The sequence below is a fragment of the Polistes fuscatus genome, unplaced genomic scaffold, assembly GCF_010416935.1.
Source record: "Polistes fuscatus isolate 324 unplaced genomic scaffold, CU_Pfus_HIC Scaffold5, whole genome shotgun sequence".
In the NCBI taxonomy this organism is placed as follows: Eukaryota; Metazoa; Arthropoda; class Insecta; order Hymenoptera; family Vespidae; genus Polistes; species Polistes fuscatus.
The window spans coordinates 3,866,144-3,938,232 of NW_025113129.1; the positions used below are offsets into that span (position 1 = coordinate 3,866,144).

A 72,089-nucleotide genomic window follows, 5' to 3' on the forward strand; every position below is an offset into this window, starting at 1 on the left:
TTAGACACTTCGCTAATAAAAGTTTCTTTTCTCTTTCTCGTTAACGCCAACCAGATCGCTCGACCTCCGCGACCCTTCTTCTTGCTTTCTTACAAATTTATGCCTCCTCGTTGGGAGGAAACCGAGAGAATTTCAACCGTAGTCTCGAGAATAATTTAGATATTACGATCTACCGATTCTACCGTTCATATATCTGAGAAAACGTATATTCGATCTTCCCGACGAATGGATGTAGTTTTCAAATTGTAAGCGAGAAGCTGACATAACTTAAACATCCTTACACGCAAATTTCCATTCTTTTTATTAGTATACAATAATTCTATGTCGATAATAGGTACAGCAATCGGATCGAATTACGAATATATTTTAAATCTTCTATTTAAAAGCGATTATAAAGTCGATATCATCTTTTTTCCCTGGTTCGATAGACGTAGGATACTGGTCGATACGAACTCGAGCAATCGGTAGGTTGTCGTACGGATTTAAGGCTCATACGCACGGATCCTGTCACCATTACAATGGACCTTAACACCCATCAGTCAATACGAATGCACTCGTTCGTCCTTGATAAACGGATGTGCACGCTTTATGGGCCACCTGTTGCACGTACGCGCGTCTCCTTGTCGAACTTTTAGACTTTGCATTCGGACGGAAGAAGTGTGTCGACTATCGATATCAAGATGGTTCCTGAATGAGCTCTTTCAATTCCAATTTCATTCTTGCCTTGTTTTTCTTTGATATACAAATACAAAGATATTATTAGATAAAAAAAAGGAAGTGAAAAAAAAAAATATCTATTATTAGAATCTGAAATTTCATAGATGATAGGAATAAACGTTTCGTCGAGCGATTTGAAAAATAAGATAAAACCGACTAGGATAGGGAAAGGTTGTTGGCTAAGAACTTCCTTTCTCGTGTATACGAGTAGGTAGGGGTGTACCCTTAGAGCAAAGCCCGGAAATAATTCTCCACGGCGTCGGTTGCGTCTACGCTGGAGGATCTATTCGGTGCGATTAAGCGTGCACCTGGGAACACCTTGGAGGTAGCGACGACACGGCAAACATAGCGGTAACCGGCGGCGACGTTCCTACAAGCATAGAACCGGTGGAAACACCTTTATCTGCCGGCCGAAACGGCCGTTTCCGGTATCAGGGAAGGACGAAACTCACGGGCCGAACTCACCGGGGCACTCAGGCCACCACAAATCACTGGCAATCTTGATTTACTTGTGTTTGCCCATTGGCTCGGTATCACTTCTACGGTAGTAAGTGTAATATACTCGGCCCCAAGTGTCGGCCACCTAAGCAACCCTGCAAGCACCCCCGGTTTACCATTAGGAAGCACGAGATTAGGTACTCCCTGGCGCTACTGGAATACCGTTGATACTATCGTTGATACACACCTAGACGACGACGACGACGACGACGACGACGACGACGACGACCCACTGCGAATGTGCGCATTGAGCACCGATACACGCGAACACTAGAAAATACATACCCCACCCTCTCTCTCTCTCCTCGTTTCACTGTCTCGCGCGCGTGCAGCTTCCAACCCCGGCTGGACTTTCCAAAAGCTTCGAATAAAAGCCTCGTCACGGTGAACTCTCGATAGGCGTTAAGGATTTCCGGGGAACCATCCTGCAGTTTCTATGATCCTTATTCTATCTACATCCTGATTCCACCAAGACTTTTTCCTTTAGCAGAAAATCACGTTGCTACAATCGTGCGAATAAACAATCAAAAATGTTAACTCGAATAGGTTGCATTGAAGGAAGATTACTAATTCGTCTTTACTAATGTATAGGGTAGTAAATTTTTCGAACGAATATAATACGAAATGATTAACGCGAATCGCGAGCAAACGCGAACCTTCGACGCATGAGCCCTCTCTCTCCCTCTCTCCCTCTCTATCCGTCGGCAAAAGCGTCGCTATACAAATATGGAGTGACCACCGTTACCGGCGGATGGAAGCACGGTTTTAACACGGCTCGTGCATTTCCCTAATGATTTACAAGCATTATTGGGTATTAATTTCAATCTACGCTTGCGAGGGATAGAATGGCGCGTGACGTGGACCGACACAGATAGAGAGAGAGAAAGAGAGAGATTGTGGAAAAGAGGGTTGGGAGGTACGGGAAGAGGATAGCTCGACGCCGCACGTCGCGGGCTACAAATCAACCGTTCCGAACAAATTATGAATGATATATTCGTTGAGCTCGCTTGATATATGTATATCTCTTCGTTGGTTTCACCTAACTGCCGTTGCCACGGTGCTTTGAAAATTTCTTTCTCTCTCTCTCTCTCTCTTTCTCGCTCTCGCGCGCGTAGAAAGATAGGTACTTTGCGGATAAATATGTGGAAATTTTTAAAATATTATTTCAACCGCGACACGCCATTCGTCCTAAAAGATCGTCAAACTCGCGTTCCTCGTTTACCCGTGGTGCTTTGATTTATTCACTCCTCTCTAACGAGTCATGATCGATAAAAATATATTTCTACTATGTACATTTGAAGCGATTTATCGATTAAAATCGATCCGATCGCGCAATCTCGTTCTCTTTCTCTCTCGCTCTGTGTCATTATATCGAGTTCGCATCAAATAATGAACCCGTTTACGGAGGATCGCGTAATCATAATCTGAATCTGTTTCAACTCATCGTCACCATATCCGTTATAGCTAGTACCGAACGAGCTTTCAAACGCATACGCTTGTATCAAACGTCATGTTCATTAACAGGTTCTCTCCAGCGGTGCTTTGTCGTTGACGTTCCGAATCACCCGGCGAAATCCAATCCGTATTTTTTCCCCGCGCAACAACCGCGAACGTCGAGAACGACGATCGTTTCGTTCCGTCAAAAAGATCAACTCCGAGTCGACCACGCGATAAAAGTAACGCGATAACTGTACGTCATTCTCCCTTTTCTATCTATCCATCTCTCTTTCTCTCTTTCCTTCAAACTAGGAGGTATTATTCGTTCCCGATTTTTCTGTTTTCGGAAACATTACGAGGCCGACAACAAAGTGGAAATATTCGATACGAGAAAGATTGAGAGAGAGCGAGAGCGAGAGCGAGAGAAAGAGAGCCTACGGCGTATACCGCGCGCCGAATTTGTACATAACGTTCGCAATAACTTGCCGCTATAAAAGCCATCGACAAATCAAATTTTGACGTGATTCACTGGCCGGCATAAATTCCGGGATCCAGGCAGGAGAGACGGCGGTGACACGGACATGTGTTCGTCCTCTCGCTCTCTCTTTTGCACGAGTTCACCTCTTTATCTTTCTCTCTCCGTTTTTCCATCGCTCCCTCTCGTTCGCACCCGTCCTTCCTATATGGACTCGTCGAGCGTTCTTCCACAACTAACCCGCACCCCACCCACCCACGCCCAACAGGGCGCCCTAGCCTCCCTTGTCCTCCAGCCCTTCGCTCCCAACCCAAGCCCACCCCCTTTAGCCCCTATCGCACTCGTGACGCGGCTATTTATCGTTTTATACACCCGTCGGCCAAGTTTTGCTGGCATAGCACGCGCGCGCGTACGTAAACCGTGCGTACATGCCTACGAAACTATGTTTCAACGATGATATCCACTGGAAACTTAGGTTTTCTTCTTCGTTAATCAGAATGGGACCTAGCGATGCGCTGCTTTTTTTCCTTGATAATTAGAAAAAAATGCTAAGAAGGAAAAGGGAGTAACGAAGGACGCGAGACGTTATACATGCTAAAGTAAAATGAGAGGGAACCTCTTAGAAGTCGTCGCGTGCCTCGGGTGTGTACGCTTGTATTCCTTACGTCCTTTCCGTTTCTTTTCCTCGGACCCGCGTATACACCCGCGGCTAAATTTGCAATTGGAGATAGAAAAGAAAAGAGCCTTACGTCTCGGCTCGGCTCGACTCGGCCCGGACCGGGCCACTTTTCGCCGCGGGCTCGAAAGCTCCTTCTTGGGCGTCTTTGACTTCCTTCTTTCGCGAGGGTAATGAAAGAAACGGGGGATAGCGGATTCGTCTTGCTACCGGACGAAAAACCTACTCACTCTTATTTCCTTCCTCATCTTCTTCTTTTTCTTCTGCTTCTTTTTCTTCTTCTTCTTCTTTTTCATTCTTTTTCTTTTATTCTCTTTTCTTCCTCGTATCACGTAGACACGTTAAAGACATCTTTCGTGCTTTGCCGCCAGCATCATTTATATGTATACGGAGTGTCTTAGGATTTTTCGGGCTATATTTGAAAGCTTATTGTACAAATTGAAATAAAGAAAAATATTAAAAATTATTCCAAAATTATTACTAATACCGATCCAAACAACATTCTTGATATTTACTCAACATTGTCTATTTCATGAATGGATTTCTAGTAGATTTTCCAGTGCATTTTCCAGTGCATTTTTCAGTGCATTTTCCTTATGAAAGCTCGAACATGTCTATTTCAAAATATTGTTCTTATACGTGAGTCTTGAAATATTTCAAGAGTCACGTATTTGAAACGACTTAGTATGATTGTTACTGTAACGTCAATCGGATCAAAAAATCGAGGAATTTTAGCGATGGTAACTCTAGAATCTCTCTCATTATTGTTGACTCGTAAACAATTTTTCCCCATAGCTTCGCGATAAAGCGTTTCTAAATAAATTTTATTTGACATACCTTCTTTTATTTCAACTTGTAAAATAAGCTCTTAATTTTTTCGACGAAACCTGAGACACCTTGTACGTACTCTTGGCCGAAATTAAACGTTCTGCCTGCAAATAACACGTCTGGATAATTCGAAATTATCGTAGCTCCTCCCTTTGACGTCAAGATCGCCCTCATTCGATTCATTCTAAATCTCTTTCCGGTATCGTTCGAGAATCTACGTTTGCCAATTGAATTGTTAACGAAATGAGAATTTGGATGAATAATATCGTGCGATTTACGGTAACGATTTACAATGAAATAAGCCGATAGCGACGGGATTTCATCGAAACGACACGTTCTTTGTGTAATCTCTCGGCATATAAAATGATACGGTAGATAATTAGGTACTAATAACACAGACTAATTCGCTACGTTTCACTGAGATCATTCGTTACGTGATATATCTTTTGAAACGTTACAAACAAGTTTGACTTTTTTATTTTTTTCATTCGCAACCAACGAACTAGTTTAGAAATTTATTCCAGTTTTCCGAAAAAAGAAAAATAAAGATGAAATAGTAGTTCGTAATACAGGAAGATGTTTCGGAAGAAGAAGAAGAAGAAGAAAAAGAAACGGAAACAAAAAAAGAAGAAAAAGTCGTGGCTTTTTATCTGAAACTTTTTCGTACCGATCGAATGTACGGATAATTTCAATCGGTAAATAAGCAAGTTCTATTTTCTATGACTTTAGTATGATTTTCTGTAATACTGTGATTCCTTCAAAAAGTAGGATCGCTTGTTAAGACTGGCTGTAAGACCTTTGTGGCGGTTGAGGTTGCTTCTCCAATTGCCATTAAGGGCCCATTGTTACCCATGACGTCGTAGTTAACGACAACGACTTGTGCGATTCGATTTCCAACGTTTCTCAAGCAGGGTAGCAGCGCTTCGGAACGACTTACGTGGGTTCCGTTCTCCCAGCAATGGCACTACGGGCTAATCCTACAAAACAGCGTGAACTTAAACCTTCCATTTCGCAAAGGAACAAGATTGGCCCAAAGCCAAGGAAAAACTACGACCGAAGTTGTCCTACATTCCCGTCAAAATAATCCTTCAAATTCCTTTGAATTCTCGATCGATCGATAAGCATTTATTGCAAATTTAACCCACTTTTGATATTTCTAAACGATTTATTCGAAAACTCGATGGACTCGAATAATAATATGATGTAGTGCGTCATCCGAAAATGAATCTTTATTCGTTCTTACCCTACCCAAAAAAATATTAGAGATTTTTTCATTTATTACAATTAAGTTTAGTAATCGCGTGTGTATTATTGTATTTAGTATATAATTTACGGTATCGGTTCTCGCTTCGAACGTATCCTAGTTCCAGTGATCGAACTTACAAAAAAACAAAACTTTTGGGACATCCTAATACATGCAATTTGAGATTACGAAAGAATGCAATATCGAAAAGAAACTAGGAACTAGTGGATATACCTACAAAGTATCGTGAATAAAAAGAAAACGAGAGAGAGAGAGAGAGAGAGATATGAAACTCTTGTAAGGTCTCTAACGGCTCATCTTTAGTACGCCCTGAAAAGATAGAAAAAGAGAGGAACATTGAGATAGAAGAGAGAAGAGAGAGAGAGAGAAAGGAGATAGAAGTTCTCGGTGGTTGGTTCTCCATACGATATACATAGTTTCGCGGTAGGACGAGGGCGAGGCGTTTGATTCCGAGCTGCCGAGTTTACGATCCAGCCGTGACGTAGTCGCAAACTGCGGTGCTTGCATACGTAGGTAGATAGAGCGGAAGAAGAGAGGGCTCGCGTACTCTCGCGAGCGCAAGAGAGGAGAGAAGAGAAGAGAAGAAGGGAGGAGAACTAGAAGGGAACACACGCGCGCGATTATAACGTCACATACCGGTTGTAAGGTATACAAGCCGACGCCCGGAGGCTTTCTCTCTCTCTTTCTATTTCTAGATATAACCAGAGAAACGACAGAGAAGCGACGGAGAAGGTTCCAGTAGAAGGAGCTAGTAGAGTGGGTGATGCTAGTGGTGGTGGAACTGATGTTGGGGGAAGTGGTAGTAGTGGAGGGTGAACGTGGAGGGAGGACGGAATGTTCGGATTATCGCGAGAACCCCGTTGGAATCCGTGGCACCGCGGGGACGGAAAACGGGAGCGGAAAACGGGGACGACAGATAAGAACCGTAGCTGGTGTGTCACGTAGCGCTTTGAGTGTGATGGTTGTTCTACTCCCACCTCTTCTCTTCTCTCCTTCTCTCTCTCTTCTCTCTCTCTCTGCTTCTTCTTCTTCTTCATCTCTTCCACCAATTCTCTTCCACACGGACATATATACTTACTAACACTTACATCCACCTACGCATCGACTCGATCTCTTCGACACCCGCCTTCTCTTCCAACCCTTACACCAATCCTCCCGTTCAATATACGAGCCCCATCGAACCAAGAATCGGATCTTCGTGCTAGCGTTTCCGTCAAATGTCCTACGCTACGCGTCCCTCACCCTTTTTGGGTATCGTCCTTCGCGAAAGGTATAGTCCGACACGTTACGAGCTGGACCCTCTTTTTTCCATGAAAATAACGATGTCTCTGGTCTATCATTTTACGGTTAATCGTGTTTATCGCGTTAGAGGGTAGGAAAGAAAACGAGAATTTCGACCGATAGTGGTTGCGCCAAACCGTGTAAGAAGAAAAAATGTCATTGCTAGAGAATCGAGAAAAGATTTATGAGAATGTAAAAGTTGATTTTTGTCTATGAGTGTCCTCGTATAAAAAATAGGTTTTAAAAAAAGCGCGTTATAGGTGGAACACTGGAGCTGTAACTCAGTTTCGTTAACTTGGAGCTCATGGGAAGAGCAAGGAAGCGCGCAAGGGTTATGGCACTGGAGATAGCAAGGGAAAGCGTGGGTGGAACGGGGAAAGCAATCAGAACTTGGGCCATTGCTGGATATTACGGAGACGTGAGAGATGTCTCCTCAATCATATTAATTGCCTAGATAACCGCTACTTCGACGTCGGCCAACGTCGCCAACTCCTTCTCTACCGTCGTCGTCGTCGTCGTCGTCGTCGTTGTCGTCGTCTCTTCCTTTCGTCTCGGCACTCGAACGTACGCGTAAAATGATCTCCCAGTGTGCACTTTATCCTTTAGTTTTCCATCCAATGGGCGTGTCCACTTTCGTTAAATCTAGTTTCCATGTAATTCGTTACTACGTTACACGCTTTTGCATCGCAGTGTCAACCGAAGGAAATCACTTATGCGGAAATATCGTTCAATGTAAACGAAACGCGATCCAATGGGAAACAATGGCTCTCGACGAAATTTATTATCGCGTCAAAAGGACCCTCGTTATTTCGCGATACTAAAATTACCTGGCACGCATTACGCTAATGCAATCCTGTCTATGTTACGCACGAATATGTATGTGTACTTGTCACGATATTTGTACGCTCGCGTTATTGCGATGATATCGATACTGGACGATAATTATGTTTCACCGTGTTCTTCCAACGAGAAACTCGTATCGTACATTCGCGATAGATACCGTTCATTGTTTCGATACAATCGAGTAGTTTCTTCTAGTAACGAGGCGTTCCATCATTGTTCAAAGGAATAAATCCTTTTCGCGTGAAAAAAAATCACTTACGTATGCAACAGGTATTGCTTTCCACTCGTGAGTTTCTATAACGACTATTGCTGACTCTTCACGACGCGTTCTTGAGTGCCATCATCGCCCAAGATTCGTGATCTTTGCTGCTTCAACGGCGATTTTCTTTTCCCGAGAGATACCCGAAAGTTCACGCAAATAAAATGGGAAAGAGAGAGAGAAAAAAAGAAAGGAAAACACTGACTGTGTTTTGCAGCAGCACCCTTCTTCCTTTACATATACGTACGTGTCCCAGGAGATACGATACACCTAGATTTAATGAATACGAATCGCCAACATCGACCATAATTCGTATGCATAACAAAAGCCGTACCTTTCCTGCTCCTTCACATACTTATGACCGTTTATCCCGTATACTAAATGTCGCTACGTGCCGCCCAAACTGTGACTCAGCGTATATAAAACGAACCGACGAAGTCTTCTCAAAACGGACGAGTTTACTTTGAGCTATCCTGATTCAGCTTAACTCGATGTAATCTTATACCAACAGATACACGTCTGCTTACGATCAAATTCAACAAAAAAGAAAAAGAAAAAGGAAAAAGGAAAAAGAAAAAGAAAAAGAAAACTGTTCGAACCAATTTACTTTTATTTTGATATTCGCGAAAAAATGAAAGAAAGGAAAGAAAGGAAAGAAAGGAAAAAAACAGCCTAATTAGTTAACGGTCGACCAAACGAAATTTCCAAAAATGTAGTCAAAGCTCGTAAAGTATCTGCCGTCGAAATAGCTCGTATCGGTGGATTCACGCGAGCAGAGCAATATCGATCGTAACCCATCGTTCTCCATAAAACGCAAGATCGAAATCAGAGAATGGGGGAAGGCGGCTCTGCGGTGCAGTAATGTCGCAAAATATTCGCGTTTTATTAGGTCGATCGACCGGGATAATCGGCGACAATCAAGTTTCACGGCAGTGATTGGCCCGGCATAGTCCGATGCCAAATGCAGCTGCATATGCATGATGCAATCTCATATCCACATCCGCGTCCCGCGTTATGCCACCGTTCGAGCTACGCACATACCGAGGAGAAACGAGAAACAAGAGGAAGAGGAAGAGGAAGAGGAGGAGGGTGAGTTGCAACGAGCAACGAGAATACAGCCCCCATACGTGTGGGTGGTAGTTTCGATTCCCACCGCGGTGTGTCATTACTCGTCATTATCCACCTATCAAATCGCTCAGCAATAACTATCTGACCGTTGCTGTTACGCGCTCTCTCCCCCTCTTCCTAGGGAACCTGGTCGGTCCATATGAGCCTGGCTTACCGGCAATCAAAGCGTCTCCATTCCTGAACCACTCCTGGCTAGCCACATTGGCAACCACTGTTCAAGGCTGATCATCGAAATTCCACATTCACTGTTGGGACACCCGTTCGAATACTCGTAACACTCCCACGACTATATGATTGATTTCTATCGCGCATTAACGGTCTCCAACTTCTACGTCCTTGTTTGCTTCCCTCCAGCAACAAAAAGCAAAAGAACCACCACCCACGGATTGTAACGAATTTCGGTTCGCATGAATATCGATGGGGAAAATGGATATCTACTTCATGGTAAAAAGCGAATACTGCAAAGATATTACTATTTATTTATTATATCCGTAATAATTATTTAATTCTTTTAATGCGAACGAGTGCACCGATACAGCGGATTATTTTTCGGGCATTATCGGAAATTGGCGGGCGAGGGTGTTTTTACAATCGATGACCAAACAAAATACAAATTACAAAAGTATGTTGCGAGGAATGGGCAATTAATTACATAATCCAAAAGTAATTTGCGGTCCAATGTGAAATTTAATTATGAAAATAAATTATTACGTCTGTCTCTGGACTCACTCGCACGTAACATGACACTAAAATTTAATTTCTGTGATTAAAGGTGGAAACAGCATTGTACCAGAGATTTTTCTTCTACCATTAAACGTATAATTGTAAAATTTTCATTGTAACGTACGTATTTATACCAAAAGTAGATCTCTTCCATTCTACTGGACATATCCCGAACATGTGAGTGCACTGATATTTCAAATTATACATTTCGCGCGATAGTTACTCTCATATAAAAATTTAATGACGTTTGTCTGAAAGCATACGATGGACGCTACGACGGACGGAACGAAAAAATATATATCACCGTGAAAAACAAAACAAAAATGCGTAACATTCTTCCCCTAATATAATACGATTTAATGGACAGTCGAAAGAATCTTTAATGTTGTTACAAAGGATTCAAGAACCAGACGGCAATACGCACGAACGTTTTACGTTATTTCGCAAGTGTATAAATTAACGCCCGACCAACCAGTACATTTTCACGAAACGGTGGAAGCACGGGAAATTAATACCGGCAACACGGTAACCATGCAGCGCAACGCACTTGAAAGCGGACCGTAACAATCGTAAAAACGTCTCGATGAACGTTCACCAGCAGCCCGAGCTACAAAAAAATGGTTAAGTCGGCATTATCTCGTCGAGGTAGCAGATGAAACTTCACGAATTCCAAACATACCGCACGCCGAAACTCTTCTCGCTAACGACATTAAATGACTCTCTCCCTCGGAAGGATAAGACAGACGCATTCCACGGAAAAGCGTTGACCTCGTCAAAAGTTGTTCGCTCGAATTTCTGCAATAAAGCAAGCATTCTTCGAAAGACGATTCTTTCGACAAGAAAAAACAAATCAAAAAGAGACCGATAAGCCCGTTTAAAAAGGTTTAGCGCGTAAAAATGAATTCGGAGCATCCTTCGATATTCGCAAAGATCGGAGCTAAGGTCAGAGCGAGTATTGGAGTAACACCGTCGAGGTTTCCGGCTGGAAGTGTATGGCCGGATGTTATTGGCAGCAGAGTGGAACCATTAGTCGCGATGATGGATGCCTGACAGGAACGCAAGCGTCCTACCCTGCCCCGGCAGTTATAGTAAGTAATGGCTTCACTCTGCGCGCCCTGAGAAAGCCTCCGCGAACACCGTCGCCAGCGTCGTCGTCGTCGTCCTCGTCGTCGTCGTCGTCGTCGTCGTCGTTGTGGCCCCGTCCTCGCACGGCCGCGCCAGCTCAGTAATAACAACAAATCTTGCCTATATTAATTCCCTGACAGACATAACTCTCGGTATATGGACGGTAACTTGGGAAAAATTGCGCGATGAAAACGTCGCCCGGACGAAATACGGGGTCTCGTATTACGCACGCACTTAGAACCACCCCTCCTCTCCGTCTTCCGGTTTCTCTCTTCAAAACGGAGGAGGTTGTTGTCATAAAAGAGTACTTCAAACAAGATATTCCACCTACTTCAACTACCAAAAAATAGAATCCAACGTCTTTTTATTTTCTAGCGTATTCATTTTGTCGTATCATAAGACACGCGAATATGAAAATTATTCGCAAAAGCGTAACGAGCATCTAACTGAACCTTTAGCGTGTTGAAACGCAAGATAATTTCTCGCTTTTCCAAATATCACGATCACAAGCGCTGCGAACGAGCCCCCAATGTAACGCAGAATCGCTGGAAGATTCTATCGCTTACGGTAATATTCGCGCTATACCTACGGCCTACCACCCCTTCTCTCCCACACCCTCCATCCTCACCACCGATTCCTTTCAAAGTCGCATTTCACGCTGTCGCATAGCCATTCCGGCTTCCATTTTCTCACCGCCTAATCGCGCGTCCTCCAGCTGCGTGCTCAACACCCGAACGGTTTAGGAAGCGCGGCCAATTATTGTTAGGATAATCTGCCGCGAGCCTGCTGGGACTGTTTAAATTAGTGAAAGGGTGGGAGTTGCCGCGGCTGCAAACATCATAGCAACGTATATAGGCCGTATACCGCTGCTGCCTACCGTAACGGGGGTTGTCGAGGAAGGGGTATGAAGGTAGAAGAGAGAAAGAGAGGGAGAGAAAGGGATGGAGAGAAAGGGGGGAAGAGAGAGAGAGAGAGCGAGAGAGAGAAGAGGTTGCGTACTCGAACTCCAGCCCCTGCCTCTTCGCCTCTACCGTTCATCCGCCTAAATCATTGATTGTTGCATTATCTGTTATTGGCAATGCAATTAACCCCTTACAGTAAAACAGCGACGGCTCGTCGAAATTCTCTCTACTGCGCGCAACTGCGTCCTGAGTGCAACGGAGCAACCGACCACGTGTGCCGCACCAACGCGACCCTATCTACGCGCGATCGAGAAAGATAGAAAGAGGGAGAGAGAGAGAGATACAGAATTGATTCGTTATACACGAGCGCGTAGCTCCTCTCCGCGCTTCTCCTTCTCCATCTTTCTCTTTCTCTCGTTTGGAAACTCCCCTCTCGCGCAACTTCGAGTAGCCAAATCCCGAGACTCGAATCCGCGACAGGATTAAACGGGAGCTTTAGCCTACCTACCTCCCTCACTCACGGCAACGTTGTTGTCCCTTCGATGCGTGCTACACGCACATGTACATAAACCTGTATCACCGATGTTAACCCTCTTCACCGCACTCTCTGGAAAACTCTCCTCCTCTACGCGGTATTCCACGTTCACCGGAGTCACATACATACTGACACAGAGAAGGTCGCGCGTGTTACTCCTCGTATATGATCAGGTGCAATCAGGTTAATAATTGTTACGGCCTGTGCCGTAACGTTCTAGAAGCTGGTGGGGCTAGTGGAGGCTGCACGCTTCGTTAGGCATGCACGCACATCCACGAACACGCATATCCCCCTCAAGAGTATTACGTCCTACCGAAGAACTACGAGGGAAACGGGGGAGCGGCCGATGCGGTAAGCGTCCACCACGAGAATCGTGTCCGATAAACCGTGAGCCGAAGAATTTCTCGTTATGTTGTACCCAAGAGAAGAAATATAAAAGCTTTTCGAGATTTAATGATATAGAAAATCGATTCAAACGATACCGCATTCTAACATCAGCGAATTTCTTACTTTTTTATTAATTTCATTCAAATGCAACCGAGCCTTTCAAAGTTAAATTGAATGCATTCGTCGAACGACTTAACCTCCCTGGTAGATCTCCTAAGCAGGAAAATAAACAACATCTTCTATTGGGGTGGTTCATTGCGCAGATACGCGCGATAAGTTAATGCCGGTAGACTCGAAGATCCGTAGCGAATGCACGTTGTAACTCCGTGATCCCGGTGTCGTTAGCTGCTGCTGTTTGCTTGCTTGCTTGCTTGCTCGTTTCTTGGCATGTACCAACGCCACTAGCACGCAAAATGCAGACTCGTAAGCGCCCGCGTAATATTCCTTGACGTCGTGCTTTGGAAATAGACGCGAGAAAGAGGAGAAGCTGGAAGTTGTGGACCGGAATTAGTAACGAAACAGAGGGAGAGGGAGAGGAAGAACAGAAAGGGTAAGAGCGGGCAAAGGAGGTACCCGCGGACTCGACGCGAAGACCGGCTTAAGGCGCGTTGAATCATAACGAGGACTTATGCCAAAAGCCTCCGACGAGAAACCGCCCTCCCTCTCTCTCTCTCTCTCTACACCTTCTCTACACCTTTTCGTTGTGTAAAGACGATCGCGAAACAAGAGAGTGGCATTATAGAAGCGCTCTCTCCTCCATATTCATATTGTCGTCGTTCGAACTACCAAAGAGAGGGACGAAAAGAAACTAAAAAGAAGTAAATTCTAACGCGTAAAACGGGTCGCATAAACGAACCACGAGCAATGAGTTTCCGTGATCTCTCTAGAAATGGTGGACCCTCGAGAAAAGAAAAAAAAAATATAGAGAAAGTACTCACACTCTACACACATAGTGACTACTGTAGAATATACCCCCTCCCTTCTCCTTCTTTCGTTTTAATGGAATCGAAAGGTACGTGAACGCGCGAGGTACGAAACCAGCATCGTTCGAGGATTAGCGGTGCTTAAGCGTTTCGAGATATCGTCCTGGAAGAATCCCTTTTTCCTTTTCCTTAAGTGCCGAAGCCTTCCTTCTCCTTCTCTCTCTCTCTCTCTCTCTCTCCTTCTCTTTCATTATTCTCATTCCCATCGCGTAATCGAGATCAGCTAGGAAATCGGGTGGGCGTATACGAGTAGAAAGAACCGCGAGGATGTTAAAGGCTGCCTATATCTGTTCGGTCCTTCTTTACGCTTATTTTAATACGCGCTCGGATAATTGGTCCGACGCTGTTAGCTTGTCCCATTAGGAAACATCTTATTGGCTTTAAGGCGCTTATTACCGCTCTTAATTGCACGAACGCGCGCTTTTACCCTTATTAACTGTCTGCGACGAGTAGCCTAATAGGATGCTGTTATAACCCGATAATGCGTTTTCCACGTAGGTCTTCTATTCCGAATCTCCGCCTTATTTTTTTTCTATTCTTTATCTATGAAAAGGGATATAATTTCGAATATAACGTAACTAACAACAATAACGTACGATGTCTCTCTTATCCGAATAATCGATTGTATTCTCAAACTACTTGGAAATTGTTTTCTAATTAAATCGGAGACTGATAAGACAGATGAAAAATTAAGAAGAATCCTTTTCACCCAACGGAAATCGAGAAGAAGAAGAAGAAGCAGAAGAAGAAAAAGGAGATTAACAGAGAAAGTGAGAGAGAGAGAGAAAGATCGTTAGGATGCATTCGTCGTCGTCGTCCGTCGATCGTCGTGGAGGGACACGTCGTAGGGGTTTTCGACTCGGTTACGGATATACGAAGGATCCCGACTGGTTTCGACTCCAACGACGAGCTTGTATGGTACCAAGGGGGTATCCATTAGGGACAGAAGTATTCGCGCGCGAGATATATCGACGTCGCCCTCGAGGATTTATCGTGACAGCGGCGCTTGAAGGGATTGTAAATCCCCGTTTGAGGATCGCTGATACCAAGTTTTATGTGGGACATTAGTTGGGTGGGGCGTGGCTGAATGGTGCGGAGTCGAGAATAGCGCTAGAGAGAGAGAGAAAGACGGAGAAAGATGGAGAAAGGGAGAGACGCTGAGCGCAGGACGAGAGGAAGAAAGAAGGAAGGACAGAGAAAGAAAGCTGCCTGGGCGCAATAAATTAGCCCGAAATGAAAGACAAATCGCCTCCGAGCTGTCCGCCCGTTCGCCCGACGTGATAGAAGCGCGCGGACCGAGCTGATGCCGGCTGCTTCTGCCTCCACCTCTGCACCCCAACTCCCCCACCTTTTCCCTCTTCTCTTTTCTCTTTTCCCTCCTTTCTGCTACTCTTCTCTCCATCTCCCTCATTTCCTCCTTTGTTCTCTTTTCTCTTTCCATCAATCCTCCTCTCTCTTTTTCTTTCTTTTTCCAATCCCAAGAGTAAGGAAGAAGAGCCAAGCAGCTCGTCAACCTTCCGTCTCCTCTCTTTCCTCTTCGGACTACAACTTCGTTCGTCTTTGAATTCCCTTCTTCCACCTTTCTTCTTCTTCTTCTCCTCCTTCCTACCCCATTACCTCATCCTTCTCTTTGAATGTTCTTCTTACGTACCAGCAAGCACCTTGATGGACGCCTGTCGATCCACTAGGGACCCTACTTACTGTCCACCGACTAACTTTGTCCTCGTCGTGAGAATTCGCGCGTTGATCTTCTTCGCTCGAATGCTTTCTTGGCAGGTGCACCATTCGTTCCCCGACGAAAAGACTCTGTTTCGCGTTCTTCTTCCGTACTTTTACGAAAAGGAGAAAATGAAAGCTGGAGGAAGTTTATATTATTTTTATTGTCTCTACTCGTATATATTCATTCTCTTCTTTGTTGTTAGGATTGCGTCAGGAAAACGAGAGAATGACGATCGGTTAAATAATCTTTCAAATTATTGCGCGTACAAATATGATTATTCGAGCTGAGAAAGGGTAACGCGATGAGTGATGCTTGCGGCATGTAAAAATACATTCGCGTGATTCATTTCTTAGTCATTTCCATTTAACCCTTGCAACTCTAAATGCATTCTGCGAAAGTTCTATATAGTACATACTTCTAATCAGACTTAGAAGGAATATACGAGTATTCATCTTATATAAAGATAATAATAATTAATGGTAATTATATGCTTAAGATCGAAAAATTGGCAAACGCAGATATGAATAATTTCGCATATATGCATTCATAAAGCACCAAGGGTTAAAAAATGTTTTTTCTTAATTTATCAGCTCTTTGCTTCCCCTTTTATTTCTTTGTTCGTCTAAATGAAAATTTATCTGCTCTTTACAAAGGAGTCCTTTGATTATTAATTTCCACATTCTCCTGACAAAAGTATGTATATATATATTATATTAGCGTTTATATGAAAGTGAAGATCGACGTTGTTAAGCTTTGGACGTCTCTGCAAAGTGATCTTCTTCGAAGAGCTTAGAGAAAATAGGATCCGTTACGACAAAGGATCCCAACAACATAGCCGCAAACGCCAGCCTCGCGGCGTCCATCTTCGAGTTCTGACGTCTCGTCTACAAAGGCAATAGACGTCAATTAATTAGTCGACTACCTTTCTACCTAATACCTATCCAAAGCTTACTATACAAGCAAGAACGAGTAAGAAGACTCAACGCGATCTGTTTAAATTTCACCTTTCGCTTATTAGCGATGATCTTCTTGAACATATCTATGAATATAATTTTATTTTTTATCAAGGTAGATTTCCGTATAAAAACTTTGAACATTTTTAAAGATATTATTCGCGAATCTATGCGATTGAATTTATGAACAAAAAATAAGAAACAAATAAATAGAAATAAGAAAATGCTGACATAAGAACAGTGCAAACAAAAACATAATAGAGCAAAGGAAATAGGGATAGATCAGGTACACCTCGAGAATTGCCACGACAACAGATAGTACGGGTTCTCGTTCGGTAATACAATCAGCGAAGTTTCCAGAGACGATGGCAATAAAGCTTTATGTATATTACTGAACCCGGACGACAATACCATCCGTACGTGAGTCTTTCATCAAAGTGTTTCTTTCCTCGAAAGAATCTCACCGAGATAAAAAAGAAAAAGGATTTCTAGAAGAAAAAGTATTAGATTGAAAGCAATTCTTTCTCGACTCGATAAGCATAAAGACATACTTATGCTAAAAAGAACAAAATTACATTTATTATTAACTTAAAAAGAAAATGTTCAATACTCTTTATTAAAACAAAGCATCGTTTAATTTATAATATAAATTTAGCCCATAATTTAAATATTAATATCGACAATAAAAAAACAACTTGAAGAAACGGAAAAGTACAAATTCAAATATTTACAATAGCATATAGTCAAAGAGCAAAAAATCATCCTAACAAACTAGCCAAGTATCGTACACGTACTGTGAACATCGAAAGATTGAAAATAACAAAGTCATCTGACTTGCGGAAACGATAAAAAAGAAAATTTATGACAACACCACTGATTGTGAGTGTTATTCGCATGCGCGCGATACCTGCACAGATCAAATTTATGGATAACTTGACAGAGCTAATTGTAAATGAGATCTTACAAATAAAAAATGACAGGCCGGAGGTTAACGCAGAACCAGAGGAGGAGAGGATGGAGAGGAAGGCTAATTTTCCAAAAAGCTCCTTTCGCTATCAAAAGCCGCGATCCCTCTCTTTCGCTTCCGTGAAAACTGTCGAGAAAATAACTCACGTTACGATAGTAACGCAGAGCGAGCGACACCAACGGAACGGTCACTGTTGGCGAGTGTCTGCGGCGAAATGAACGTTTTAATTCCCCTCCATAAAAGCCAACGACAAATCAAACGATTTTGACATGATTAACTGGCGAACATAAATATCGGTATCAATGCACGTGCACGTGCTATGACGCGTCGCGCCATGTCTGTGTTGTCTCGTTACTTTATCTCTCTCTCTCTCTCTCTCTCTCTCTTTCCCTCTCTCGTTGTCTGTCCGTTTCCGTTTAGTACCCTTGAATTTTTCTTTCTCTCTCACTCGCCCATTTTCTCTCTATTTTTCTGTCATTCCTCTTTCTTTCGTTGCAACGAAAAGAAAAAAGTAAAGAAAAAAAAATAAATTGAACGAATCGTGGTCTCGAACGAACGGTCACTTCCATATTAAACATACAATGAATTAACGTGTTCCCTGCTATTAAGAGTAAGAACAGAGGGAACGAAAGGGACGGAAGGAAATGCGTGCAACGCAGATACAGAACGCGAGATCGAATGCAACGGCGATTGTATGCTAATGCAACCTGCGAATTCGATCGGGGCTTGGTGGTTTCTACTTCGAGGAAATACGAAGCCGACATCCTCTCTTGTTTATGTCTCTGCTACTTTGCTAACTTGTTCGAATTCTCCTATGGTTGAAATCAGTCTGATTCTGAGAGAAAGAGAGAGAGAGAGAGATTTGCAAAGCGATATGAACGAGAATGAAAAGTGAATTTCTAATAATTATTCCAAGTTACATTCCACGCTGGTAGATATTAAATCCGATAATTATTCGCGATACGATAAATGTATTGAGAAATTTATTGCTTAAGTTGTTGACCGATTGAATTTAAGATCATTTTATTATTGTAACGATATGATTATTCATTCGTAAATGACAATAATTTTATAAATAAAAAAATAAAATATATTTTTCCTCGATTCGATAATAAAGTTCTGCATTTGCATCGAAACGCCATCTTCCGAGAATAGCATGAAATTCTACGAACATCCTTTCCGTTGATACTATTTTACAAATATTCAATTGCGTAAATATAAAAATATTAAATAACACTGATTTTACTTTATTTAATAAAAGATTATGTCAGAAATAAATTGACTGTAATTTTCCATTCAAATACCCTGCAGACTTCTCAAATTACATATTAAAAATTCCGAATGATGATAATAAAAACAAAACTAACTTTTTCTCTTTGACAAGATATTAAAAAAAGCAAAAAAATAAAGCTATTTATTTTACAAGAAGGAATATTAAGAAGAATAAAGATTCTTACACTGAACGAAATTAGACGTAGAAATATAAAACTTAAGAATTGAATAAATCAATTTAAAAATTCTGTGTGAGAAACAAAATCACCCTGCATTAACTCAATTCTTCGAAATATTATTTAAGGTTGAAGAACTTAAAGGGATTGCCGACAAGTTTAAAAAGTTAGCCGTAAGTGTGCGTAAGAAACTGGGTTACTGCAACAGGTGGGTACTAAAGTAAATATACGCACATTACGTCTACTCCTTAGAAATGTTTCACCATCTTTACGCATTTTGATTTTTTCAAACGCGTATTCCTTTTTTAATTCTCTTTTCTTAATTTATGGGGACTCGTTAATATGAAAATCTAAAAAGTTTGCAGAATAAGTGAATGGATGTTTGCAAGAAGGGCGTATGCAATATTTCATAAAATTTATAGGAAAACGTACAAACAAATTGTATCGATTAAAGAAGCAGCTGGTTCAACTTGCGTCCTTCTTGCATTTAGAACAAAATAATATAATAGATGCATATCTTAAAGATATCAGTAATACAAAATGTGTTACCATTACAAAACATATCAAAATTATATAAAAGTTAAATACTTTAGTTCTCATATTACTATCCTATCTCATATTCGTACTTATTCGTACGTATTCGTACCTATACGCTTTTCAGGCAATTTGTGCTTCAACCAATGACTGCTTAAAGTAAAACGTCATGATGATTCGAAATACTCAAGAAATTTCTCTGGCTACGCATGTTTGTAATAAGATAACATAAATTAACCACAAAGAGCATTATCGACTTATATCGTCTGAATTTATGAGCACTAATTAAAGGGTTTAGGGAGAATCTCTCCTCTGATTTGCACGTCTCAGGCACCCTTTCGGGTAGGTAGAGTTTAAACGACAAGCTGGTCTCATTAAGATATGAAGCGAACTAACAGCTTCCACCAGTCGCCGGGTTGTCGTGCACGTACCATTTCACTGCAAGTTCTATAAACTACAAAGCAGGGACGAATCGCCTTATGACTCCTAGAAACTAGGTTATAATAATCTCAACATATTTCGATTTCATTAAAATTAAACAAACATAATAAGTTCCTAATGTTGGTTTTTTTAAAATGTTCATGTGTGTGCTAATTAATAAATATATTATATTAAAAATATAAATCATAACACGAACTTTCTTGGCAACCAAATATTTGAATGTTCCCCACTTTTAAAAAGAAAAAAAAAGAATATTTTGTACTTATAATCAGTATTATTTAAAACCATTGAAATCCTAGAAACGCTAAACCGCTTGAAAATAAAATCAAAGAAAATTTTAAACTTCTGTCGCTAAAGTGTAGTACATGGTTGCAACGCTCAGAGACTTTCGATACTTCTGTTCCTTGAAAGTAACTTGTCCCAAACTACAAGACGATAAAGATAAGAGAATATTTCTTCTCTCTTCTCTTCTTGTTTTTAGACGCAAAAGTTAGTATACCTACTACAAATGGAAATTTTCTAAAAGATATTAAAAGATATTCTTCTTTGAAAGATCAACATGAATTAAAGTGAAAAAAACCATAATTAATTAATAACCATTCCGCTATTCAGCTTAGAGTCGACAGATTCAAATAATTAAGGAAAAACCGAGGGAGGTATTATTACAAATATTTTGTCCTAATAATCTTATTAATCCGCTGTACGATTATAACTATGCACAACGAAATAATGTTAAAGGGAAACGACTTTGAAAGTATGCGTCGACGTTTTTAACGATCAACATATTGGATCAACGGAGAAGAACAAGAAGAAGAAGTAATGCAAGTTTGTATAATTAGCGAATGGAAGGAAACTTGGCCATTTTATTGTAAACCATCATTACCAGATACTTAACGTACGAGATGAGAATGGAAAGTAGACGACAAGATGTACTCGCACCTGCGTGCGCCATTAAAACCCACTGTTAAATATTAACGAGAATCTTTATGACACGATAACAACGTGCTCAACGCCTATGATCGTTGCTGTCTACTGAAAATATTATTCCCTTCTCTTCTTTCAACCCTACAAAATCTTAAAAATATCTTTCTTATTCGGTGTAATAAATTCTACGACATTAACTGTTTACTTTAACAAATCATTCTGGTCAAATATGTTAGAAAAATTATAGGCAATAAATATTGAAGAATTACTACTGTACATAGTCATCATTCACCATCACTCGCAAATCTAAACGGATAGACAATAAGAAAGAATCTTCCGTTAGACACTGAACTTCTCTACACAAACTAAGAGCTAAATAAATCCGAATCTACCGGTCCAATCTTCTTTAAATCCAGGTTCCGAAAGAAACTCTTAGTCCAAACTTTGAAATCCTTTCTCGAGAAAGAAAAAGAAACTCATTTTCCTTGTTTCTAAATTCGAAAAAGTATATAGATAGTAGGAATGTCGAGAGAAAAATAATAAAAGGGACCGTGAACAAAAAGGGGGGTAGTTTTGAGTCGCGAAATCAGTCAGGAAGAGGGAAAAGGAGAAAAAGAGAGAGAGGAGACTACCATACCGTTCGATAAGCGAAGCTCTCTGTGATGAAGAAGAGGAGGAGGTGAGGAGAGGGTGCAATAGGAGGAAGAAGAAGAGGAGGAGGGGATGAGGCTTGCTCCACCCCCAATCTCTCCACGGCTGACTCGGTGGGTCCACGCGGCACAAAGGCCTAATTACCCATAAATTCGCTGATTTACGGCGGTCTAGAAATGTAAATATGAAATATGAAAATGAGGACGGCGGTAATAAAAGTGATGTACGGGGCTCCGTAGGGTCGTTCATGAAGGCGTCCATCATCGTGCTTGACGGGCTTCTTTGTCTGGTAGCGGCAGCCGAGAGCCATTTCGTTCTCCTCCCTCTCCCATATCTCTTTCTCTCTTTTACCTATCTCTTCCTCTCTCTTTTTATCTATCTCACTCTTCTTTCTCGTCTACTCGTGTTTACCGCGACGAGGAGGACGTATTCGCGATTCGCACGCGAGTTCCATCCCCCATTTTCACCCCCTCGGCGTCTCTTCGCTTCTTCTTCTTATTCTTCTTCATTCTCGCGCGTCACAAACGAATAACGAACAATTAACTGACCCTAGTAACGCTGTTGATACGATATTCAAAACTTCTAAAGTACGATTTATACATTGGTACCTTACCCAACTTGCACTTATACCCCTTACCTTCCTGCAACTCGTTCATTTTGCCATCTATTTTTCTATTTTGTAGAGCTTATCGATCGACTTGACTCCTAATAAAACCCAAAAATAAATAATATAGGCTACCTTATTAGTTGAAACGGAAAGGAACCTCAATGATCGACCAATCCTACCAACTCGACAGTAAACTTCATTTAGTCTCGTTTTGAATATTGAAGAAATGCGTGAGAGAAACGCGTTTTGAGAAACGACCAGGAGGGAACTTAAATATAACCATTCGCAAGATGTAACGTACGAAGCGAACTTAATCCAAGAACGCTGCGGGTAACTTAAGTAAAAATTGGACATGTTTATCGCGATGGCCTTTTACCGAACGCCTCTCGATCGCCAGGAGGCTGCTTCGCATTAACCGGAGTAACCGGTTTTTCGAATGATGCACGTCCAACGTGACAATAATAATTATTTGTACTTCTTGCATATATATACATATATGACTCGTTGAATAGTTCGAGCCTAATTAACGTTTAGGTGTGGAAAACCTATCTAAATCGAACGAACCGTAGACCGATTGAACGTTACAAACGAACGTTTAATAAAAGCTTCATACCGAACAAAAAGTTTACAGTCAATGAAAACAAACTTATCGATCGTATAAACAAATTTTCGACACTCGTCGAAATAAAAAAATTCACGCTAAAACCGACGGCTCCGCCGAACGAGCAGAGGAATACCGTATGATTGTCAATCAGTGGTGCAAATCGTGAAATTTTATCGGCGACCTGTTATATATACCTGTAGAAAAAAAAGAAGGAAAACCGATCATTCGCGATTGTTGTAGAAAAAACTTTAGCAAACCATAGCAGGGTGTATTGAACAATTCGTGAAAATAAATGGCAAAGCGAAAGCATTGATGTGTACGATATATTCGCTGCTCGTATAATTGGACATGAATTCGTTCCCGACCCGATAAATCATCGTGACATCCAAAGCTGCGCATATCCAATGCACTGTATATTATCAGAAAAGATTGAACGTTCTATCGTTTTATTTGTCCATCGCTCTATATTTGTGTTTAGAACAGAAGATAGTTTTTACCTAATTTCTTTTAGATAAACAATGACTCTAATTCGCGTTTGGTTTTAATTTTTTAATTAAAAGATTACTAAGTTATTTTTGATAGAAGATATTTTGATAGAATTTTCTAAAATTATATTTTATATTTTGTGTTTGTGTATGTGCCTTTAGAAATGCATGTATAATATATGTATTCAATAATTTTTTTAAATAATTATAACTAGTAACTCGTGCCGATTAGGACCTTTCATCCTAGACATGATTGAGCACTGGGGGGACTTTAAATTTTTTAACTCACTGCGTAAGAAATTCTACGATGCAATCTAAGGAAAGTTCCTTGATTTGCTAGTGAAGAAGGTCCATCGAAGATCAATCGAAGAATTCATTCCACATTTTATAGAAGGAAGAAAAAATTCGTCTTCATATCTATAACATAAAATAGAGCAAAACGATAAGTTATCCGCAATATGATCTAAAATCATATGAAATAAAATCGAATAAAATATTAATAAAAATGAATACTTACAATGCATTCCAATGGGATGCAGCTCAATTGCATCATGGAGATGCATCTCGCGTGAATCTAATAACGCGTTATTAACGAAAATAAGAAACTATAGATGAGTTTCTTATCGCGAAACCGAAATTTTATTATACGGCGAACAACACTGACTCTAATTCGCGTTCGATTTTAAATTGTTTTGTACCCGATCACCGACTATAAAGCGAATTCAAATACTGCTTTGCGCGCAGTCAATTGAAACAAACAAATTTCACACTAAAAAAAGTAGTAAACGCTGAATTTTTTTAATAAATAAGTAATATTTCTGACTAGAAGTAATATCTAACTTGTAAAAAAGAAAAATTCTTGACGAAATCCTTATTACTCTATTTTTATCTTTGGTACATATCTAGAAAAATATTTGAATTTATATTTATTATAGAATTTTAAATAATTGTATTTAATTTTTAGTGTGAAAAATGTGTGTGCCTTCAAAAATGCATTTATACATATATTTTCAAAAGTATTCATTTAAAGCATTCAAATAGAACAAATCTAAAAGATTTGTTGTTAAATCCCACGAAGATCACCTATAACAAAAAGAAAACTACATTAGTGGTACAGTCAATATGATAAAATAGCCTAACATATTAAATCGTCCAATTCGCAGATGCACTTTTCAACTGAGTTCTCTAATATTTTTAATCAAATCTCTAATTACCGTTGTAATTAAATTAAATTTAAACGCGTGATTTTACATTTACATAAAATAAATAAAAATAAAGAAATAGGAAAAATAAGAATACTAAGTTACTAAAAAAAATAATATTTATTAATTTTTATGAGCGAAATACTTTAAAACTGCATTATATAGAAAAGAAAAATTGCAAATTTAATAAAATACGATCAAAGTAAAAAATTTTAAAGACGAAACAAGAAAAGAGAAATTACTGTAATATTTATCGAACGTTATTTAAGCTTCAAAATTTAATAATACAAAAATTTTAATATTTCTGATTCTAACTAAACACATATGCATCTTTTGACGATATAGACACGACTCTTTGGTGTCTCAAGGAGATGGAATGGTCCATCATCTCCAATTACAACTAGAAATTAATGACGAGCAGAAAAGTAACACAATAAAATATGAGATGTGACTAGAGAGCTATTCTCGAAAAGTTCTAACTTGCTGTTGAACTTTTGAAAATAACTCGATAGTCTAAGTAGTTGCCCTCTTCAGCCACAATTAAGTGGGGGCCTCTTCGGCCTTAGCCTCTTCTTTCTTCATCCTGAAAACTGCAATTGGACATTTTCCACGTACCAGCAAAATAAGACCTCTCATTCTTTTTTTTGAAAATAAACTCATATTTTGTGAATATTCAAATTCTCAATTAATAAAAAATTAATTTACATTTTCCGTTAATTATACTAAAGCTCGTAAACCATCAATGAATTTAGAGTTCATTGACCATGAGCACAATTAATTAAATGTCCAAGCAGATAATTATAGTCGATGACCTAAAAACACGTCGCACTTTTCATGTCAAGCAATAAAATGAAATTGAAATAAATAATGCAATAAAAATGTAAGGCATTTTCTTGCAATATTTTCATTTCATTCATTCCTTACATTGAATTATATATCAAATATTTCTAATGATAAAAGAAAATCGCGATTGTGCGAAGTGTTAGTTACAATACTTAAGACTAAGTATCAAATTCATCAAAGAATTTGCGAATTTGTTCGACTCTATCTCGTTCGAGATAGAATCGAAATAGAAATGAATCTTACAAATCGTTGCAAATGCCTTTGAATCATGATACATAATAAAAATTACAGAAGAGTTACAAAATAAAATTACAAGACAAACATAATAGAATGAAATGATATAATTTTGTAACAATTCTGTATAAACCAGGAGGCGGAATTTCCACTCCGGAGTGGAAGCAAGCCTAATGCCTTTCCTGGATCCTACCTACTTAAAATTAAAGTTTTCACATTCGCTCAAAGAAGTATGCTACCTGCCTGCCAATTACCCATATTTAAAAAGAGCAAATACACATACGTACCCACCCACACACTCCACGATTCTCTCACATACCACCAGGGTGCAAAAGCCTAAACTAGAGAGCATGCCCCGGGGCACCTCCGACACCCTAGTTCAAACGCGTCTTTTCTAAACTTATGGGAGTACGTACCAATGCTGTAATCGACTGCCAAGGCTAGTGGTTATTGCAATAATGACTAAAGCAAAAATACTGGTACATACTAGTATATATGCATACTAGTAATATACGAGTATATCAAAGTTTCTGCAAATAAATGCAGTAACTCTACTATGCAAAACGATTATCAAAAAAAAAAATTAGAAATATTTAATAGAAATATAAAAATAAAGAAACACACACGCGTGTATTTTTCATATCACACGTGATATGTAGAAGTAATGCTCTCAGTATTAGATGATGTATTATCTAAAAAATATCGCGAAACGATGTACAGAACACACTACCTAAAACGCACACACAGGTGTAAAGTACATCGTGCAACCACTAACACAATAACAGCCGCCAATAGGGGAAAAACTTAAAACTAAACCCACACTAACTGTTTCTCACCCATATGTGTAACACCTGGGCACACGTATAAATGAGAACGCAGAAAGTATGGGGGGGAGAAACGGGAGATTAGTATATTAGAAGCTGAAAAGCCTGATCTAAAAAATATGATTAAATACACATAAATACATAACACATAAATATACATTTTTATAAAAATTCATCTAAGCGGCTAAGGACTCTACAATTTATTTGATAAGTATTAACTTTTAATATCTTTTAATATCTTTTAATATATTTTAATATATTTAAAAACCTCGGACGACTCCTTTCATTAAGTTGGCTGTTCTAATAAAAGAACTGGGCTTTGAGCCACCACTTAACTGCTAGAATCTATCCGTCGCGAATGAGTTTGTCTTCTTGCTCATTTATTTATAATATCGAAGTATCGATATATCAAAATTAATCGCGATTAGATAAACTAAGTACGGAGCAATGCATGTAAGACATTTATTACATGCTTTTCTGAACGAAACCGAGTAAATTAATGCTCGATTTCGCCACTACTATTCACGAACAAAACAAGTAATAAAAAAGAAAGTGCATTAATTAATTGCACTGTTAATTAAATGATTTTAATCGATGAGACAAGAAAACCTATCCTGAACTAATATAAAATATACAATACAATATACAATATAATATACAATTTTCATGAGTAACTCCTAGAAAGGAATTACTCATGTGCTCGTCACTAATTTATTTAAATAATTACAACCAGTAACTCGTGCCGATTAGGACCTTTCATCCTCGACATGATTGAGCACCGGAGGGACTTTAAATTTTAACTCACGGCATAAGAAGTTCTACGATGGCTCCAAAACACTCCTACTTCGCAGCAAGTATTGTAGAATGCGAATATCGAAGATCCATCGAAGATCCATCGAAGATCCATCGAAGATCCACCGAAGATCCACCGAAGATCCATCGAAGATCCACCGAAGATCCATCGAAGATCCATCGAAGATCCATCGAAGATCCATCGAAGAATTCATTCCACATCTTTGATAAGGTAGAAAGTCCGTCGTCATATCTGTAAAATAAAATAGAACAAAACGATAAGTTATTTGCAATATAATCCAAAATCATATAAAATAAAATCGAATAAAATGTAAATAAAAGTAGATACTTACAATGCATTCCAATGGGATGAAATTCAATTGCACCATGGCGATGCACCTCGCGTGAATCTAAAAACGCGGTATAAACGAAAATAAGAAACTATAAATGAGTTTCTTATCGCGAAACCGAAATTTTATTATACGGCGAACAACACTGATTCTAATTCGCGTTTGATTTTAATTTATTATACGCCCGATCACTGATTCTACAACTACTTCCAAAGACTGCTTTGCACACAGTCAATGCAATTACAAAAATCTTCATTGATGCACTGATTCTAATACGCGAACAGTCTGTGCGACTGTTTAAAGATAAAAATACAACATTACTCGAACAAACTCTAATGCAATTACTGCCTTGGTCGCAGTTAATTTAATAAATAAATTGCAAAAATAGTTCACGAACGCGACGGAATTAAAATTAACGAACGAACGTGCTTCTAATCCGTGATTTTAATTATATTTAACGATACAACACTCCCGTATATTGCTTCGCGCACGATAGCAATGCACGAACACTTGCAACACTTCACAAACACAATTCACAAACACTTCCAACACTGATATATTCCCATGATGATCTGAAACAGAAATAAAAACAAAATTATAAATATCATTGTTGTAAGTAAAAAAATTATTATAATTATTGAGAAAGTGTATAAAATAAAAATTGACTTACGTTTATTCTTCATTGATGAATGCACGATGGGTATCCTACCCTTAGGATGACGATGAGCACACGTTTAAACCGAATAAAAGAAACTTACGGAGTTTCTTAACCGAGCAAACGAAACTTTAACATGCGACGATCAACACTGACTTTACTTTCCGATTCTTTTGTATTTTATTTTTACGATGCAACACACGAGTACCTCATTGCCTACGCGCTCGATTGCAATGATGTTCTGAAACAGAAAAAGAAAAAGAACAATTAATATCATCGTTATAATAAAAAACCATTAAAGTTATCATAGAAACGTTTAATAGGAAAATATACTTACTTTTAGTCTTCATTGATGACTGCAGGATGGGTATCCTACCCTTAGGATGACGATGAATAAAATAAAATTAAAGAAAAAATCTGAAAAGCTGAAACATACTAAAAATTATATTACAATATTTCCTGGAATCATTTTTGAAGGCAGAGCACACATTAAGAGATATTTTATCAAACCGAGAAAACGAAACTAACATGCGACGTTCGACACTGACTTTACTTTTTTTCAATTTTTTTATATTTTATTTTATCGATGCAAACACTCGAGTACCTCATTGCCTACGCGCTCGATTGCAATGATGTTCTAAAACAGAAAAAGAAAAAGAACAATTAATATCATCGTTGTAATAAAAAACCATTAATGTTATCATAGAAATATTTGAAAAGAAAATATACTTACTTTTAGTCTTGATTGATGACTGCAGGATGGGTATCCTACCCTTAGGATGACGATGAATAAAATAAAATTAAAGAAAAAATCTGAAAGCTGAAACATACCAGAGATTATAGTATAATATTTTATGTAAATCATTTCTGAGGGCAGAACACATTAAAAGATATTTTATCATAAACAATCAATGTTAAATATAAAAAGAAAATGTAATAATCTATTAAAATTGCCATAATTAAAAGTAAATAATTAAAAGATTTGAGAAATGTACCAAAGTATGCTTTAATTCTTTTGATAATGCTTGCTTTGTATTTTTATATACAAATTCAAGCAATATTAATTACCTTTTTATCTCACTACTTATATAAAATTACATATAAAGTATGTAATATCAGTAAAAATTGTTAATAAAAATCAATAATGTTATATATATAATAGTTTAATACGTCACGTTCGTTAGATCTCAACTCGTCGAAGGACGGAAGGGGAATGATGATCTCATGCTGCTTATCCTTGAGAGTGTCTAACGTTCGATGGTTATCTGTTTACGTTTTGTTTTCGGTAGTTATTCTTCTGTTTTCAACTTGAGTATTTCCTACAAATATACATACACATTCATAGTTGCTTGTAGGTGAATGTTTTGTTTTCTTTCTTTCTCTCTCTCTCTCTCTCTCTCTCACTCTCGTTCTCACTCTTTCTATACATTTCTATATGGCTTAAAAAAAGAATAACGCTTACCTCAATGAATATGAAGATAAAAAAGAGTAAACACAATTGTTTGAATGAGTATATGTATTTCTGCTGGACTCTCCCACTGCACGGTAACCTAAAAAAGGAAAAAAAAGATTACATTAGTATAATAGAAAGAAAATCAAATATATGAGTGTGTATGTAAGAGTAACCTATACTTATGTATATATGCCTGTATGTGTGTGTATGTTACAGGAATCGAATTTAATACGAAATACGATCTTTGAATACATAATTATGAAAAATAATTAATTAGAGCATCATTAGAGATGGTAGTAAGTATCGATACCATGAAAAAAGCTGGAAATTAGAAGAAATATTGTTAAGTAACATTGGTGAGATTTGGCGGGATATCGAGATATATCGATGATATATTCTCACAGATATCGTCCGAATTTTTTAATATTTCGTTCTGAAAACACTCACGTATGAAAATCTTGTGTGTAGCTATCGTTTGATATATAATAGAAAGGTGTAAAATACTTTTCAATTACCTGAATTAAAAGGGATGATGCAATACGCTGGAACATATACACTTGACAGATTTTCAATATGGTGGACATCTGCTGCGAGTAGTGGCTGCTTGATGATTTTGCATTTTTTCCATCTATTATAGACAAATATCGAATAGTTAAAAATAGTATATAAGAACATAACAATTGTCGAAATAAACTTTCAGTACATAGGAAAATTATTTACGTTAGAAAATACTTTTTAATTACCTGAGATTAACGGGACGACGTAGCATCCGTCCGATCTCCAGCACCGACGCCGCGGAAAAGAAAGAAAGAAAATTAGCAAAGAGCCCTGATTGGCTGATAATTATTTAAGAAGATAAGTGACCAATCAGAAATTCCCAATTACCATATAGAAATGTATTTCACGCGACAAGCTTGCCCCGTCACACGTACGTAACTCGGCTTTCTTCATGACCACGCTAGTCAATCTAGATATGATAATTTATTTATTAAATAAATAAAAAATTTATTCTATTTTTTTATGTACTATTTAAGGTACACGTATCTTGTTAATATTTAAAAAATAACAAAATGAATAAAGACAATATGCACTATAAACCTTATCACACCGCACAGAAGAACATACATAATTTATTTATTAAATGAATCAAAAATCCATTCTATTGTTAATTATAATTATCTAATTATTAATCCAATTAATAATTATTATTATCCAATTTATTATTCTATTAGGTGTATATGTTCTTTGTTAATATTTAAAAAATAACGAGTAAAATAAAGACAATATACACTCGAAACTTTATCACATGGCAACGTTCTGATTTAAACATTCCTTCAATTTTTATGTAATTGTTTAAACTAATATACATTTGCTTTAACGTCCCTGTGCAGTAATGACTTTGAGTAATAAAATTTTCGTTCAGAAAAATATCCCATTAAAATTATTTTATATTCAAAGTATGTTAATTAGTATGCAATGTTTAAACCAGTACATATGTGTTTAAACAATCTGAAATATAAGTAGAGTGTATTAGAATATTAAAATAATTGTTAATTAATCGATAGGAATGTCTATTGTTGTCTAAAAGATCGGAATATATGATCTATGTACCGTCCCCTTCGAAATCCACCGTTGAAAGGAGACGTTGTCCTCTATGAAAGTACTTTTATTAAATGTTGTTTATAAGACCTTCCAAACGATGCGCATGTGTATAAAGTGAATAATCCATCTAATCGATAAATTTAAGATTAAAACGTTATGATTTTCGTATTTTTATCTATTTTATGCGATTATTTTAATGCTCCTGCGCAGTGATGACTTCGAGGATAAAATTTAGCTGCAATATAAGAAAAGTGCATTAGTGCATTAAAATAATTATTAATTAATCGATAGGAATGTCTATTGTTGTCCAAAAGCTCAGTATATATGATCTATGTACCTTCCCCTTCGAAATCCACCGTTGAAATGAGACGTTGTCCTCTATGAAATTACTTTTATTAAATGTTGTTTATATGATTTTCCGAACGTTGCGCATGTGTATAAAGGGAATATTACACTCAATTAATAAAATTTAAGATTATAACTTTCTGATTTCAGCATTTTTATCACTTTTATGTAATTATTTTAATGCTCCTGCGCAATGGTGACTTCGAGAGTAAAATTTAGCTGCAATATAAGAAAAGTGCATTAGTGCATTAAATTAATTGTTAATGTATACGTAATGTACACGTATATGGAAATGAAAAAAGAAAGTACATTTCTCTAAACAATTATACAACCAATATATTCAAACAATTAATAAACCATGTACTAATGGAAAATGTGAATTATAGAAGTTTACCATTATGATAGAAGAAAGCTGAGATTTTTTCTCCTTTAAATAACAAAAAAATTGCCACATTCATTTTAAAATCTTGTAAACTCTTCTTTTATGTATGTACTTGATACACAAAACAATAAGAAAGCCTAGTAAATGCTGTGCTTTTCCAAATCTTCAAATACTTGCAAATCTGAAAATCGTAAGATTGTATTAGTAAAGTATCAAGTTATCCTTGTTAATATTTAAAAACTAATGTGTAGAATAAAGACAATATACGCTAAAAACTTTATCACACTGCACAGAAAAACACACAAAATTTATTTATTTAATAAATCAAAAATCAATTTTACTTTCCTATTAAGCGTACACGTTCCTTTATAATATTTAAAAAATAAGGAATAAAATAAACAGGTTATACACTAAAAACCGCACAGAAAAAAAAATCGTATAGAAATGAAACATCGTTATAGAAATCATTAAAACAATTGACATAAAGCACTGTAACCATCCTTAAAAAATTAAAATAACATGAATTTTTCCATATCGATACAGAATATGAGAATTTATACTTTCATAGTTGGCATGAGATATGTCAATTGTTTTGTTTCAATTTATTTTAATTCTTTAAGGATGGCTATAGTGCTTTATGTCATTTGTTTTAAAGATTTCTATAACGTGGTTTCTTATCTATACGATTGTGTTTTTCAGTGCAATGTGATAAAGTTTTTAGTGTATATTGTTTTTATTCTAATCATTATTTCTTAAATATTAACAAGGATAACTTGATACTTTATTAAAACAATCTTACGATTTGCAGATTTACAAGTATTTGAAGATTTGGAATTCCACAGCATCAATTAGGATTTCTCATTGTTTTATGTATCAAGTACATACATAAGAGAAGAACTTACAAGATTTTAAAATGAATCCAGGCTATTTTTTTGGTATTTAAATCAGCAAAAATCTCAGCTTTCTTCTATTATAATGGTAAACTTCAATAATTCACATTTTCCATTAGTATATGGTTTATTAATTGTTTGAATATATTGGTTGTATAATTGTTTAGAGAAATGTACTTTCTTTTTTCATTTCCATATACGTGTACATTACGTATACATTAACAATTATTTTAATGCACTAATGCACTTTTCTTATATTGCAGCTAAATTTTATCCTCGAAGTCATCACTGCGCAGGAGCATTAAAATAATTACGCAAAATAGATAAAAATACTAAAATCATAACGTTTTAATCTTAAATTTTATTAAATAGGTTTATTATTCTTTTTATACACATGCTCAACGTTCGGAAGTTTTTGTAAACAACTTTCATCAAAAAAACTTTAACAGAGGATAATTACTCAGATCAACGGTGGATTTCGAGGAGGAGGGAGCTCCGAACATATACTCCGAACTTTTTAACAACAATAGACACTTCTATCGATTAATTAACAATTATTTTAATATTTTAATGCACCCTCTTTATGTTTCAGATATTTTTAATAGATATCTACTTGTTTAAACATTACATATATATTAACGTACTTTCAATAGAAATAATTTTAATATATTTTTATTTCATGTTTCTTTAGATAACTTTTTTAAATTTAACTTCGTTACTGAGCCAATACATAAACATAAAATTTACCGATTACTTATATTGTTTTTTAATCAATTTTTGGGTCTTCGGAAGCGGTTACCTCCTCGTGGTTAGACCCGGACAATGGTATTTTACTTTCAATATAATGTTTAACATATTTTATATGTTATACATTCCATTGCAAGTAAAATCTAGCCAAAGACCGCTTACCATAAACATTATAATTGTAATTAGTTTCTTTTGAATCCCTAATTAATATCATATCTTTATTCCTTTTGCCTTGCTTCCTTTTATCCATTTCATCTATAGAGAAACTAATTACCTTATAATGTTTTTTATTAACTTTTATGTATTTACATATACCAAGGAGTAGTATAAAATTGTTGAAATTAAAATTGCGATGTATAAAAAAGATTGCATTCGATTCATTCATTGCACTTTTACAGTCCTAGAATAATATTTTGTTTACAGGTTCTTTTTTTAAATCATAGCTGCAATGAATAGATAGTAGGCTCTTTCTTTATAAAGAATTGTTAATAAAATATTACTTTATACTTCCTTGATAATGTTGCTTACGAATTCGTAATATATTCTTTAAAATGTTACATATATATTATCCAACTTTAAAATATTAAAACTCCATTATTCTATTTTATATATTAATTAATTTTGATCTTATGTTTCATTAGATAAAAATTTTACTCTCGAAGTTATCACTGCGCAGGAGCGGTAAAATAATTACATAAAAATGTAAAAATGTTAAAATAAGAGCGTTAAAATCTTAATTTTTATTAATTAAATTATTTTCTTTATACGCATGCGCATCGTTCGGAAGGTCCTGTAAACAACTTTAATAGATTTGATTTGATTTATATTATCTAATGTAATCTTATTTTTTATTTTGTTTAGATTTTCGAGCATTGGGAGAGTTCACTACGAATACATTTACTCGGTTTAAATTGAAAAATTGAATGTTTTATAAAATATCAGCAATTCTTTATTTGAATTGCGAATGCAAGCGAATAGGGTGTCCTCTGTAATAGAACTATTACAAAGTTCAACAGTAGGTTAGGTTAGCCTGTTTGAATGGTACTTTTCGATTGTGTTTGCATTTTTATGTAATTTATAATGTTGGAGATCAGGTTGGACGAGAGAAAAAAACAATTATTAGAATTAAGTGATTTCACCAAAAATATTAACCAAGAAATTGTTAACATAACTTCTACTTTAGGATGGACAGTTGAAAGCATATCTAATGATGTACATAAAATTGTTATATATACTATATATATATATTGTTGAATTTAATTCATTTCCAAGATAAAAGTAATATAAAAAAGTAATGCATTTTATGTTCTCTAGAATACAAATTTTTTAACATGTCCCTACGATCCATCACATCGAATTACAGAAGCATGTCTTGAAACACATCTACCTGCCTGTCAATGGAAAGCAGAAGGTTATCAAAAATTGGATATCCCATTTCCAGAATCAGCTTTACCACCAAATACTTCTTCGAGTCTCACATTTGGTTAGTATAACAGCATTTCTTATATTCCATATCGATTAAGTATAAATCTAAGTATAATTGTATAGTAACGGTTTGAAATATTCTGTTTTCTAGATGAAGAATTACAAGATGAAGTCTTGCGACAAGCAAAAAAACAAAATCCAGAGATGAAAACAGGTTGGTCTTAGATGATGTAAATAAAGATTAATACTTTTTTGTATCTTAAATTGTTTAATCTTTTCCAGAAGATTATGAATGTTATACTTGGCACGGACTCGATATATATATCCTTTTTCATATCCTTTGCTTAATGTACATATATCGATAATAGATTATACTTTCCACTATCATAATAATTTAACCCTTTGCGCTTAAATTACCAGCATTAATGTTATAATAACTAAAGCATTGCATTCTCTACTTTAAATCCAAACATTGGTGTTAATATTATGCTTTTACAATCGTAATAACAAAATTCAGATAATATTGTTACTTTGATCAATTTTGTCCACGTACTCTGAACTTCTTATTCTTTTTTTGTTAAACTATTGAGATTTATTTGTTAATTTTATCCTTCAGTTTTAATTTCAAAGTATCCATGGAGTTTAATTGTCAAGCCATAATTGTATTTACCCAAAAGTGTCTAAAGTTAATAACCTACAAGCGCAAAGAAAATAATCAGAGTGCAAAGGGTTACTTTTTACTAGTTTAGTTAATTATTTTTTATCTTCTATAAAATAACATTGTTATACTTTTTCATTGATCACTATTATATATATATCTAATTTTTCTGTTGTGAAAAATGGAATTTCTTGACACGTACTAGGTTCGGATCAGCGTTTAATTCCACGTACATCAGATAGACTCATCTCAGATTTTACTAGCGATGAAAGGAAGGCACTGTACGAATATGTGATTGCTCATACTGTTAAACCTGATATAGGTCATGATATTGCCGATATAAATAGACCGTAAGTTTTTAAAAATTAACAGATATATAAACACATTAATTTTATCATTAATACTAAAACCTTATCTATATCATCTATTTAGGAAACCACAAGATAAAGATAACAAAGAAATGTCCTATTTAGAAATGCTTATATTAGAACGTAATCTAAAAAGGCGTAGAGCTAAACACAGAGGTGTGCACACTAATAAAAAATCCCATATAGAAATTATTAGAGAAGTTATTAATCAGCAGATGGAAATATATACAGAATATATTTTGGAACAAAAGGATGCCGACATAACAAGAACTGCATACTCTTCTGAACAAAACTCAAATACATATTCAGAGAAACAGAAATTAATTGCAACTAACCATTATGAAAAACCATCCGCATCCACTCACTTCTCTCCAAATGATAAAAATGGACATCACCATACAAATACAATATATAATCGACGACAAGAAAATACAATAGATAAAAATGATTCTGAAACTATAAAATATCAGGAATACAAAAACCGTTTATCAGATTCGAAGGAAACAAAAAAAGATAAACGTAGTGAACATAGGCATAGATCTCGTTCTAGAGATTACAAGTCTCATAAAAAACATAAGCATAAATCAAAAGATAAACACATAAAGAAAAAACATAAATCTCGGAATCATGATAGACCATCGCATGAAGAAGGCCATTCAAAATACAGTGATTTTACAAAAAAGGATTCATATTACACAAAAAATCGATAAGTATTTATAATAATGTATGACATTTAATTTATTTATAATAATTCGAAATAAATTCCTTATCAAAAGAATACGTAGGATATTATGTTAGAATTCATTAAAATTAAAATTATACGATATTCGAAAAATTTATCTGATTTTTGTTGCTCTTATAATAAGATTATTCAAAATAATAAATATTATAAATTAGATAATTTACAATAGCAAAATTTGGATTAATAGAATAATATTCAGTACTATTTAATTGATATTCGGATTGTGAATGATTGGTAGACGAATTTACATTACCTGTTTTATTTAATGATTCATGTTCACTAGTTGACGTAGAATTTATAAATATTCCTTCTTTTTTATTAGTACTTGCAGTATTATCTGTTGTTTTACGTAGTACTTCAATTGTATTATTTTTTAGTTTTGAAAAACCGAATTTAATTTAATTATTTTCCTCCTCATACAATTTTTCATTCTTATCGTAATACATTAGACTGCATTTATATATTATTAATATTTTTTTTATATCATAATAAGATAATCTTAATCTTTGACCAATTTCTACATTATTTATCTGTATGAAAATTATTAATACCAATACGAAAGAAAGAAATAGTAAAGTGAAAAATATAAACGTGCATATCTCGGGTGCTATTGTTGCTACGGACCTATTTTTAGAAAATGCTGTCATTGAATAATGCATTATACTATTATAATTATATGGCAATCCATAATAATTTACTGTATTAACATATAACAGTTTAAAATTAAATTGAGTTCCTGAGAACGGAAAATAAATAATACATATACTCATCTGATTATTTAAATGTCTCAACAATTTTTATATTATGAAAGTGAAAGATTATGAAAGTGGTCTAAGTTATATATATTCATATATAAAAATATATATTTTTGTTGTTTAGAAATATTTAAAGGTTTGCGTTATAAACTGCATCAAATTTTTCAATTTCCAAAAATTGTTATATTATAACAATTATTTAGGTACAAGCCTACGTTTCTCTTCGCGACTATAATTTCTAATAATAACATAAATTGATTTAAAACAATTTTTCATAGATATGAAATATTTTTTTATTTATCTTTTTCTTTCACAAATCTGTATAAAATATATATGCTTCTTACAGGTAACGTTATACTGTAACACACACACGCACGCAGGTAACTTTTCTTATTCATTACAACTTAATATTAAAATATAAATGTATAAGTCAGTTTATCAAAAATGTAAATTATTATCTATAATAAAAAAAAGATTTATTATTATAATAAAAATGCTCGAAATAATTGCTATCACTTTCATTGGTAGTGAATATATCTACTTGATCGAAAATTACAAATTTTGTAACATTATTCAGACTAAAATATTACGGAAAAATTTTTAATTCTTCCAAATTTTGCTGTTTCATAGAAAAAATATTGTTTTCTATTATTCCCCGGCATGGAGAAATCATAAGGTGTTTTGCATATTACTCGATGATACCTCTTTTCCTTATTCATTCATTGAAGTAATTGAAATATTTCAATCAAATAAGCTCATAGCATCTTGTTACCAGATAATTTAATCTCTTATGACAGCATACATGTCGCCGATCTAAGAAGGACAAAATCAAAAGCCGCATTAATTGTAAGAGTTGCTTTTAATTAAAATCAATGTATAGTGTAGAAGAAAGATATTTTAAACTTTACTGGTTATAAAACTTGGTCACCGTCTTCATTAACAGCAATGGTAAAATTAATATATACTGGATCCTGGTATATTACTATGCACTTTTGTTATTTTTCTTCTTTCTATTCAAAAACTCCAGGATTGATATAACAATATTTATGAAAACCTTTGCATTCAAGCGATATTGTTTGACAATAAATTTCAGTTGTTGTCACTTTTCTCAATCGTGAATCTATCTATAAATTAACACATAATAAATTTCTAGTTATTTATTTATATTTTTTAATATACACTTATGTCCGAGAAAATGATTTACTGAAGAGTTATACTTACTATTTTGAATAAGTCACACACATGATCTTTGTAAGCATGATTCATAAATACTTCACAAAATATTAGTATAAACCAACTACCAATTACATTATTACGAAAGGCAACATGTCCTGGTAGTGTAGCATATGCAATTAACATATCAGAATAATTCCTAATTACTTTCTTTTTAATCTTGACGTTAGAATTGTTTCCAGGCATATAATCTTCAGATAAATCAGTTACCTGTTTAGGCATTATCTTGCTTGTTGTTATGGTTTTTGTTTGTGTTTTGTTGCCTCTAAAAAATAATCCCTTCAATAACATAATTTCAAAAAAAAAAAGAAAATGAACAATAAAAAGTTATTGTTCTTTTCATATCCTTCTAAATAAAACACCCTTTTTATTAAACATACATACCGACATAATTGAAAAATAAATATTTTTGGTTTCCCTGCTAAGTAAGGACAAGCTTCGGATGTGAAACAATCTATAACGTCTGAACAAAAAACTTTTGTATACCCATGTGGAATTTGATCCGTGTAATTATCTACACCAGAAATTTCTGTACAATCCTCTTCGCCCTTTCTGCCAGGACCATTGCCATGACTACTAACAATTATAAAGCACGAATCAACATTTAGTAATTCTTTACGTCTTGAAAATGATGTGACGCAATCTTTAATTTCCTAAAAAAGGTTTTAGTTTAGATTATATTTAATTAGAACAATGCATAATTTCATATAAATTATTATTTATTACTACACCTGTCCTGTCAAATTGCAATGCATTTCAACAAAAAATCCCATTTCTTCGAACATTTTTTTAAGATTTGCTTGATCTTGTGTTGCTGACCATCTAGATTTATCTATACCAAATTTAAAATCAATATTTGTAATAATTAAAACCAATCCACGAGGTTTACTTCTCATTTGATAACATTTAATAACTTCATGTGGGCTACTTGAAAATTTATCACCTTTTTTCACTTTTATTTTTAAAGGATACAGAGCTTCTTTTATGTTCCGATAATAATCGTCGTTACATAATTTTAAGCTATTAATTAAACTATTTTCTGCGTGTTTATCTAACAAATCTGCCAGTTCTTCATGACTGCTTTGTCTTAAACTCAGAAGTAGACCTTGGAATGCAGAAGGCCCTCTTGTTTTAATTGTCAACCAAATATTTCGAACAGTCTCTTTTTTGTCAAAATTTTTCTGTGAATAATTAATAAGCAACAAGTTTACTTTTAATGACATGTCTTTAATTGTTATTTTGTTTAATAGTTCAAAAAAATGTAATCAAGTAAAATATAAACTAATTGATCAGAATTTGATTGAAGAAATTGATCAATGCTTACTTTCCATGTGGATATGTTGACATCGTCGATGTTAAAAATCTTATTTTCTACCAGCTTAGGCCACAAATTAATTATATTGATGTTACCTACTGCGATATCACAATACAAATCAATTTTCTGACGATCTTCTTCGTTCATTTTATTGCTTGTTAAACAATGAACATTACTGTGGAATCTTCCCTAAAGAGTTAAAAGTCATTGAGAAGAGTTGAAGAGGACGCAGCTGTAGCAAGTATTTCCGGTTTTTTATTGTGACAAACCGCGCGGCAATTTTTTAAAAGAGGTAAAAATAAATAATTTCCTCTGTCAGAAAATATGGTATAGATTTTTAAAAACATTGAAGATTTACGGATCAAGTGAATAATGTAATAATCAAATAGTAATATAGTTTGTAACTGACAGTTATTCTAAAATAACGGATGATAATAGGCAGACATTTGATTTGATTGATTGCGAGTGAAAAGTTTTTAGTAACAAAAATATTGTATTCTTTGTAAAACAAAATAACACAGCCTACCTTTATTTACGTTGCGTCTTCCTAAGGCTAAAGTCCCTAGTATACGTTGCCAATAGTCGTGAAGAAGCCATCTATAACAGCTTATGATTTATGCAATTTTTGAACATATTAAACAAGGAAAAGATAAATTAAGGTCACGATAAAGTCTTTTTTTTCAAATAGTGGCAATCAGAAGTAACGAATTCAAATAAGATAGTTGTATTCTATTAATCAAAATATTGATAATTAAGGTTGAAAAGATAAAATAGAAATTCGTAACGCATGTCACGAGGCAATATTGGAGTACAAGAATCATGGCGCAAGCGATGGTAAGCATCAAAAATGGATCAAGCCATCACATGGCATCTTGTCAAGAAAATTCCGACGAAGATTTATTCTTCAAAACTATAGACGAAGCCACAAAAATATGGCTGAAAACTTTGTGTCATATGTGGAAATTATGTGAGTATAATTAATTTTAATGTACGTTATCAATTTTGTTTTTCATTGACAAATGGACATTTTTAGGGAAAAAATGTGAAGGTGTTAACAAAACATTATTTGATTATTTTGATACCGCTCCAAATCCTTATTTGAGTACATTGAGGATTCTAGTAAATATACCAGATTTTAAACAAGCAAAAGCAGGATCGACTCTTTCCTTTACAGGTTTGTGCATTTAGTATAATTACAATTTTTCAATTAGTTAATATTAATGAAGTTTAATTTTTTTTTTAATTTATATATATAAATATATATATATATATATATATATATATATATATCTCTTACTAATAAGAAGAATGAAGTATATATTTAAAAATATATTACTTCTGGTATCTTTATTTTAAAAGAAGGTTGATGCATCTATTAAATCGTAGTTATAGAAGAATTTTCAAATTGGTTAATACTTCAAAAGGATAACTATAAAGAATGTTTGGTTCCTGATCTGAAGATAGCAGCTTTTAAATTACTCAGTCTTCATAAAAATATGCAACTTGTTAAAATGGTCTCAAATATATATGAATTTATTGAACATAAAGAATTGTTTTTACAAATGATTCAGGTATGCAAATGATTTACAAATACAATTTCTAGGGGTTTTTACTTAATAATTTATAAATAAAATGTATCATCCATCATTTTAGAGTATGATCGATAGGAAAAGGTATAAAGAAGCGGCACAATATATAACTATGTTAAAGTTACAATCATGTTATGCTGATCCGGAAGTACTATTACTGCCTCTTATTTTACAAAATAAGTTAGCAATTGTAGAAGATTTTTTATTTGATTATCCAAATATACAGAAAATATTGATATCGTTCTTGGATAATTTAGTTGCCCTAGGAAAAAATATGGATAATAAATTAGATCAATATATTCAGTAAGTTTATATCATTTTTATATAGAATAATATCTATCAATTTTATGTCAGCAGAGAGGGCTTCTTTCATTCTTTTTCATATAGCGAAAAATATGGATGCATGTCTTAAATTTTTATATTTATAGTAAACAAAGATTTTGGTTGCATAGATTAATATAGTTGTCAATTTGTAATCTTAGTAGCAATATTGTGTTCTAAAACAATATTTATATGAATTGAGAATTACATGTAGCTCACAGACGTTGATTTTCAAGTTTTTTAGTTTAAGCTATTAAATATGTTATTGGACATATGTTGCATTTTAAAAACTTATGAACATTTCTAGTACATAATCATATTTTTTTATATGATAGGGTTAGTAGAAATATTATTAATTAGTGTACATATACTTACATATGATTTGGTATTCAATGTATAATTAATTCCAGAGAAAATGATATACCTGATGTAAAAATTGAAACAATACAAATGCGACCACTAACAAAATTAATAGCGCGTTTTGTTAAGCTTTATAATATTTCACCAGAATTGTGTCCAAACTTAAATCGAAGACGGAATAAAGGTGCATTACAATTTCTCATTCATAAACGGTTCGATGATAAGAGCTTAAGTAAGTTTATTTTTGTGATTTTTTATTTTATTAAATCGTAAATATAATTTTCTGAAATTCGTTACAACATACCTATATATATATATATATATGTTATATATTTCGTTAATATTTAGATACTGAAAGTTGGAGAGAAATGATAAAGGAAGCAGTAGGAAATGACGAAGAGTTGCAATTAGAATGTGTTAAATTATTATCCTGGTTAGGTGAAATTAAAGAAAGTTTATATTGGGCTAAAACATTTAATATTCCTAAAGTGAAATGGTCATGGGATATTTGTTTACACGCAGATAACCATCCTGATGGTAAAGTATTTAGAATTATTATATTGGGTTGGCCAATAAATAATATTATATAATCTTAAAGCTAAGATTCCAATGTGCGATTTAAAATAGAGTTCATTGTTTTTAGTCAAATTTTGTAGTATTTATTTAGATTTGAAGATTAGATGTTTGATGAACTTGGTATATTTTCATGTGATTATGCTTTTTTATTTTCGCAAAGAAAAAACTACAGTGTAAATAGCAAAGAAGATTTCTGATGTCCATGGTGATGATGCTGTACAAAGATAGTTCGAAAAGTTTCAGTCTAGAGATTTTAGTTTTATCAATAATAAACGTTATAGCAGACCTATCGAGATTGATAACGATCAAATCTTTACTTTAATTTATAATAATCCACATTATATACCACATGACAGATTGCCGGAATATTAAGAATATCAAAGTTTAGCATTGCGAACCATTTGCATAGACTTAGTATGATTTCCAGACGACATTACTTATTAGTCAAACTAATATTATTATATAATTAATTAATATTACACTTCTTCATCTATTACGTCTCACGTCTTTTTCATTTGTAGATATAAATGAGGGTGCTTCTACTAGCAAAGAGGAAGATTGCAAAGACAGTTCAGCAGTTTATCATACTTTAAAATTACCTAGAGACGCAATTAAACTTATAGATAATCCAAGAAAGTTTGAAGAATTTCTCAATAATGATTTAAGAAGAATTAATATTGTTGGTATTGATTCTGAGTGGAAACCAACTTTTGGTATATAAATGCACTTTCTGTTTATAGACATGTACAAACATTTAAATTCTAAACTAGTTTTTAAAGAAATATTTTCTTAGGTATTAAAAAGACTCAATTGGCTCTAATACAAATAGCAACAGAGAAAAATGCATATATAATAGATGTTATTAGTATAGGAAACAACCTTGATCAACTTTGGACAGAATTCAATTTATTGTTATTCGAAAATAAACATATCTTAAAACTTGGTAAGAATATTAATTCTTATTTTATTATTAGAGTACACAAAAATTGCACTCTATATTTTAAACTTAATTTTTCACGTAGAATTACCTCCTACTCGCTTATACCATTATTTATAGGATACCTTCTATAAACTGTCCAATATAATATGTATTTTTATTGTAGGTTTTGGAATAGCTAACGATATATCAATGATACGCGATTGTCTGCCAGCTATTTCAAGTAAAGTTAATGGACAAGGTTATCTAGATATATTATTTTTGTGGAGAAAGCTTGTAAATAAATACAAGTTTGAATTTCCTTATAAAGGCGATATAAAGTTTACGAGTGAAAGTTTAAGCAAGTTAGTAGAAGTATGTCTTGGAGCAAAGTTGAATAAATCAGATCAATTTTCTAACTGGGAACAACGGCCACTAAGGGAAAGTCAAATAATATATGCTGGTTAGTAATTCTATTAATTCTTCTTCTATACATCTTCTTATATTGATTTTTTAAATCACACAATACCTATTAAATTATATAATAATATAAAATTTATTTAATGACAGCATTGGATGCATATTGTCTCTTGGAAATATATGAAACTTTGGCCGAAAAATGCATAATAGAAGACATACCATTTCATGATATTTGTACAGAGATACAGCACATTCCAAATACAAATTCCAAAAAATCTCCTAAAAAATGTCTAAATAAAGTATGTGTATAAAAATAAAAATTTATTAAGTATTAATAATATAAGAGAATTTTTGAATTATATATTTATATTGTTTATAGTTAAAACTGGAATCAATTCCTCTCCCTAACAAAAAAGAAAATTGTCAAAATGATGGTAATTCTAAACATTCTAAGAAAGTTCAACAAACACATCAGTGTGTTCCAGTACGTAGAAATTTTAATCAGCAAGAAAGTAAACGTAAACTACCTTTAATAGTATATTCACAAGATCAATCTCTGGTATATCCACCAAATCAATCTATCGTAAATCCACAAAATCCTGTAGCAGCACATAAATGGCGCGTTGCATGTGATTCAATGTTGGGTGATTTAGTAAAAAAATTACGTATGTGTGGATGTGATTGTTTATATGATGTATTTGATAAAGGGGGAAAACAAACTGCTGCATTAGCAGCGAAAGAAAATAGAATTTTACTAACACAAAGGGTAAGATCTTATGTAAATGATTGAACTACTATTTTTTTCTAGTTTATAATATTTAAAGTTTAATTATTAATATTTTGTAGCGCAAGCAATATTTACCACTAGCGCATTGTTATAAAGTTATTTCAACTAAACCTAATGAACAATTGCGTGAAGTCTTAAACCATTTTTCTGTGATTGTTACACAAAGGGATATATTCAGTCGATGTCAAATTTGCAATTATGATGAATTCGTTGAAGTTCCGAGAGCCTCGTTTCAAAAACTTGTTGAAAGGTTTGTATAAAAGTTAATAAAAGTAAACGTTTATCATTGTTTATTAATAAATTTAGGGTTTTTCTAAATATTGTAAAATGTATTCTAAAATGCATATTAATGATGATTGAATTTCTATAATAAAAGAATTATTTTGATATTTTCAGTTATATGAAAATAATTAAGCAAGAAAATCATTGTGTCAACTTTGATCAATTTTTGCCTGCAAATAAAAAGCAAGTACATGACATTAACAAGACCGATAAAGTTAGTGGTAATGATAAATATAGTAAACAAAATCGTGAGCGTAGATGGATTCTTAGTACAAATACTATAAATATGGAAACATGTACAACCAGATATAATATACGAGTACAAATTAATAAATTTCCATTCCAAACACCGAGGAGTATACAATTATTTTATATCTGTGAACATTGCGGAAATGTCTATTGGAATGGAACACGGTCAGAGAAAAAACTTACCTCCACTTTTAAAGACTTGATTATAAAGGAATAATAAGTAACATACGTATATGTTTAAATGTGATAGACTCTCGAAGAAGATATACTTGAGGACTAATATGAAGCACAAATCAAAATTGTCCTTATCGGTTAATAACTTCGAGCCAACGATAAGTAATTGTTCCTAGTATTTACAGCGCCAATTGTATAGACGCTTTACTGTCACTGGTACCCTGATTCGAATATATTGTTTATATGTGAACAAAGAAAAAAAATACTATCATAGTATATCGTTACCGTTCTTCCTCGCATTTATAAAATACTTTGACCCATTTGCTTCTGAGTTCTAAATAGATTACTAGTCCATTCACTGCCAATTACGAGGTATCTCGTAGGTTTTATTTTTCTTTAAATCATTGTAAATGCCGCTAAAAAACTATATCTTTATTTTTAATATTTTCGTTGTTTTATTTGAAGAAAAACTTTAGTTAGGACAAGGCATGTTTCATTTTCCTTACAGCGAATGGACTAATTCATAAAAGGGAGATGCGAATGTTATTGCTTTAATTAATATAATAGAATTCAGTTTTCAAGAAATAACATTTGCTGACAATGCATTAAAAGTTATAAATTTTTGTACGTATCGCTTGCAAACTGCGTGTAGATTGTATCCCGTGCTTGGTAATAAGTGACGGTCAACGTTTGCGAATTATTACATTTACCAGAGATGCAAACGGATTAATATGAATAACATATTTTCATTGAATCTATTTATTTGCATTCGAAATATATAATTATACCTTCGTCTTTAAAGACCCTAGTTTTATCATTGATGGTTAATTATTTACTGCAATTGTGTGCATTGAAAATATGAAATATTGAATAGATTATAACAATATACAGATATATCTTGTATATCTGTTATTGAAAAATTTGTAATATATATTTAATATATATATATATATATATATATATATATATATATTATATATAAATATATATATATATATACATATATATGCATACTAATCGTTAATTACTCTATTATTATCTACAATTTAGATATTAACGATTGGTGCAATAAATATCTTAACAATAGATCATATTACTGGGGTCTTGAATATGACATGGGAAAAAGAAATGTTTTATTTAATTTAACATCATAATGATTAAACAGAGAAAACATTGAAAAATTAGTAATTCTGTACACGCATTTGCACGGTTTTTGTTTGTTAAATACATTATTCTAATTCGTTATTAGATAAAGTGAATTTATTAAAAGTACAAGATCATGTGATTTTAATTTTATGTGAGGTATATTTTAATTACTCAAATAATATATAGTGCATGTACATGTATTGTACAAATTCAACGTGTATTTATATTTTTTATGGATTGAAAACAGATAAAACTGCGATGACAAATTTGGAATGTATTATTAACAGAATGATTATACCCTACAATACATTGTTTTATTATATGTAATCATTTTTTAAGTTTTTAAAATTGTACGAGATGTAGGTTCAAATTTATGTATGTGAATATGAATTACAAACTGATAATAATTAGAAAAATGTAATCATTTATATATAGAAGTATAATTATTCCTTTTATTTTATAATGAAAACTAAAAGATACTTGTAAAAATGTTGAATAGTTCCTTAGATTATGATATAATGAAAAACAGTATTAATCATTTATCAATTTTATTATAATTTACTAAACATATATGAATTAATTAAACATTTAATGCTTAATTAATGTTTAATTCATGTTGTTACTGGATTTACAGTATGTGATTCGATGTTTGGATTAGATTTAATTAATTCGGCTATATCAATAAGCCCTTTTTTACCAAATGGTGGTGGACCAATTAACTTTTCTATGTCATCGTAAGTTAATGTTTCCTTTTCTAACAAAGCTTCAGCTATCTAAACAATTATAAAATAAATTTTTGTATTACATATCATAATTTACATTAGTAAAAAATGATTTATGAGAATCATACTTTTTCTAGTTTGTCTCTATTATCAGTTAATATTTTTTGTGCTCCTTCATATGCTTTTGTTATTAATTTTCGTGCTTCAGCATCCATTAGGTTTCCTAATCGTTTACTATAAGGTTTCTTAGTTTCCTGTAAACAATAAGAATATACTATAGAAATATATAGTTTAAATAAATAAATCAATTATATTTTGGAAAAAATATATGTATAGATATATACTTGACTAGTATAATTTTCGTCAAAAGACAGTAGTCCCAAAGCAGGACACATCCCAAATTTTTGTACTTGAAGATACGCAAGTTTTGTTACTTTCTCTAAATCATCTTGGGCTCCAGTTGTTATTTGATTAAAAATTACATTTTCTGCTGCACGACCACCTAATATCATGCACATTGTTTCATAGAGTTCTTCTTTACTTTTAAGTTTGTATTCACTTTCTGTGTATTGTGCAAAGCCTAACTTCTGATTAGTTCTAGGTACAATAGATACTTTAAGCAAAGCGCTAGTATATTTTAATAGCCATCCAATTAACGCATGCCCAGCTTCATGATAAGCAACAACACGTTTCATGGATGGTGCTATTGTATTACTTTTTTTCTCTATACCACCTATCGTCTTATCTATTGCGTACATAAGATCTGAACTTTCGACAATTTTTTTGTTGTTTCTGGCAGCATACAACGCTGCTTCATTACATACATTTGCAATATCAGCACCTGTAAGTTTATTACGCGTAAATTTAGTAGGTAAATGATTATAAAAGAATATATCGCTATACATTAACCATTAATGCTCCGTTAAATATGTAAAAATGGATTACATACCGGTAAACCCAGGTGTCAGAAATGATAAATACTGAGAATATTTATCCGTATCTAGTTGCACAACAAGTTTTTTTAAATGATATTCAAAAATTTGTTTTCTTTCTACCATTGTAGGTAAATCTATTAAAATATGCCTATCAAATCTACCAGGTCTAAGTAACGCTTTGTCTAGTATTTCAGCCCTATTGGTGGATGCTAGAACAATGACATTCTCCGTTGGTATCATTCCATCCATTTCTACTAAAAGCTGATTCAGAGTACGTTCGGATTCATCGCCAGTAAAATTAACCGAAGAGTCTGAACGCTGTTTACCAATTGCATCAATTTCATCAATGTATATAATACTGGGTGCTCTGTAAAAATATTAAAGAATATTATTTTATCATGAAAATATGGGTAAATATTATATAATATAAAACTTGTATAGTTTATAACTATCTTTCAGAGAGAATGAAAAAAGCGAATGATAATGTTCCTTTTTGTGTAGTATTCGCTTGTTTGCATATACAAAATTGTATATGAAATGTTGTATAAATTATACACCTTTTCTTTCCTTCTTCAAATAAATCTCTGACACGTGCAGCACCTAATCCACCAAGTACTTCAATAAATTCAGATCCATTCATAGATAAAAACGGTACATTTGCCTCTGTTGCAACTGCTTTTGCTAATAATGTTTTACCACAGCCTGGTGGTCCTAATAATAAAGCACCTGGGAAAAAATAATTTCAATCATGTGTGCAAAAAGAAAAAATATATTGCATTATTATATTATATATAAATATTTACCTTTAGGTACTTTAGCTCCGAGAACTTGATATCGTTGAGGTTGTTTTAAATAATCTACAAATTCCATAACTTCTATTTTAGCTTCTTTTAGTCCCGCAACATCCTCAAAACGTACACCTTTGCCATGTTTCATTGATGGTTCGACTAATGTAAATTTTGCACTTTTCAATTTACTTAAAAATGGTTTAATGTTGAAAGAAACTGACGCTCTACTAAAAAGCGTATACGCAAGGAGAATAATACTAAGGAGTCTCAATAATTGTAACATCGGCTCGGAACTTCTATTATAAATCACTGATATTTCATTTTCTTAAAAGAATATGTCAAATTAATATTAGTTCAGTAAATGACAGCATCAAGTATGTTTACAACATTGAAATTGATACCTTACCTTTCTTTATACCCAGCTTTTGTTCTTCTTTCCTTAACTTTTCTTCTATTCGTTCAATCTCTGGAATATACATAGTATATATACGGAAGGGTACTCTTTTTCCTTTAATAATTGCTCCTTGGTGAAGATGTATTCTTACGAGTTTATTTATCGGATCCACTACAAGCTCTTCCACTTCTCCTTTCTCTAACATTTCATGTACAAATTCGTGCCAGGAAATATTATTTATGACCTATTTCAATTTGTATGAAAATAAAATATATATTTTCTATAAATTAGGCGTTTAATAGATTTTTAGTAGGTAACATTTGAATGCTTACGTCTGTCGAAGAAATTAGCGTATGTTTTCCCATTATAATGACAACTCCTACCATCAGGAAAACTTTTAGTAAAGTTACCACTATATGCTTTACAGGATCTGAGTCATTATTTTTGGATGATTTATTATCATCACCATCTTTTTTTTCATTACGTTTAGAACTTGTACTAAAATTTCTAGAGCTTTGAAATCTTAACAAATAACATTGATTATTCAAAAATGATGATTCTGGGATGCGACATTTTATATTTATTTTATTTAATACCTAAAAGTCAAAAAGTAACATTTCATTATTATAATATTTTATTGTTTAATAGAAAACCACAGCGATACTTACATGATATTGTTTTAAAACAGATCTTCTCAATTTAATAATATTCCCATTCGCATGAATACATTTAAGGTTAAAAATATTATTAATTCCATGTTTACATAGAATGTCATGTTTCGACGAGAAGTTTATTATTTTGCGTGGTATTAAATAATATCGATTCGGAATTTTTGTTAAATTTTGCATCTTTTGTTTATTTTATATCTAACTGTCACATACATCAGTGATGAAAATAACAGCATACAATGTGTAACAATCAAAACAATTCGGTATTTCTATAAGTGTGACATCATCGCATGCATCGTCATCGCTGCTCGTCACTTTAAATCCTGAGTGTCATTTGGGATTTTATTTAAATGAAAAAACATCTTTTTTAAGTGACAAAAATTGCAATAATTATGCTTGCGTATAAAAACAAGAAAAAATATTGATTTTATGTCTTTTTTATATTAATCGATATTGCGTGGTATGCTAGTAATATTACTTTCTATCATATAATATTATTTTGTTATAGAGTATTTACGTAAGTTTATTCGTAGAAAAATTTTCAATAATTTTCTTTAACATAATTAGTTATTTCTCATATAGATTTCTCGTTTGATTTAATTTAAATCTCGATCGTACATCTGGGATTTGCAATATTTTGGAATTTTCAACTGTTTAATTATTCTTTTAACTCTCGAATATTTTTCTTCAATTTATTTCGATGATACTGTCAGTTCCTACCTTACCATCGCTAGAGCGCGCGATAGTAAGTTTCGGTCGGTAAGAGTAGTTTTCTTCTATATTCTTCCGATGGTAATATCGGTTCCTACCTTACCATCGCTAGAGCGCGCTGTATTTGTTACCCTACCCGTCGGTAAGAAAGATTTCGTTTTTACCACACGCACGCAGGAGACACGCATCGCGTATACTTTATTTTGTAAGATATCTTACAAAAGAATAAAAATATATAAGAGTATATTTATGGATACCATAATGTTTAAAAGGCGCAAAAATTATACATTCGTTAAGAAAATTATTTTTTAAGTATAAACAAATAATTATGATCGAACTGATTAAATTTGGATAAAATAATAATTATTAAAATAACAATAACAACAATAATAGCATTAACAATAATACAAACATTTAGTTTTAACAATTAAAATGTTGTTATTTTTGTGGTATAAATTGTTCTAGGAGTATTACATTAAAAAAGAAGAAAAAAGTAAAAGATAAAAAATGAAAAAAGAGGGGAAGAGTGTGGACTACGATAAGAGTAAAAGAGAGAAGAGAGGTCGGTGAGAGGTAGAAGGGAGATGTACAACGTACGTGGAGTAAGCTAACGGGAATATTTTTACTCGAGCCTGTTAACTACACTCTGTTATTTTATCTCATGTACGTAGCTTTCCCACTACTACAAGTGCGCTCCCGCTGGAATATAAGTTTTAAGGCGTGTTTTGATAGCGTCGGGGCGTGTCAGTTGGGGCTTCCTACCTAATGGATCGCTGCTTTGCTCATTCGTTCATACTTTTTCAAGTACACGACTCATGATACCATGAAACTTCCTTCCTTCAACATTACGTTCGTATTAAAAAGAATAAAAAGAGAAACACAGAATTCCACTTGGAAATTTTCTTTCTATTCGTTTGTTAACAATTGTTCCTTCAAATACACGCTGTTATTTGCATAGTGTAACATTTTCCGCGCGCCGCGGCCAACCTTTTATATACTGGCGCATACACTCAACCCTTTTATAACACGTTACTCAAAAGGAAAACACAGTTTTGATATAACAAGGCTTGTCCTGCTAAAATTGCGACAGTCCTCTTATAACACGGTCTTCGTACGAAGAACTGTGTTAACAAACTTTGGCGCAGCGCAAATATTTCTAACATACCGTCGTGGAAAGAAAATTTCCCGCAACAGGGTAAGAAGCAAATTGAAAATTGAAAATCGCGTTTAACACGCGAGTATCGAGTACACGTAATTGTTCAGTAATGGCGTTAGGTATTCATCGAAAGAACGTCGAAGCTCGTAACACCGTAGTCCGATGTATAACGTTTTAGTCTAGGTAGACGTATACACGCGCGCATACGTATATTTATATACATACGTGCAGGTACCCTCGTATGGTATGAGAATATGAGGCGACAAAATCAATTATTTTGTTAAACAACAAGCGATGTTGTGTTAGGTTTGGCAAAATAAGCAAAACAACGCAACACACGACGGTGGTTGGTGCGTATCGTTGCGTATACGCCATTTCATTCATATATTGCCCTCCTCCACCCGTTTACCACGTAGTCTCTTCGTCTCGACGTTTCCATTCATCTCTTTGGTACGTCGTCATTCCAATGGAGTCGTATACTTACTCGCACGATACCTTCAATTTTTATGAAGAAAATGCTCGACAATTTTCTCCACGTATATATTCAGAACTATTTGAACAGAATATATTTGACGGAACTAACGGACGTCCTTTAAAAACGAAGCGCTGATCCATTGTAATAATAGCCCTACTTTCACGGATCTGTCATTTATCGACTACAATGCAACGATAACACTCCCCCCACCCCCTCACTCCGGTTATGAAAAATCCGAAAAAGTAATAATTGCGATGAAAGACTGGAATGTTTTCTTTTGCTAGCGACGAAATGCACGGGATCCTCGAAGATCTCGCGCGTAGGGAGGAAAGTGGCACGTCGAGGATGAGAGAAAGTGACGTATCTGTCTTTCTTTCTTTCTTTCTAGCCCGCACACATACAGAGAGAGAGAGAAGAGAACCAAGAGGGAATTCGTGTTGGAATAACATTGGGTGACTGTGGTACTGTCAACCCCCATCTCTCCTACTATTTCTTTCTCTCTCTTCTACCTTTTCAGTGCGTTCACGTGTCTCTCCTCTTCGCTCCTCTTTTCGATCTGACCTATCCTAGCCAACGGCTTAGTTAGATTCTAGACCACTATGATAGAATAGACGACGGTGCGGTAGTGTTGGTAGGAGAGATGAAACAACACGCCATTCCCATCGGCACTTTTCGTCTCTCTCTCTCTCTCTCTCTCTCTCGCTCCCTCTTTTCCTTTCTTCCACGTTCGTTCATTCGCTGACTCGCTCTTTTCCGCTTATACTCTCTTTGCTTCCCTAAATGTAGCCAATAAAAACAACACTATAGTCGTGACGAGAGGGAAAGAGAAGCGGGTCGATGCCGAGGCGGTGAATTATAAAAATAACAGTGCGAGACGATCGAACAATTGGCCGATTCTCGCTCGGTGACGTTTCCACGGATCCCCCCGTCCGCTGCTGCCATTGTTGCTCTACTCCGACGAATGCTTAAGCTTTCTCTCTACGTTTTTTATCTTCGTTCCCCTTACCATCCACGAATTTTCTCTATTTGCATACCCCCCTCGCCAGTTATATATCGATAATAATACTATTCATTTTGATGGTTTTATTTTATCGAACCCTTTAAGCTCCTCCAACATTCAATTCGGTCGTCTCTCCTCCCTCTCGTGTAACGCACGCGGGCCCAGTAGCCGTACGCCTACGCCTCAGAGCCAAGTCAAAGAGAGATAAAATCTATAAATATGTGGGAGGCGCACGCGACCCATTCCAGTGTTTGTTCAACCAGGAATAACCTCCGTTTCTTCATCGTACGGCGAAGCCCAAGAAGAGGCTGGTTTTGTGGCTTGACGCAAGACTAATCCGGGACAGAAAAGTACATCTATTATATATTTATATATATAGAGCTCGAGTCCATTTTTTTCATTTGCCTCGACAATTTCAATGGAATAACAATCAGATATTTTTCCCTTTCGCGCGAATATTAATATAAATGAAAAATATCGAGGATAACTATATAACTATATACTATCGTTGCTTCATTTGGAATTTGGATAATTTGTCAGCGCGTCGTATCCGTCGTCCTCGTCGTTTTTCTCGGTTACATACATATGCGCGTCGCGATACATAGACCGCACCGAAACTCGCTAGTTATTTCGACGTTCATCAAGCACGCAAGTTAGTTAGCGGTAAACACGGCTCATCAATCTTCCGAGAACATCAGCGGCGCGGCGCGATGCGTTCTCTATCTCTCTCTCTCTCTCGCTCTCGTACGAGATGCCACCGATCTAAAATACTTCCAACACGTGTATCCATTAAGGCGATGTCGGTTTAAGCCTCATTCGGGAGGTCTCTTTACCTATCGATGATCGATTTGCAAAATAAAACGGGCAAAATCCGTAATTGGAAATTGACAACCTATCGTGATAGGTTTATGATATTAAGGAGTAATAGTTAGTTGGAACCGTAGACGTAGGCAGGAAAATAGGAGTGTTTGCGCGCGCGCGCGAATCCACGTAGGCATCGTAGCGATACCGGCCAACGAGCTCCGCCATTCTCCACACCTGGCAACAGCCAATGGTAGGATAAAGGAGCTGGAACGAGAGAGCTTTTGCTCCTCGAACGCCACACCCTTTATTGCGACCACATATCGACCGAGTCGCATCGGTCCTACGACTAACGATAAGTATATAAGTAAGCGTACAAGGGTCCCCCTTCGTCCTAATTTTATTTATTAAACAATGGCGGAAAAGGCAATATTTTTCCTAGTTCTTTCTAGTAGCATAGGTGTATTCAAACAGCCGAGATGGGCCTTTAATAAGCGAGTAATGGTCAAAGTAATGGACGAGCAGTCGCGTCTCGAGACGAAAGTTAACAAAGTTTACGGTACGGGAACACTCAGCCTACCCTAGGTTCTAGGCAGTTAGGAAAGTAATCGAATAATTTAACAAAGTCTCGTGGTATTTGGAAGCAGCCTAAATGTTATTTCACGCTACGACAAGGATCGCTTCTTCGAGCAACAGCCGCGATCCGCGCGTATCGTGTACCTGACCACCGCAGAGGGAGTTCGTCAAATATGTATGCGGATAAACACGGGACGGTTGACAGAAATAATATCCGCGGGTGAAGGTGCGCGCACCTGTCCGTTGTTACGTGGATCCTCCGAAAGATTCCGCCCGATCCCGTCGAGGAGACGGAAACCGACAAAAAAATCAAACATATATTTGATTAGAACCTACTACCACCGTCTTTTATATTTATTTTCTTCTTTTTTTTTCCCCGTAAGAAAATAAGCGCGCGTGGAACACAAGGAATATTTCTATATCACGTAGCTATTTATCAATTGTGTTCGAGATCGATGTTGCAACGATGGACAAAGTAGCGTGGGCTACGGAGGGTTAAAAAGATACCGAGGATAATTCCCCGTTCATTGTGGATCTTTCACGAAAGTTTTCGTCGCGTTATACGGGTGCGACGGGAATGAGCAGGTGAATCGTTTAGTCTGGATTTTCCCCGTAACGTTTGCTACGTGATCCAAAAAAAGTAACAGACGAAACATCTTTTGTCGAGCGATAATACTTTGGTGGACGATACCGGGAATCTGGATTTCGTTCTTTTCATCGCGAACCATATAAGATTCGGGCACATTCGTCCTGGAGATTTGGAGAAGACCACCGGAACAGTTCCAAGTACGCATAGGACCACCTCTCTCTCTCTCTCTATTCCTTTGATTTTTTGATTTGAAAGTATTTCCAAGTCGCGAGGAGACATTTTTCATTGGAATTTATAGATATCGCGCATTCCGTAAAGAGAAGTCGAACTCGTAAAACAAGCGAGTGTCAAAGATATTCGAACATGCATACGTGGACGTTTGACTCACGTGAATGCTCGCGAGCATACCGAAGTCGTAAAGTCTTTCCTCTCGACGAGGAGGGATGAAAAAGAATTCGGTACCTAATTCGAGATGTTTATCCAAGCACCGTAGCGGCTCTCTTAATTCATACGCCCTGTTGTTGCAGCTCAGCGAGAAGGAAATTTATTAAAATCGTTATAGCTTGTGGTTGCGCGTCGGTGTACATACCAACGAACGAAGGGTGTCCAAACTTTATCCGAATCTAATAAAATATAATCGCGCTCATTTCAAGAGACAAATGCATCATAGACGGCCTGCAACGAGAACCATCGGAGTACCGTGCGCGCTGCCCATTTTCATCGTTAACGTTCGCAGTTGGCATCTGCCAAAAGCCACCACCGATGGAATTGATTTAGATCTCTCTTTCTCTCTCTCTCTCGGTAGATTTGATCGGACGATTTGCGAGGGTCTTCCGAGAGGCGCCACCTATATCTCGTTACTCGGCACGTCTAAGAATAACGATCGGTTGGACGACGTTAATGGATGATTTGTTCGACTTTAAAGAGGAAACAGGGTGAGAGAAGAAGAACAAGAACAAGAACAAGAAGAAGAAGAAGAAGAAGAAGAACCACACGGCGCGCGATACTTTAGAGAATTTAGGTGGAAATATCCGAAGGAGAGTTGGTATATAGGAAAAGGGCAACAGGAGATGAAGAAGAAGAAGAGGAAGAAGAGGAACGTGCGTTTACTATGCCGACAATGTTTGTTCAGCCGCAACTTCTCTAAATCTTTTGTGCCCTATGCGAACGGAGGGTTGTACGATCGTCTCGTGCACAACTTTCCTACATACATACTTACTTGCCACGCTGATGAATAAACGCGTTTACTCGCAATCGGGTACCTATCGACGTTCCACTTATACAAAGTGTTGTTCGAAAAAGGAATCGATACTCTTTTGGAGAATCGACGGATTCCGAATGCGAAATCGAGTAACGAAGGTATTCCTATAGGGTGGGCTTTTATACGATTTCGTTTAGTTTATCGTATCGCGAGATGATATTTTTCAAAGAAAAAGAACGAAACGATAGTTGGAAGTTAATGAAACGCAAACGCGTGCGAGCGAGGGACGCATCGTCGTCGTGAATGACGATGACGATGAAAAGTCGTCGGCTCGTCACTTCATCTTTGGTAGGACGAGCATTTAGCTTCCGTTTCGTTTGGTCGGAACACAGATCGGCTGTCTAAAAGACACGAAGCAACGGCCAAGACAAACCTTAAATGCTTGCTAACCAAACAGTCGGAATTAGCCGCGTTACCCGCCCACGAGGAAACCGGCGCTTTCACCGTTTATACCTCTCTATGGCTATTATCTCGTTCGTTCCAGCAGCCGTATCCTTCGTGCCACGAAAGAAGCTTGCGTTAGGGTCGCGATGTTGCCAGGGTAATCGATTAGGCTTCTCAAACTTTTACGTATCTACTCAAAATCAAATCTAATATTACCGATAATTACCCAAAATATCAATATTTTCCGTGTCCTTTTCCTTATTTTATTTTCTCATTCAAAATAACAAATCGGATCTCCTCTTAAAAGAGGAAAAAAGAGCAAAGGAGAGAGTTGTATCCGAACGAATTCACCACCACCACCGCCACCACCACCGGCTGGATTTATTTCTTTAAGGCAGACAATGAGGAAGGAAATGCGGTTGATACGTTTTCAAGATAAATAAACCGCCCTACGCGGTAATGTACGACGAAAAGAGGACAACGTAGACGTTTCTATGACGCGTTTGTTTGCATCCTGAGAGCAAATCGGACACGTTATAACAAGTCGCTAATCTCCAATGAAAATATTTCTTACGGTCTCTTTGTATCGCGTTGTACGCGAAATTAAGTTGCTACCGCGAACGTCTTTATCATCGAACATTCCGTTTTCATCCTCATTTTTCGAGTTATACTTTTTCCGTATGCGGTCTTTTACGTGAAAATAATGAACCCGGGAACACTATTCTTTACGCAACCCACCGAGAAACAGACTGCATATCGTATGCTCCACTTAATCTTTATTCCACAAAAAAACAATAACACTACGCATAATATTTTCTCCACGTGCTCGATACGCGCGAGAGATCCTTTTGTTTTGGTCCGGTATAACGCTAACACGGTAGTAACACTTAGAAATCGAAAAAAAAGTATATCCCTGTACAGTTTGATATATAACCGTGACTACGTAAAACACTCGATACTACTTTTCACGCTCGAATAATAAAAGAAAATAAATCGAGGGAAGAAGGCAGTTTCCTGCGTAAGTTTGAATTTCCAGGCTGGGTCATGGACGGTTCGGCCGTCGAGGGTTTAGCAATACGCAACCCTATCTGTCGAAGCCAACCGCGGAATATCACTGCACATCCAGATAATCCTCCGGGCCCATTGATATGCTGATGGTGAGACTTGTCGCGTGAAATTGCCAACGGGTATGCATTGTTCGCTTGAATTCCGCTTTGGTCCTTTTCATAGCGAGAGAGAGAGAGAGAGAGAAATACGGGGAATGATGCCACCCCCGTAAACCTCCTAGCCGCGGTTCAATCCTATCGGCAACGAGCAGGTTTCTCGTTTTAGCCTCAAACGAGAAAACTTTCTCTCTCTTTCGAAGCTTTAACGAAAGAATAACGAGCACGATTTTTGTTGGAACTAAGGGAGAACGGTTATAACGTGATATCCGATATCGATCCCACATCGTCGAAACGAAGAAAACTCAAAGAAAAATGTCGGAGTGGCGTTCTAATGCTAACCAGATTATGCCTATTTTTCTCCGACGGCGAGAACGTGAGAAACAGCAGGCGCTGCATCGATCTGTTTGTTATCTTTATACGCGATCGTATCGCAGCGTGCAGGTCATATTCTTGTAAGTAAACGCGTGCAAGGAGCAGCAGTCGGGTAAACCGATGGATGACTGCAAGAGAGATACGACCCAGAATTAGTGTGTACAGTAGGTAGATAGGTAAATACCTACCTAGGTACCATACGCGTGTGTACGTACGTGTAAACATTCGCAAGCTTTATATCAAAGTCTCGAATCGTGCCAAAGATTATTCGTATTTTTTCCCAACCTTGGATCAATTATGAAATTTCTTATTGGCTACTAATGAGAAAATAATACAGTTCCGCGCGTCATTGGAATGAGAAACGCTTGTCACGCGCACAAACACACGCACACACGTAGATTCCTTTAATTTGATTCGTGGAGCGGAAACGACATCTTGACGCGGCATCACCAAAACGTTACACCTCTTTTTTGCGCTGAATATTACTCCGACGTAGGTTGCGTTCCACGCCCTACGTCTTCTTCTCGAGTATTGGTTTACACGAGTAGTTTGGAGGTCTCGAGAATTAAATTTCATCGCTATGTAAACATCATTTTAGGACTCGTGAGGAGGAATAGACGAGAAACATACGGAGATACGAAGCCGCCGGACGCGAGTCTTCCTCCTTCTTCGGTTAATCCGATCGGAGGATTTACCAGATTTGGTTACTTCGCGTGTCACTTATCCATAGGGCAACTATTTATTTAGTTACGGTAGCTCAAACATTCATCGTTTTATTACTTTTTGTCGATTACGGATTACGGGTTACCGTTCGATCTTTCCTAGTAGTTACCAAACGCATATATTCCCGAATATCTGCTAATTAATTCGAGTGATTAAGATTCCTCTGTGCTCTATTTGCATACGATTTGCGTCAGGGTTTCCGCTTTGGTTAAGGTCTCGTCGTTTGTAGAACACGTGACGTAAGCGCGTTGCCGGTGCGCGTCTTCGGAAAAAGAATATCGTTGGGAGTAAGAAGCGGTCTCATCGAAAACCATCCCGGTTTATTGTTTTTGGACGAAAAAAGAGCCTTCTTCGTATCCGCAGATGACTCCGATCGCTAAGATAAAATGGCTATACGTAAGATAGGTCAAGGAGGAGAAAAAGTTTATTTTGCCTTCTTTCGAAATACCGTAAACACTCTCCGAGGGGAAAATCCTTTTGGGAGATAGGTAGATTAGGTATACAATGCGAGAACGTAGATAATTTCAACAACGTAGTCAGATTTTCACGATTATACGATATTTCCTCGCGGTATCTAGCTACTTTAAAACTGAATGCTTGCTCGCGGCTACGGAAAATATGCAAATCGCCTTGTGTACGTCCTCGTCGAATCGACGCTAATCCCGATTATGGGCGAACCTTACTTACGTCAGGGTAAAGCTTATTAAACTTAACGTCGCTTAAGTCAATCCGGTTACATTCGGAAATTTTGGAAAAATCATCTTTTCGGCGATCGAACCTTTGTACTAAGGGGGCCTGCAGTGCTATTAGTCGATTTCATCATTTTGCTGTCAATCAGATCGTTCGGAAAAAAGAACAGAAGAAGAACAAGAAAAAACGTTAAAAAATGTGATTTTTTTGTTGTCGTACGAACAATGCCTCCGAGAAGTTTTTCAATCTTTGGGGTTGAATACAAACACAAAATAATTAAAGTTTCGTTGGAATGTCTTCGTTGTTATTTTCTTGTTGGTCGACAATTTCGATCAGTCGTAGGCCATCTAAGAAGAAAAATTCAATAGGCATCATTGTTCAAATTGTTTTTTTGATCCTTTCCCTGTGTCACAAAAGATTCTTTTTCTATTTATTCGTTTCCTAATCCCTAAAAAAGAACTTTCCTCACGTAGGCGTTTCAAATTTTGAATAAATTATTTAATAAATGGAACCTGGAACGGCACATCGGTAGTTTCAAGCACTCGTATGTCAAAGTATCAAAGAAATACATAATAATAATAATAATAATAATTTTTCATCTCAAATATCTCTAGTCAATCTATTTTTTGTCGAAGTAATTAAACGATGCGATATGTTCGATAATATTCCTTTGGTTGGGGGTCAATTGAATTTGGATTCTTTGGAAAATCCAATAGGAGTAACATATAAGAATACATAGGTCGTTGGAAAGGAGAGGGTAGAAATGGAAAAGTGGAACGATGGGACGATCGAACTCGTTCCGGGAACCCGGATAGTGGTTCGTAGGATTCGCGAAAGAACAGGAGGCTCTCGAAGACGGAGACGAGGTGTCCCATCGAGTGTTTTCGCAAGGCAGGAGTCGAACCCTTAGAAAAACAGACGGCAAATTGAATCTCTCGTCTCGTTCGGTACCTCTTCTTCCAATAACTCCGCTACTCTCCTACTCTGCTTTCCCGAGGGAGCTTTCTCGAGTTCCTTCGTCTACGGATTACCTTACCTATCTATACTACTCGCGGCGAGAAAACGCTTTTCTTCCGGTTCGCCTTCCATCACCCTTCCATTTTTTTTACATTCTCCCCGATGAAAAGACGAATGCCCGATATTTATCGGCTCGGTATTTTTCCACCTAAGTATTTCAAACGAATGCTTCGGTATCCTTTCGATCGAAATAGGTGCTGGACAAAAACGTGCTGGAAATAATCTTAAATCCACAACTACTTATTACTTATTATACTTAACTTTGAGCATTCTCACGAAAAGTAACGAAAAGACGGCGTCGATGAGCCGCGGTCGAACGATAAGAAACGATAACGCCTCGGCCGAGTGGAAGACCGGAGCTGTCACGTAAATCAAGCGATTTAACGCGTTTCCGAACGGTTCGCCAAACAAAAGTCGATTTACCGTTTCTCCTCGAGATATTTATTGAAAAACAAGGTAAAAAATAGTCCAAAGAAGAAGAAATAATTTGGCCAGGTAAATACCTATTTTCCCTTGGAAGAAGGAGACATCGCATTAAACTCTTTGACGATTCTATTTCTCCGTAGGTAGGTATAGACTCACAAATAGATTTCCACGCTATGACCATTTCTTAAATGTCGACGGTCAAGGGGTTGTCTCACTGTACACTTTTGGATGAAAATATCGAAGCAACTGCGAATGGTACAATCGTATATCTATTAGCAAAGATAAAACGCGTCGCACACGGGACACTCCGAGAGAACAGGGACGAGGACGATCGAAAGAAAAATAAATGAGCTTATAGCGAAAGACAAAAAGGTCAGAGAGAATGAGAAAAGAAGGAAGCTAGATGATAGATAGATAGATAGATGATAGGTACTAAATACGCGGACGCAATCCGTCGCTCGTAGATTCGTCACGAGACTTAAAAAGTGTCAGAGGCAGGCGTGAGGGCCTATGGTGGCAGCGACCAATTGTAAAAATTCACGTCTACGAGTGGTACCCTCGCGTTCTCTTTTTCTTTCTTCATTTCTTTCCGTATACGGTGATAGAGGTAGGATACAAAGACGACGAGAGCAGGACGAAGGTATTCCCCGGCGTTCTCCGTCTTTTTCTCTTTAGCGGTCTCTTTCGACGTTAACCCAAAAGACAGTAATGTGCGTGCGTGCGACGAAATGGGCATGGCCAAGGTAACTCGGTGATATCGGGTGGCGGCAGGGTGACGGTAAGGTGACGACAGGGTGGTGGTAGGGTGCCCATTCTAAAGTCCTCCGATTGGCCGAGGTTCTCGAGGAAAGTTCAGCCCCTAGGAGAGCGAACGAATGGAAACTCCGGTTCCCCTACTATGCGAGCTCGGCTCGACGCATTAGCTCGGTGTTTAACTCGGGCGCGCTCGTAGAAGGATTTTTCTACGAGACGGAGAGGGGTCCGGATCGCGCTTCTCGCGCGCACACGTCCTCGCGTTCATCCTAGAACGCTCTCGGTCTCTTCGACTCGCGAACGAGGCCCCAGTGTGTTTTTACTCGGGGTTGGGTAAACTCCGACCTGTTGTGTATCATAATATAATCGTTGCAATCGTTGCAATCGTTGCACCGCGCTCTGCTCTAAGGACGACACTCGGGACGACGACACCCAGGACCACCGCACCGCATCTCGCGTCGTCCACGCATTACTTTGTTACTCTTCCTCCTCCTCCTTCTCCTACTCCTTCTCTTTCTCTTCCTCCTTCTCTTCCTCTTTCTCTTCCTCTTCCACTTTCTCCTCCTCTTCCTTTCTTTCTTTCTCGCATTCCGTCCCATTGTTCGTGTCGTCCAGGTAAATCTATGCCTTTATCCTAAACTATACAAAGACTTTAGTTTATATTTCTTATGATTTTTGAAAATAAAGGATTAGTAGAAGTCCGAGACTTGGCATTTCTAAAAAAGTTTATTTTATCCTTCGAGGAAGAATTTCTTTTTCCATTCAGTGTCATAGGCAAGGAGAAAGTGGAATAGAGAAAGGAAAGAATGTTGGACATGGTATAATCGCAGAGGGCGCATTTTTCGACTAGTGCATTTTTCAAATAGGTGCATGTGCGCGTAAGTGTTACCCTCGAAAAAAAGGTGTCTCGTGGTTTACGAGACGGAAAGAAGAAAATTGACCGAACAAAATGCACACGTTGTTCGGGGAACAAAACGCTTATTATCGTCACGCGACCGCTGTGCCCGTTGGTATGAATGCATCTTATCCAGGCGTGGGCGTGGGTGTGGGCGCTACTCCAGGTTATTACGAGCAATATCGATACGGTGGATATGCGACGGCCGCTGGTTATCCCATGTCCGGGATAACGCAGCAACACATTCACCATCCGGGTAAGGACATGGTGAAACCCCCTTATTCGTACATCGCCCTGATCGCAATGGCAATTCAAAATGCTCCGGACAAGAAGATCACTCTGAATGGTATTTATCAATTCATAATGGAACGTTTTCCGTACTATCGCGAGAACAAACAGGGCTGGCAAAACTCGATCAGGCACAATCTCAGCTTGAACGAGTGTTTCGTCAAAGTGCCGCGCGACGATAAGAAACCAGGCAAGGGGAGTTACTGGTCGCTCGATCCGGACAGTTACAACATGTTCGACAACGGTTCTTACTTGCGACGCCGGAGAAGATTTAAAAAAAAAGATGCTCTGAAAGAGAAGGAGGAAGCGTTGAAGAGGCAGGGTCTCCTGACGGAAAAACGAGGACTGCAATCGCAACAGGAGGACGTAAAGTCGAACAACGGCAGCGGTGGTGGTGGTGGTGGTGGTGGTGGTGGTGTTGGTGGTGGTATCGTTAACCTCGCGCCGTCGATAGAAACTACGACGACGACGGCGGCGGGTAAAAAAGTTGGCAGCGGGGGTGGCAACGGCGGGAGTGCGCTGGCAGGAGGAGGGGGAGGAGGTGGCAGTGGGGGTGGGGGCGGTGGTAGTGGCGGTGGCGGTGCTAGTGCTTCTGGCGTGGCTAGTGTCATCGGTGGTGTTGCGGGTGTCATGGAGGGTGGTACCGTCACGACGACGGCGAGTACGACTACGATCGGGCTGTGCAAACCAAAGAGAGAACCGGTGAACGATCATTGCATGGCCGTGCATAGCAAGTACGGTCTGCTCCATAGCCCGATACACCAAGACACCAAGACCACGGTCACAGGCGTGGTCGTGGCAAGCGTCCCATCGTCTCACGCCGCGGGGAGCGAGGGCCAGAGCGTCATTCAAACGGCGCTCGGAAGTCAGGTACACCAGGGTCATCACCAAGTACATCAAGAAACAGGGATTCCGGACGTCTCGATGGTCGGGCTAGATCCCGGCGCGTTCAGCGTCGACGCTCTGATGACGTCCAACCGAGTCGACCAAAGCACCGGCGGCGGCGGCGGCGGGGGTGCCGGCGGGGGTGCCGGCGGCCAACATCCGCACGTTCACGCTCACGCCGCCCATGGGCACGGGGGCCACGCTCACGCTCACGCTCACGCTCTGCAGCACTCGCACTCGCACCCGCACTCGCACTCGCACTCGCACGCCCACTCGTCCGCGTGCACCACGACGACCAGCACGACCGCCGCGGTTGCCGCCATGATGGCGAGCACCGGATACGCCCCGCACGGGAGCGCCGTCGCCAGAGGAAATTCCTCGCCACCCGGGACCGGCATGTACGTGCCTTATTGCGCGCCCACGCCCGGCTACATCATGGATCACGCCGATTACAACTCGAGAAACCACGGGAACGCCGCTGCTGCGGCTGCCGCCGCGGCGGCCGCGGCCGCCCACACGCAGTGGTATCAGGAAGCCTCTAGTCCCGATGCTCCCCCCATTTACCAGGACACTCAGTCGCCGAGCTGTCAACTTTACAGGTACGGCCACCCCTTTCCTTCGCGCGGCCGCCCTTCCTTCTCCGACGCTCCCGGGCAATCGGCAAAATATTCGTCTTCGTATCTTTTCAGATCCAGCCCATCGACTCCCCTTTCCACGGGTGCAGCCCCCTCCCCGCCACTTTACCATAGATACTTCCAAGACTGCAACGTCGTTAATGGCAGCGGCAATATACCGATAACGCTGCCGAAATACTGAGAATACCGAAATTCAAGGCCCCACCAGCGAGGCCTTGAAGAACATCAGAACGAGTACGATCCTGGCCTGGTTTACGTCAAGCAAGAATGGATACCGATGACGGAGGAACTCGCCAAAGATTGGAACTGAAGGGAAGATTTATAATAATCGTCGAGAAAAAGAGGACGGTAAAATGATATTTATTCCGTCTCGTTATGATATATTACATTCGTATCTTTCCGCGTAGTTCTTTGTAAAAAGCAACCTCTCTCTCTCCTCTCGAAAGATACGCATTTTATCGACGAACAGGTGGTCCGAGAAGAAAATTCTCCTACCAACTGATTTATGGTTCCTTCTTTATTTTCGATCGTTCGAGGATCATTTTCTCATAAATGCATTCGTATGAATACCTTTGTTCCACGATTCCTATAGAAATCATTTTCTTTCCATTCGTTCGAAAGTATCGACGGGATATGGTATTCTTATTCAAAAGCTTATAAAAGAGAAAGAGAGAGAAAGTCCGTGCGCGCGAAAGATTGAGTAGAATAAAAGCGGTGCTCGTAAATTTGGAACTCACCTGAGCAAACATTCGTCATTAGGTAGGTTGGCACGCTGTCGCTGACCTAGGACAATTGTTTCATCGAAAAGGCGTCTTGTTTTTTTCCACGAGCAAGTTCAATGCAAAGGTTTTTCAACAACTGTGCAAACGTTCGTCGCAAAAATTCCCGACCGACGGAGGAAAAATATTGGCGGGGCTCTGTTTGCCGTACGTCTGCTTACTTCCGACAAAAGTTTAAAAAACTTTGTCTCGTTGCATCGAATCTTTCTAATCCGCGGAAATATTCCATTCGATTGATCGTCGGCTAACTTTCAATCGAAACTTCAATATCGAAGTATCGATATCGATTTACCGATAAGATACTATAATGAAATATCGATATTTTATAAATCTTATTTCATAATAATAAGGTTTATTAAAATTCGAATTTTGCAATGGTACTCGATACCATTCCAGTCTTTCTCAGTATTATATATTCTTATAAATATTCTTGATATTTTATACGAATATTATAATTATCGATATCGATTACTTTTATTTTCCGAAAATTATTCTTCCGCGATTTGACTTTTCTAATATTTGCGATGAAATTGAATCGTCGCTTTGCATAGATTCGACGCTTATACGCAACTTTTCCAACGTTTTAATCGGCAGAGTCTTTTGCATCGAGACAATAGTCCGTTTTATCGACGTAATTATCATGATCTCGTATTTATTTCTATTGAATGTATTATATACTTGCATATATGCATGTACATATATAAACGTAGAAATATCGTTCAAATGATAAACGACGTGTTTTCATTGAGAAGCATCGATTGATCATTTCGAATCGTCTTTAGCGTTTGTCGAAACGTTCTAAAAAATATCAACGATCGTTTAAGACACTAAATACGTTCGATCGTTTTTCGTACGTCTAGTTGGCAATTTTTCCTCGCTTTAAAATTTATTTGAATGTACGCATAGAGGTACATAAAGATACTCGACCTTTTTTCTTTGGTGCCAGTTGAAAATCGACGATTAAAAAGAAAGAATAAAAAGGCCATAGAGTAGGAAAACAATCGGAGTATTTGAACGTGGGGTGTGGGGTACGGCAATCATTTTTAACTTTGATCGAAAAATGAGAAAATATGATGATCGCGGGTCGTACTCGAGGGCTTCGGTACGAGCTGACATAGAGGAACGAGTGGAAGGGTTTCATTGGTGCACGAATAATTGTGATTTTTATTATTTTCTTTTTATTTTTTTATCTCTTTATGATTATGATATTGCAAATAGTTAAATTACCATTAATGATTTACCTTTGATAAGACATAAACATAAATTGATAAATTTCATTTCATTTTACAAATCGTAATTATTTAAGCGCCAATCTCTAATAGCTGTAAGTAGCTGTACTACAATTAAAATACTCCTATAAATATATCATTGAGGAAAGGATAGGAAGGGGGAGAGAGAGAGAGAGAGAGAAAGTAAAAGAATAAAAGTATAAATTAATGTATAAATATACTATAAAATCGATAATTAAGCTGGGATATTTTTTTTTGTTATTTAAAAGAAACGTTGAGTTAGATTTCTCGTATATAAATATATATATATATAAAATTAGGAGAATAAGAAAAATGTAAAAAGTTGCAAAATTGTCAAAAATAACGTCTATAAATATAATAATAATAATAATAATAATAATAATAATAATAATAATAATAATAATAATAATAATAATAATAAGGCATTATTCGAAAATTGAACGTGCATTTATAGGTAACTCTGTTTTCTGCGCACGAGAGCTCTCGAGAGCTCTGTGTGAGATAATATATTTATTCAAATAAAGATGAATTATGTGAATACGATTTAAACGAAAATAATGCTACTAGGTTCGCGATAATATTGTCGATAAATAAACATCTATGTATGTGTATATTATAAAGAGAGATATTAAGAAATGGATATAGTTATTGTATAGACGATATGACATATATAGCAAGTCAGAGGAGTATTCGTACGGTCTCCCTGTAAATTCCAAATAATTCGTATTTGCATATATCTATTGCATTTTGCGCGATGCAAAACTTCGATAGAAAAGTTGAATAATTCTAAATAATGTTTCTCTGTATAATAATTTAGAAATATTGGATTATAAGGAAATATCGATTGTTTTAAATTGATAGCGAGGATCGAACGAATACTTCCGAGACACTCTGTATTATAGATAGATACAGTTATATAAGATAGGCGTATTTACTATTATCATTGTGACTCCTATTGTCGTTAATATTGTCATTATTATCACTGCAGCGTTATTACAATAAGATATAGATTAAGATTATTACCAATAAGTATGATTATTGCTATGATTAAAGTAGGGTGCTTCGTGCAAATGCGATATTTCACAAAATAAATGCGCAAATCACGTATAACGCATATGAACGCATTCAAATATAAATAGATACACACACGCAGATAATATTGTATAATATACTAATGTTTTCTTTGGTCTTTTTAAACGCGACGAATCTTCAAAATGAACCACCACCCCTTCCTTTCGTAAACCGCTATAAAATGCATTTTTTCTCCTATCCGTTAATTCGAATGTAAAATGTATTTGTTAAGGGACTCGCGAAAGTGTATTTTGAAAAGCAATATTTTGATACAATTCGCATACACGCGTCGCGTCCCGATATTTTCTTGCAAAAATACTTGGCCGAGCAAGGTGTTGCCGTTGAATCTACGTAAACGGCTGAGAAAACAATATAATTCTCGATCGTTTAATGGCGTCCCTACAGCATACCATGTTTATTTTTTACGTTACACTGCAAATCGATCGAAAATTATTTTTTTTCTTCGTTTTTCTTCGGTAAAAAATAGAAATAATATAACATTCGTATGTCTAAATGGAGTGTTTGTCGACCTACGATAAGGTCGAACGATAAAATAGTACTCTTCTTTATTCTTTCATTCAATAGTAAAAATTGAAATGCAACTTTTGAAGAAGCGATACCTACGTGTGATATTATTTGTTTCTTTTATTCGATTATTTCGTTAGAAAAACATATTATAATGGTAGAAGTAAAAGATTTCATTTTACGGAATACGATTAATTCCTCTTTCATTTTCCGTGTCTACCTAACCATTTATTAACGCCTTTCGTGCTGACCCATTTGGTAGGTCGACCAGGAGTCGCCGAGAAACGTTGTTGCTGCGAAATGTTACTCCATCTCGACGGCAAGTATTTTCGCGAAAGGTAAGTATATGCACGAGAGAGAGAGAGTATATAGACGTATCCTAGCTGGTGCTAGGATAGCTTCGTCGGTCTCTGCGAAAGTATATTTATTGATTCACTCGCCGTGATATAAGCGTAATCGTAAATACGTTCGCGCGTTATGACATCGAGAGTGTTCGCGCGGTGCATCTCTCTTTCGAGTTTCGAAGAAACGTCCTTACGAGTCTTACGCGAGATTTATCCTACATTTAGTTTAACACAGAACTCGCTATTATAGTTATCTATCTAAGTTTATTGCTACGAGAAAACTAGAATAAACGATAAGAGTTTATTTTATATGCGGATTGCATTCGCATACTTTTAATAATAGCGTAATTACGTTATTTTTGTTTATTTCTTCTATCTTCGATTATTCTTACGTATGCAGGCCTTAGTTGTATAGCGAGTTATAAATGAAAAAGTTATAAATTCGTAAGAATATGTCTAGATGAATAAAGTATTTCGTTCGTTCGTTCGTTCGTTCGTTCGTTCGTTCGTTCGTTCATGCTTCGAAGGATTTCGCAGGGCTTCGACTATTGCTGTGCTTTTTGCTCGAGGCGAGATTTAAACGCATCTGCCGAAACACGTGTTTGGTATAATAGGAGGATTTAAAGAGTTCCAGGCTTCTTCCTAGGTTACAAAGATACAAACTTCTCTATGAATAGGTAGATGAAAAAACCCTTTTTCTAAAGTCTAGCGGTCAACCCGTTTCAACCCTTTACAATGTTCTATTATTTATTGTTTCGATTCTTACGCCTTTTCTTAACACATATTCCTATATATTATTAGAGAAAAAGGTATTTTTAAATTAGGTTTATTTATATTTGTTTGAATTTAAATTTGTCGATTGTTCGGTTGGTAAAGTTCGAATGTTGTAGTTTTTTTCATACGTAATTTTAAAACGTTAACGTTCTACCGAAAGTTAACAAATATTTTACAGTTTTGACCTGTAAGCACTCTCTCAAGTACGCAAATATAAATAACTCGCGATTTCTAATTATAACGCAGGCGCGTATTTATTATAGATATTCTTTTAAAGTATTTATAATACATGGTAGAGTCCTTCGGTTATTCGACAGAGGTTGAGAAAAGAAAAAAAGGATGCTTAAAATAAGATATCGGAATTCCTTCTAAACGATCTATGGTAGATTTAAATATTTAGGTTATATCCTACTATGCTAGATGAAATATAAATTGAATAGGCAACGCGTGAAACTGTAAACTTTTATAAATAAAATTTATTTTGAAACAAGTTTTTACGCGTTTTAAAGGAAAAATCTGAAAGAAAATTTGTGCGTCGGAGATATTATTTACTATATATATATATTTAGTTTCCCTCGCGGCTGTGCATTGTCGGTTGTTATGTCGTTCTCCCTCCGAAACCCCATAATCGTCCGTGGTCGTATTAGCGGTACTGTACAATCATTAATTCCAACCGAGAGAGTAGAAGAAAAAAAAGGGGCTTACTTAAACAAATATTTCTTTCCGCGAGATTAACGTACGCGTGTCTACGATGACGACATAGAGAAGAAGAAAAAAAAGAAGGAAAAGGAAGCGAGCCTTTCTCGTTTCTCTCCCTCGAAAAATGATCAAAAGAACTGAGAAAATAAATGAGAAATAATCAAGTTCCAACTGAAATTATTTCGGTTCCGGCATTTCTGTTGATCAATGATTGCACTGCTATTATTGGAATAACCAAATATAAGGATTTACCTAATTAGTTATTATAAGATAGAGTCAATTATTGTACCTATGGGGTGACCGAAATGAAAAATAAATGGATATTCAAATTTGCGAAGGAAAGTAACGAGAATTATTAAAGGTAGGAAAGAAGGAAAGCTCGTAACGCAATGGCGGACTTGGAAACTTACAATTAGGTTGGAGACAAAATGGTGGGAAAAGCTTGACGGGGAAACGGAAGTGAACGAGCAAAAGGAAAGAAAAGAATTGGAGGGGGTAGGGTAGACTAGAGGGGTGGAGTGTAGCCCGAGAGGGAAGGGAGCGAAAGAGCTGCTTCATCGTCGTCGTCTATTCGTTCAGGGGAGGAAGAGTGACAGGTGCACTGTTTCCCAGGCACCCGCGGCAAAACTGGGATCACGTTGGTGCTCAAAGAGAAAGAGAGAGAGAGAGAGAGAGAGAGAAATATAACTCTGCCACGCGTCTATGCTATGGTCTAACCAGAGAAACACCAAAATATTATAATAAAACAAGATGGATATATTATTCATTTATTTTCGACGGTATTTCGATTAATAACCATTCCTAACTCGATTTGGACATCGACGATCGTGCTAACGCCAAAAGTGGTATCCCCCACCGAAACGGGAATAGGATAAACAAGGTATAACGTGCTGCTTCAAATTGATAAACGTTCGATCGAATTTATTGCGTAGGATTAATTATTAGGAAAACTCGCATTTCAAATATAGTAATAATAATTCGCATTCGAGGATCCAATCGTTCTACGTATCCTTTTTTATATATACAAAAGTAAATTCATCGTATTCTACAGCAGTATTTAAATGCGTACTCTTCCCTGTTCTTTAATAATTATATAGATATATATATAATCAAAGTATTTTAGATAATATATACAATTCAAATTAGGAGAATCTATTAATATAATTATACGCAGGGTGTATCCGAACTAGACCGTAATTTTGTTTCATTCTGCAGAATAAAAATAAAATCGCGAATAGAATATTCGCATAGTTTAACGAGCTCGACCATTAAATATGTAGTTCCCAAAATGTAGTTAGTCGTTTGGA

At 36.3% G+C, this 72,089-nt stretch overlaps 5 protein-coding genes across 7 annotated transcripts; 3 read left to right on the forward strand and 2 right to left on the reverse strand.

Moving 5' to 3' along the window:
• Positions 1-34,586: 34,586 nt before the first annotated feature.
• Positions 34,587-37,664, forward strand: LOC122522192 (U11/U12 small nuclear ribonucleoprotein 48 kDa protein-like). Its single transcript, XM_043643036.1, has 5 exons — positions 34,587-34,926; positions 35,029-35,197; positions 35,291-35,353; positions 36,003-36,147; positions 36,230-37,664. Exons 1-5 carry the CDS (start codon positions 34,795-34,797, stop codon positions 36,873-36,875), a joined length of 1,155 nt encoding a protein of 384 aa, XP_043498971.1. The 5' UTR covers positions 34,587-34,794; the 3' UTR covers positions 36,876-37,664.
• Positions 37,665-37,939: 275 nt separating this feature from the next.
• On the reverse strand, positions 37,940-40,451 carry LOC122522064 (caspase-2-like). 2 transcript variants are annotated; one of them, XM_043642859.1, is made up of 7 exons: positions 40,220-40,451; positions 39,839-40,076; positions 39,627-39,727; positions 39,280-39,548; positions 38,884-39,160; positions 38,571-38,786; positions 37,940-38,475 (listed from the first exon to the last, which is right to left on the reverse strand). In XM_043642859.1, exons 1-6 carry the CDS (start codon positions 40,355-40,357, stop codon positions 38,673-38,675), a joined length of 1,137 nt encoding a protein of 378 aa, XP_043498794.1. In that variant the 5' UTR covers positions 40,358-40,451; the 3' UTR covers positions 37,940-38,475; positions 38,571-38,672. The 2 variants fall into 2 exon arrangements, with proteins under 2 accessions (XP_043498794.1, XP_043498793.1); XM_043642858.1 differs by having other exon boundaries at positions 39,627-40,076.
• A 294-nt stretch (positions 40,452-40,745) lies between these two features.
• Positions 40,746-46,173, forward strand: LOC122522063 (exonuclease mut-7 homolog). Of its 2 annotated transcripts, XM_043642856.1 has the most exons (13): positions 40,746-41,177; positions 41,244-41,384; positions 41,597-41,781; positions 41,864-42,102; positions 42,531-42,712; positions 42,829-43,017; positions 43,578-43,769; positions 43,850-43,999; positions 44,160-44,435; positions 44,543-44,691; positions 44,772-45,158; positions 45,239-45,429; positions 45,576-46,173. In XM_043642856.1, the coding sequence occupies exons 1-13, from the start codon at positions 41,030-41,032 to the stop codon at positions 45,925-45,927; spliced, it is 2,781 nt and encodes a 926-aa protein (XP_043498791.1). In that variant the 5' UTR covers positions 40,746-41,029; the 3' UTR covers positions 45,928-46,173. The 2 variants fall into 2 exon arrangements, with proteins under 2 accessions (XP_043498791.1, XP_043498792.1); XM_043642857.1 differs by lacking the exon at positions 40,746-41,177 and having other exon boundaries at positions 41,294-41,384; positions 41,570-41,781.
• Positions 46,174-47,020: 847 nt separating this feature from the next.
• On the reverse strand, positions 47,021-50,956 carry LOC122522093 (paraplegin). Its single transcript, XM_043642895.1, has 9 exons — positions 50,538-50,956; positions 50,202-50,465; positions 49,882-50,113; positions 49,491-49,799; positions 49,245-49,413; positions 48,702-49,054; positions 48,097-48,593; positions 47,881-48,006; positions 47,021-47,803 (listed from the first exon to the last, which is right to left on the reverse strand). Exons 1-9 carry the CDS (start codon positions 50,715-50,717, stop codon positions 47,642-47,644), a joined length of 2,292 nt encoding a protein of 763 aa, XP_043498830.1. The 5' UTR covers positions 50,718-50,956; the 3' UTR covers positions 47,021-47,641.
• A 12,022-nt stretch (positions 50,957-62,978) lies between these two features.
• On the forward strand, positions 62,979-66,504 carry LOC122521924 (forkhead box protein C1-A). The gene is made up of 3 exons (XM_043642672.1): positions 62,979-64,191; positions 64,408-65,304; positions 65,395-66,504. The coding sequence occupies exons 1-3, from the start codon at positions 63,587-63,589 to the stop codon at positions 65,519-65,521; spliced, it is 1,629 nt and encodes a 542-aa protein (XP_043498607.1). The 5' UTR covers positions 62,979-63,586; the 3' UTR covers positions 65,522-66,504.
• Positions 66,505-72,089: the final 5,585 nt, after the last annotated feature.

Excerpts from the sequence above, each read along its gene's own strand:
- LOC122522192 (XM_043643036.1), top strand. The coding sequence starts at position 34,795 with ATGTTGGAGATCAGGTTGGACGAGAGAAAAAAACAATTATTAGAATTA. Across the intron at positions 34,927-35,028 it reads TTGAAAGCATATCTAATGAT|AATACAAATTTTTTAACATG; the intron begins GTACATAAAATT and ends TATGTTCTCTAG. Across the intron at positions 36,148-36,229 it reads ATTGCCGATATAAATAGACC|GAAACCACAAGATAAAGATA; the intron begins GTAAGTTTTTAA and ends TCATCTATTTAG.
- LOC122522064 (XM_043642858.1), bottom strand. The coding sequence starts at position 40,357 with ATGAACGAAGAAGATCGTCAGAAAATTGATTTGTATTGTGATATCGCA. Across the intron at positions 40,077-40,219 it reads TCAACATATCCACATGGAAA|AAAAATTTTGACAAAAAAGA; the intron begins GTAAGCATTGAT and ends AATTATTCACAG. Across the intron at positions 38,787-38,883 it reads TGTGTGACTTATTCAAAATA|ATAGATTCACGATTGAGAAA; the intron begins GTAAGTATAACT and ends GTTAATTTATAG.
- LOC122522063 (XM_043642856.1), top strand. The coding sequence starts at position 41,030 with ATGGCGCAAGCGATGGTAAGCATCAAAAATGGATCAAGCCATCACATG. Across the intron at positions 41,782-41,863 it reads TGTTTTTACAAATGATTCAG|AGTATGATCGATAGGAAAAG; the intron begins GTATGCAAATGA and ends CCATCATTTTAG. Across the intron at positions 44,692-44,771 it reads CTAAAAAATGTCTAAATAAA|TTAAAACTGGAATCAATTCC; the intron begins GTATGTGTATAA and ends TATTGTTTATAG.
- LOC122522093 (XM_043642895.1), bottom strand. The coding sequence starts at position 50,717 with ATGCAAAATTTAACAAAAATTCCGAATCGATATTATTTAATACCACGC. Across the intron at positions 49,800-49,881 it reads AAAGCTGGGTATAAAGAAAG|AAAATGAAATATCAGTGATT; the intron begins GTAAGGTATCAA and ends TATTCTTTTAAG. Across the intron at positions 47,804-47,880 it reads ATAGAGACAAACTAGAAAAA|ATAGCTGAAGCTTTGTTAGA; the intron begins GTATGATTCTCA and ends ATAATTGTTTAG.
- LOC122521924 (XM_043642672.1), top strand. The coding sequence starts at position 63,587 with ATGCACACGTTGTTCGGGGAACAAAACGCTTATTATCGTCACGCGACC. Across the intron at positions 64,192-64,407 it reads TCGCAACAGGAGGACGTAAA|TGCTTCTGGCGTGGCTAGTG; the intron begins GTCGAACAACGG and ends TGGCGGTGCTAG. Across the intron at positions 65,305-65,394 it reads CCGAGCTGTCAACTTTACAG|ATCCAGCCCATCGACTCCCC; the intron begins GTACGGCCACCC and ends GTATCTTTTCAG.